At 40.2% G+C, this 72,089-nt stretch overlaps 1 protein-coding gene across 3 annotated transcripts; it reads left to right on the top strand.

Annotated features, from left to right (window-relative positions):
* Positions 1 to 29,324: 29,324 nt before the first annotated feature.
* On the top strand, positions 29,325 to 43,268 carry DYRK2 (dual specificity tyrosine phosphorylation regulated kinase 2). 3 transcript variants are annotated; one of them, XM_035256156.3, is made up of 3 exons: positions 29,325 to 29,783; positions 30,368 to 30,516; positions 37,750 to 43,268. In XM_035256156.3, exons 1-3 carry the CDS (start codon positions 29,735 to 29,737, stop codon positions 39,355 to 39,357), a joined length of 1,806 nt encoding a protein of 601 aa, XP_035112047.1. In that variant the 5' UTR covers positions 29,325 to 29,734; the 3' UTR covers positions 39,358 to 43,268. The 3 variants fall into 3 exon arrangements, with proteins under 3 accessions (XP_035112047.1, XP_078194167.1, XP_035112049.1); XM_078338041.1 differs by lacking the exon at positions 30,368 to 30,516; XM_035256158.3 differs by lacking the exons at positions 29,325 to 29,783; positions 30,368 to 30,516 and adding an exon at positions 31,220 to 31,374.
* The last annotated feature ends 28,821 nt before the right edge of the window (positions 43,269 to 72,089 follow it).

The raw sequence follows: 72,089 nt of genomic DNA, 5'->3' as shown, positions 1-72,089 counted from the left end.
TATAGACTAGCAGCATGTAAGAGGGTGTCTGTAGGCTGGGCAAGGTACTCATGCCTGTAATCCCAGCACTATGGGAGGCTAAGGTGGGTGGATCACCTGAGGTAGTCAGGAGTTCAAGACTAGCCTGGCCAATATGGTGAAACCCTGTCTCTACTAAAAATACAAAAATTAGCCAGTCTTGGGGGCAGGCACCTGTAATCCCAGCTACTTAGGAGGCTGAGACAGGAGAATCACTTGAACCCTGGAGGTGGAGGTTGCAGTGAGCCAAGATCATGCTATTGCACTCCAGCCTGGGCAACAGGAGTGACACAATGTCTCAAAAAAAAAAAAAAAAGAGAGAGGGTGTCTGTAATAGTTAATTTGCGTCAGTATGACCGGGCTAAGGGATGCCCAGAAAGCTGGTAAAGTTTATTTCTGCTTGTGTCTCTAAGGGTGTTTCTGAAACAGATTAGCAGTGGAGTCAGTAGAAATAAAGAGGAAAGAAGTAAAGAATATCCACCCTCTGTAATCCACCCTCTGTAAGATGCCACCCTCTGTATGCATCATCAAATCCATTCAGGGCTCAAATAGAAGAAAAAAGGAGGAGGAAAGGCAAAGTTGCTCTTTCTGCTTGAGCTAGGGCTTTCATTTTCTCCTGCCCTGGGACATCAATACCCCTAATTCTTGAACCTTCAGACTTGAACCAGAGCTTACAGCATTGGCTATGCCCTGGGTCTCAGACCTTTGGGTTTGGACTGAAACTACACCACTGGCTTTCCCGTCACATAAGCCAATCCCTAATTAGACTCCCCCCCTCCATATATATATATAAATAAATATATACATATTTCCCAACAGCCTAAAGCCTAAAACAGTGCCTGTTTTATATATATGAAATAGAACATATATATATATATATGTTCTGTTTCTCTGGAGAATAACACAAACTCTGACTAGTCTGCCTGTCTGGAGAATAGTACAAACCCTGACCAATAGAGATTTTGCTACTAAAAGTGAAGAGTGGCTCTAGAGGAACAGAATTTTTTTTATTGCATTTTGGGTTTTGGGGTACATGTGAAGAACATGCAAGATTGTTGCATAAGTACACACATGGCAGTGTGATTTGCTGCCTTCCTCCCCATCACCTATATCTGGCATTTCTCCCCATGCTATCAGAATTTTAAGAATGAGTTGTCTGAATTGGTTCTGAGGTTTCTCAAATTAGCTTTTTAATTTCATTAAATTTAAAGATCATAATTACTATTTCCAGTTGTAAAGAGAGCACTGATTCTTCATTGAATGAACTATTTATAGAGATATAAAATATCTGCATTGAATATTCCTAATCCACCATTATAAGAAATAAGAAGCTAGATGACTCTGTACATAAGACTTGCAAACATTATTTTGAAAATTAATGAGTAAAATAGCATTGTTTGGTTGCTTCTTATGTTGCTGGACAAAGTGGTGAAAGAAAAGGATGAGCTAAGGGATTCAAATTCCCAACTCAAGGGTCATATATTTGATATAATAACTTCTATGTGTGCCCCAAAGGATTTCTTATCTCCTGTAGCTACAGGGTTGAAATTGCTGAAAATCAAATGCAGAATCTTATACTGTAATTGGCTGAATTACAACACAACCCAGACTCACAGGATTTCTACTGTAAGTCAAGACATTGATTGGGAAATAATAGAATACTATAAGTTGGGATGGGGATATTTGTGAAGGTCCTGATGAAACTGGGGACATTGAGACCCTAAGTTCTGATGAGTCTTCTTACCAGTGGAAGAAGTCTTCCCAATCCCAATGGTATCAGTCTCTCTACCCACAGTCATATTAGCCTTTTAAATTAATCTCATGTTACCTGAGGAAATGGTAATGACCTCTCTTGAGACTGTTGCCATGCAAGATAATGTCCTCAGGACCCAACCCCACCACTCCTCTTTGCTTCTAGACCTATAGCTAGACTCAAGTCCCAGCGGGCCCCTAAAGGTAAGTTGGAAAGTGTGACCCATAAGGAGGTACTACACTGCAAAAGAACTACATGAGTTTTCTAATTTATACAGGCAGAAATCTGTGTAACATGTGGAAGTGCATAGTAATGGTGCGTAATAATGGCAGAAGAAATATAAAGTAGGATAAGGCTGAATTTATTGATAAGGGCCCACTAAGCAGAAATTCTTCATGGTTGCAGCTGAGGGAGTTATAAAGGGTTTTAACAGTTTGTTTGCTTGGTTAGCTGAAACATTGACCCAAAGATAGTCCATTGTGAGTGAACTGAAAATGCTGGACAAGGCTTCATTTAATGTAGAAGACGGGATTCAAAGGCTTGGGGAGATTGGAATGTTGGGGAGATTGGAATGTTAGAACGGACTGTCATTTAAGACCTGCTCATCTACACTGGGAGGGTCCAGGAGGCAAGCCTTTCACATCTACTGAAAGAAATAAATTTGTGCAGGGACCCTCAATATTAAAGAGCTTTGTGATCACTCTTTTCTGTAGGTCAAACATTATAGTAGGAACTATAGTCACTGAAATGGAAAACTTAAATGCAATGAGAGTAATTGGATCCCAGGGCACTCAACTGACAAAGACAAAGTGAGTGTGGTTACTGTAATAGGCAGCAGAGTCAAAGCAGCAATCAGAATGGTCTGACTTGAACAGACCTATGGCACTGGCTGGTTAATCATGGTGTACTGAGAAGTGTAATAGATAGGAAGCCTATTAAAATCTTATTTTATCAGTATAAACAGAAAAGTCCTAGGTCAAGTGAATAGAACACTAACTTGAATCACAAAACAGAGAGTCACATTCTCTCAATCAATTCCAAGAGACCCAAAACATCACTGCGGCCCTCTAGTCAGAGTTGAAATTTATGGCGATCAGGTGATCAATGGCGCTTTAGCTCAGGTGCATCTCACAGGGGTCCTCAAACCCATCCTGTGGTTATTTCCCTGGCTCCGGAATGCATAATTAGAAATAGACATACTTAGCCACTGTCAGAACCCCTACATTGGTTCCTTGACCTGTGTAGTGAGGGCTGTTATTATAGAGGTGCTGAGTGGAAGCCATTAGAACTGCCCCTTCTAGGAAAATAGTAAATCAAAAGTAATTCTACGTTTTTGGAGGGTTTACATAGATTACTGCCACCATCAAGAACTTGAAAGATTCAGGGGTGGTGATTCCCTCAATGACCCCATTCAACTCTCCTATTTGGCCTTGTGCTAAAGACAGATGGATCTTGAAGAATGACATTGGATTATCATAAACTTACCAGGTGGTGACTCCAGTTGCAGGTGCTGTGCCAGATGTGGTTTTATTGCTTGAGCAAATTAATATATCCTCTGATACCTGGTATGCAGCTATTGATCTGGAAAATGTCTTTTTATCCCTATCTGTCCATAGGCCCACCAGAAACAGTTTGCTTTTGGCTGACAAGACCAACAGTGGGCCTTCAGTGTCCTACCACAGGGATATAGCAGTTCTCCAGCCCTATGTCATAATTTCGTTCACAGGAAACTTGCTTGCTTCTCCCTTCCACAAGATATCATGCTAGTCCATTACATTGATGACATTATGCTGATTGGACTGAATGAGTGGGAAGTAGCAACTACTCTTCACTTATTGGTGTAAGACATTTGTGTCTCAGAGATTGGGAAGTAAATCCAACTGAAATTCAAGTGCCTTCTGCTGTAATGAAATTTCTAGAGGTCTAGTGGATGAGTTGTTGCAGCCGGCCTCTCCTACAACCCAGAAAGAGACACAGCGTATTGTGGGAGCCTTTGGATTTTAGAGGCAACATATTTCTCATTTGGGTATGCTATTCTGATCCTTTTACCGAGTGACCTAAAAAGCTGCTAGTTTTGAGTGGGGCTCAGAATGAAAGAAGGCTCAGCAACAGGTTCAGGCTGCTATGCAAGCTGCTCTGCCACTTGGGCCATATGGTCCAGCAGATCCAATGGTGTTTAAAGTGTCAACGGAGATAGGGATGCTGTGTGGAGCCTTTGGCAAGCACTTATAAGTAAATCGCAGTTCGGGCCTTTAGGATCTTGGAGCAAGGCCTTGACATCAGATAACTCCCTTCCTTTTAAGAAACAGCTTTTGGGCTGCTACTGGGCCTTAGTAGAAACTGATGAACTACCAAGTTATCATGTGATCTGGACTGCCAATCATAAATTGGGTTTTATCGGCCAATGAGCCATAAAGTTGGGCATGTATAGCAACAATCCATCATCAAATGGAAGTGGTTTATATTTGATCAGGGCCAAGTGGGCCCTCAAGCCATAAGTAAATTGTATAAACAATTAGCCCAAATGCCCATGGTCCTCCTTCCTGCCCCACTGCCTTATTTCTCTCAGCCTGTACCTACAGCCTAATAAGGAGTTCTCCACAATAAATTGACAGAGGAAGGAAAGACACAGGCCTAGTTGACAGATGATTCTACATGATAGGCAGGTATCACCCAAAAATGGATAGCTGGGACATCTCTAAAGGACAGTGGTAAAGGAAAATCCTCCCAGTGGGTGCCACTTGGGGCAGTGTACCAGGCTGTGCCCTTTGCTTGGAAGAAGTGGCCAGGTATGCAATTATATACCAATTAATGAACTTTATCCAATGGTTTGGCTGGATGGTCAGGGACTTGAAAGGAACATAATTGGAAAATTGTGACAAAGAAATCTAGGGAAGAGTTATGTGGATAGACCTCTCTGAAGGCTGGGGATAATATCTGTGTCCCATGTAAATGCCCATGAAAGGATGACTTCTGCAGAGGAGGACTTTAAGAACCAAGTAGATAGGGTTCTATTGATACCTGCAGTCTATTACTCCAGCGACCCCCGTCGTGATCACCCAATGATCTCATGAACAAAATAACCATGGTGACAGGAATGGAGGTTATGTCTGGGCTCAGCAATATAGATGTCCACTCACCATGACCAACCTTGCTGAGCCTCCAAACTGCCAACAGCAGAGACCAACACTGAGCCCCTGACATGGCACTATTCCCCAGAGTCAGCCACCCACCTGCTGGCAGTTTGATTACACTGGACCACTTCCATCATGGAAGGTGTAGCATTTTGTCCTTATTGCTATAAACACTCTGGATATGGATTTGCCTTTCCTGTATGTAATGCTTCTGAAAAATATACCATCTGTGTGTGGACTTACAGAATTCCTTATCCACCATCATGTTATTTCAAACAGCGTTGCTTCTGATCAAGAAACTAACCTCACAGCAAAAGAAGTGCAGCAATGGTCCCATGCTCATGAAATTCCCAGGTCTTACCCACAGTCCTGCAGCAGCTATCTTGATAGAATGGTAGAATGGTCTTTTGAAGACTCAGTTAGCATGAGCTAGGTAGCAATACTAGTAGGGCTGGGACAAGGATCTTCAGAATAGGCTCTGAATCAGCATCCAATATCTGGTGCTGTTTTTCTGACAGTCAGGATTCACAGGTCTAGGAATCAAGGGGTAAAAATGGAAGTGGTACAACTTACTGTTATCCACAGAGACTAACACAATTTTTGTTTCCTGTCCCCATGACTTTATGCTCTGCTGACCTAGAGGCCATAGTTCTAGAGAGAGGAATGCTTCTACCAAGAGACACAACAATGATTTCGTTGAACTGGAAGTTAAGACCCACACAGCCTCTTTGGTCTCCTCATTCCTCTGAATCAACAGACCAAGAAGGGAGTTACAGTGCTGGCTGAGGTAATTGATACTGAATACCAAAAGGAAAGTGGACCACTACTACACAATGGACATAAGAAAGAGTTTGTCTGCAATACAGTCTATGCCTTAGGGCATCTTTTATTATTGCCATGCCTTTTGATTAAGGTCCATGGGAAACTATAACAATCCAAGCCATGCCTTTTGATTAAGGTCCATGGGAAACTATAACAATCCAATGAAGGAAGGACTATGAATGGCCTAGCCTCTTTAGGAATAAAGATCTGAGTCACCCCTATGCAGTAAAGAACCATGATCAGCTGAGGTGCTTGTTGAAGGCAAAGGAATACAGAATGGGTAGTGGAAGAAGGCAGTTATCAATACCAGCTATGACCATGCGACCAGTTATAGAAAAGAAGACTATAATCATCATAAGTATTTTATCCTTATTTTGTTATAAGTATATTTGTTTTTGCTCTTTTATTCCTCTCTTATCCCCTTATCATGTAGCATAAGATGTATTAACTTTCCGTCAGTATTTTAGTATTTTTAATTTTACATTATGATACACAAGTCACATGATATCAGTGAAGAGTAATATCATTTAAAGACTTTACCTCCTATTCTAGGACATGGATTTATATATTTTTGTTGTATTCAGGATAGTTGTATCAGATTAAATGAAATTATGACCTTGTTGTCTTTATTTGGAAATCAAATTTGGTATAAAGAGATGTTTATGAGAAATAAGTTGACAAGGGATGGATTTGTGATGGTTAATTGTATGTGTAAACTTGACAAGGTAAGTGATGCCCAAACAGTGGGTGAAACATTATTTTGGGGTATGTTTGTGAGGGTGTTTCTGGAAGGGATTAGCATTTGAGTTGGTAGACTGAGTAAAGCAGATTGCCCTCCCAGTGTGGAATCACCTAATCAGTTGAGGGCTCAAAGAGAACAAAAAGGAGGAGGGAAGGCAAATTTGCTCTTCCTACTTGGCTGGGATATTCATTTTCTCTTGCCCTCAGACATCAGCACCATCAGCACTTCTGGTTCTCAGGCCTTCAGACTTGGGCCAGGAATTTATACCATCAGCCCCCAGTTTTTGGGCCTTTGGGTTTGAACTGCAACTACACCACTGGCTTTCTGGTCCTCCAGCTTGCAGATGGCAGATCATGAGACTTCTCAGCTTCCATAATTGCAGGAGCGAATTTCTCATAATAAATCTCTCTATATCTTTATAAATATCCTATTGATTCTGTTTCTTTGGAAAACTCTGACTAATACAGTATCCAGTCCAGTCTTACTAGGGGATGGTCAGGAAAGACTGAGAGGCAAGATGGCGCACTGGGGAGAGGTTGCCGGAGGCATTCCAGGTGAAGGAGGTAGTGTGTGGTAGGATGTGGCTCCTGCTTACCCTAAAATCTGTGTTAAGAAATTTGGCCTTTCTCTTTAGAGCAGTAGGGACCATAGAACGATTTACACAGAGGTGTAGCATACTAGATCTACATCCCAGAAAGGGCACTATATCCCCTGATTCTCCAGGTATGTGTCCAATTTAACCAGTATCAAATGATCCCTTATTACAAGCAAAGCATCCCTTCTTTGTGCTTTGGGAAAATTTGGAACATAAAAGTTTTTCATAGGCATATCTATAAAAAAATAAAAACTATATTGGTAACCTACATTTTAAGCATATGAATACAATATATTTAACAAATCTTGTTTTTTTCCAAAGTTAATTGCAATATGTTTGTATTGGACATCAAGAAAAAAACATTTAAAAAGCTTACTGAGAATGAAAAGGAATATATTTGCAACTTACAAGATTGGGAGACTTTGTGGTTGCCTCATAAATGTGCAGCAGGAGCAAGTTCATGTGTATTCTGAAAGCATGTTTGATCCATGTGACTAGAATTTATGAAGAGGCAAAGCTATATTCTTTATGAGCTCTAGGCCTTCCTTCCTGGGAAGGACAGCCATCCTCTTGTGGGTGGCATATGCTGCCATCACTGTAGCACAGGTGGGAGGAGCAACCCCACGTTCCACTTTTCCATATGCCCAGTGGTGTCGTTAGAGTCTTTGTACTGGCTTCAGTAAAGCAATCTTCAGGGAAGACTATCCTTCTCTGCCCTTATACCCTTTTGCCGACATTGCACAATATCTAGTCACTTCTGGGATTTCCTATCAGAGTTGAGAATTGTGGGAAGAGGAAAGGCATTTTCATGAGAGTTTATTATATTACTTAGGGTCAGATTTTTACATTCTTGATTGGATCTCTCTGTTCAAAGGTTGTCAAATTCACAACAGTGCTTTTGACTCTGCAAGAGAGAGATTTTCTTTATCCTGTATCTCCTGTAGAACGTTCTTACTGCCTATGAATAAAACTTTATAAATACTGTAATTATTTGAGTTCTGTTTTTCTATCAATCTCTTTTTTACTGCAATTATCAAGAACATGAACTCTAGCCAGTTCCAAAACAGGCACTGGAACTAACGCTATAATCTTAGGCAAATTTTTAAACCTCTTTTGGCCTTAGTTTTTCTCCTCTATTAATGGAGATGACAATTCACAGCATTGTAGTGAGTTATGATATATGAAGCCCTTAGAATACTGCCTGTGTATTACTATCCAACAGAGCATTTTGTGAACTGAGTACTTTGTAAAATGCTTTGAAGAAAAGTGAGAATAAAAAAAATTTCCTGAAATGAGTAAATGCCAACTCCAGAATTAATAATATTGGACAATTCACCACATTGCATTTTAACACAACATTGATGGCATGTACAGTGAACAGTGACCATACCCATGTCCCACGTCTAAATTAGTGCGGAGAAATCAATAACTAATTGAAGCATTAATGTGGCCAGCATGTTATCCATTTTGCTTTGTTTTATATTTGTTTCAACTAAAGTAGCAGACATTTACATTGTGGTAGTTTTTTTTTTTTCTTTTTTTCAGGTTCAGAAGGAACATGCTGCATTTTAGTAATAGAGGCCTAAGAGCTATAATATTTTAACCCATGGTAAGATGTTAAAACAAGTGTAGCTATCAGTGATGCCACTGAATTAATTAAGTAGTTGGTTCAAAAGTAATGGCAGTTTTTGCCATCACTTGAAGGGCAAAAACCAAAATTACTTTTGCACCAACCTAATAGAATTCACACCCAGAAACATGCCCAACAGCCACAATGGCCTAAACGTACCACTCCAAATGGCCTTATTTAAGACACATTGGAATCCTAGATATAATTGACAAGAGTGAGCAGAGTTGCCATAAGATTAAAGTGAATCCTCTACCTCTTTGTAGGGCATAACATCAAACAGTGAATTTTCCTTTACTTATATTTAGAGGTTTCATATGTTTGGAATTCAACAACAGGGCTTAACTTCAATACACCAGGAATCATGGGTCGTGTTCAGAGAATGTAGGAAATCTTTCTATGTTGGTTCTTTCCTTTTGAAGATCATACAAATATGCTCATGATTGAAAGCATACATTCTTCTTTGTAGATTTCAATTCTGAAAATAGAAAAGTTTACATGGATGGCATTTCTACTTAATTAATTCATCAAATATTTATCAAGGAACTCTTATGTCCTAGGCACTGTTCTGGGTACTAAAAAGCAATAGTTTAAAAAAATTAAAAAAAAAAGAATGACAAAAGTCCCCACCCTCAGAAAGCATCCATTCTAATGGAGGGAGCCAAGAGAAAACAAGTGAGTACAAATAAAATGTCATATGGTGATAAGTATGAAGAAGAAAGTAAAGCTGGGGTCTGAGAGGCAGCATTGCAATTTTAAACAGAATGCGCCATTAAATAGAGTACACCTTTAAATAGACCTCACCAAGAAGGCAACGTTTAGGCTGGGCATGACTATAATCCCAGCGCCTTGGGAGGCTGAGGTGGGAGGATCACTTGAACTGGTTTGAGGCTGCGTGAGCAATAATCACGCCACCACACTGCAGCCTGAGATAGAGCAAGACTATATATTAAATAAATAAATAAAACAAAGAATGCAACATTTACCAAAGACCTGAAGGCAAGGAGGGTATTCTTGGGGAAGAGTATTCTAGGAAAAGGAACCACCGAAGCAACAGGAAAGGCATGTGTGGTGGGGCATGTGCAGTGTGTGTGAGGAACAGCAACAAGGCCAGAGTGGCTGAAGCAAAGTGAGCAAGGCAGGTTAAAACCAGGCAGAACATCAGAGGGGCAAAAAGGAAGCACATAAATCATACGGGAGATTTTAGCTACTCCAGAGACTGGCTTTTGCTCTGGCTAATGAGAAACTGTCAGGGAGTTTTGAGAAGAGAAGTGCCATAATCTTACATTGTAAAGAGATTGGTATGGCTACTGTCAAGAGGCTATTTCTGTAATCCAGAGGAGAGATAATGGTGCCTTTGAACATGGTGATATTTGTGACAGTAGTGAGAAGTAGGTGGATTATGGATATTTTTTAGTGTAAAATCAACAGGATTTGCAGATGGACGTGATGTGATGTGTAAGAGCAAGAGAAGAATCACGAATGACTCCCAAGTGTTTGGCTTGAGTGTGGGAAAGGCTATACTTGCCATTTGCTGAGATAAGAAACACACATTGGGAAAACAGGTGGAGAAGAAGAAACCACACATTCGATACTGGCTACATTAACTTCCATATCCTTATTTATCAGGTATCTAAATGGCAATGTTGAATAGTGCCTTAGTTCACTTTGTGTTGATAGAAACAACTACCTGAGGCTGAATAACTTATGAAGAAAAAAGATTTATTTGGCTGACAGTTCTGCAGACTGTACAAGAAGCATGACACCAGCACCTGCTTCTGGTGAGGACCTCAGGAAGCCTCCAATCATAGCAGAAGGGGAAGGGGTGCTGACATCACATGGTGAGAGGAGGGAAGCAAGAGAGAGAGAGGAGCAGGTGCAAGGCTTTTTTATTAACAATCGGATCTCCCAGAAACCAGCATAGGAAGAACTAACTCATTATGCAAAGATGGATGTTCATGAAGGATCCTGAAAGGCCCAAATACCTGCCACCAGGCCCCACCTCCAACATTGGGGATCAAATTATACATGAGATTTGGATGGGACAAATATTTAAAGTATATCAGAAAAAAAGTTTGCTTTAAGTCGTCTTTGTTCTGAATATATTACTTATAGCTGAGTGTTTCTATAGTAGTGAGACATTTGAATTGTTTCTTGGTACAAAGCATGTTTATGAACTTCTACAGGAAGTTCAGAACCTCAACACTGCTTTCAGGAAAAGCAAACTAGTAACACTAAGATATCAGTTGTGTGCTTCCGATGTAGAGAAGGCGTTCCAAAATAGAGCTAACTCTTGTCTATAAAAGCTGCATGAGGTTACCAAAGGGTAAAACCAAAGATTTTACTGCAGTGAGCTGTTATACAGGCAGTGGCTTTAGGATCTTTGCACTCTTTGGTGCTAAGAATAAATTGGTTTGATTTTCAAGCACAAGAGAAAACAATGTTTCTTGTGCCAGGTATGTATTTACTCACAAAACAAGTTTGAAAGGCATCAGCATGAATGCCCAAATTACAATTGACCTCTGTTAGTCTGGCAGTAGCACCAAGAAATGGAGCATAAGAAATGAAAAGAAAGAAATGTCAGGATACATTTGTAGCAGCAGAGAAATGGTGATGAGAAAAATCTCAGGAAATACAAAACTCAAGTAGAATTAAAAATCTAAATGCCTGCTGGAGAAAGGTAGGTAATGTCAATGGGTAAAGCCAGCCTAGCACATACACAATAACAGGAAGTGGTGGGGACTGTGGAGGCCTGCAGGGTAAGGGGGGGCGTGGAGAGGGCTGAAGGGTAGGGGATGTTCTTTGTTGCCAAGCAGGACTAGAGGGAAGCACAGTGCAGACAGATTTTGCCTTATTTCCAGAAAAGCCAGAAATCTGGATATTTACATGAAATCTCCTGATTTTTAAATGTTGGCATTTAGTTCACATTTTCAAAAAACACTGTAGAAGCCAAACAAAACATATCTGCAGGCTGCTTTTGATCTGTAATTTCTAACTTTGCAACGTCTAACTTTGCCATTTACATACAAACAGTTTTAATTATTGACTAAACTGAGCCCTTAAATCCCTACATAGTTATGACAATGATTTCTCCTACATAGAAGAAACAGAAGAAAGCATTTTTATGACCTGAAGCTTCTATTTCAATATGAAATCATGTTATTCAAATGCTAAAAGACTAAAAGAAAAATAATAGAATAAAAATAATTGCTTACTTTTCAGAACTTTTAAAAATGAAAGTTAACTTTTATTACTATTTTTGCATAAATCTTCTGAAAGTTAAGTCAGCATTAAGCTAAATATGATGTGAAATGAGGTAGAGTTACGCTCTGCTGCTTCTAAAATAGGTTGACATTTTGTAAGATTCTCCTGGAATATTTCTTTGAAGGATGTTGGGCTTCAGAAATCATATAAGCTGATGTAAAACGACGGTTCTCATGGAAATGAACAAATGGAAGGAGAGATTTTCATTATGACTTAGGCTATTCTTCATAGTCTTTCCCAGTAACTCATTTTCTCTATCATTCTATCTGGAAATCTTCATTGAAAAGCAAGAATACCAGACAATTGGATAGATCTGAAGGACTGCTTACACTCAAATCATTCTCACAGCCTAACTAGGCCTCTGGACCATGCTTCAGGCACTGTGATTTGAGAGGAAACTGAGAAATGTTCTGTCTTCCAGGGAAATTTCCTAAGAATCTTTTGCACTGTGGTGACTTTATTTCCATATACACCTGTAGATTTGGAGGAGAGAGGGTCTTCATTTTTCTCCTCTCAATTAATTGAGAGAATAGACATTCCCAGAGCGAGGGTAATTTCTTAAAACCCTTACCAGCTAACAGTTAAGGTGGGAAAACAACTTTTTGTTTCCCCAGCAAAAGCAGTGAGTCAACAGGGCAAGAGCACAAAGTAATGGCAGAAGCTCGGGAAGTCTGGAAACAGTATGAACTGGGGGTGTCAGGGTGTCACTCAATTCTTCCTAGAGCGAGAGTTCAGGCAGAGCCTTCAAATCACTGTGGATAAACACAGGAGGCAGCCAGGGAAACAAAGCACTGTGAAGTTCAGTGTTCATTGCTTGGATGGGCTGATGGGCTCGTTGAGGAGAGGGAGCTTATTTTAAACATCTTTTGTGCTTCTTTGCAATGCCTGGTGCAGGGTTAGGCATACATCTTAGATGTAGTAAATACAAGTTTAAATGAATGCAACATCTTCAGATGGATTTGTGACTCCAGTGTCAGACTATTGTATATATTATGATTTGACATTTCAAAATCATTAATGTTCTATTATATTAAAAGTCTCAACCATGCATGTATTGTTGAAGTTATTAAACACATCTCTACATGGTTTCTTACCTAATTCAGGTACATTGAGTCTGCCAGCTAGGAGACTTTCAATATAACTAAAACATGCTCCTTAGAAGCAACCAAATAGTTTTTAAGTATTTTAATGAAGATACTTATAAAATTATTGTACTCTTAATATTGTAGTATTTGCTTCACAAATTAGAGTTAAGTATAAAGAGCAAAACTGAACTATTTCTTAATCACTGCAAAAGATCATTCATCACATCTGTTGTGTTAACACGTTAGGATTATTGAAGGGTCTAGAGCATCTTAATGCAATGCTCTATGGCTTGAATCAGCTATGGCTTTTAGATCCTTTGCTTTCTTTTGACAATTTGTCTGTCACTTTACTTTAAAAGTGGGTCTTTCACTATCACCCTCCCACCTTTCTTAATTTGCTAAGTCTAATGTACAATGGCTTGGGAAACCAGATTTCTAAGTTTACTAGGAAGGTGTATCAAAAAATAATAGCTCATACTTGTGCATTTTCTGTGTGCTAGGTTCTATTCTGTGAATTTTAAATAGGTAATCTGATTTAATCCTCATATGAACCCTACGATACAAATACTATTTTACAGATGAGAGAACTGAGACACAGAGAGCTTGAGAAACTTGCCAAAGACATATAATTAGTAAGCAGGGGAGACAAAATTTGTATTCAGGCCATCTGACCACTGTACCATGCTACGGATTGTTTTTGAGTAAAAGAATGGATGATTCTTTTATTAATAAAATTCATGGATTGCAATGCATGGATTTTGTGACACCAGTTGTGTTTATCTGCAAGTCTTTAAAAAGTCTCTTCTGTGGCCAGGCTCGATGGCTCATGCCTGTAATCCTAGCACTTTGGGAGGACAAATCGGGCGGATCACCTGAGGTCAGGCGTTCAAGAACAGTCTGGGCAACATGGTGAAACCCCTTCTCTACTAAAAATACAAAAGTTAGCTGGGCGAGTTGGCACGTGCCTGTAGTCGCGGCTACTTGGGAGCTGAGGCGGGAGTATTGCTTGAGCCTGAGAGTGAGAGGTGGAGATTGCAGTGAGCTGAGGTTGTGCCATTGCACTCCAGCCTGGGTGACAGAGCAAGACTCCGTCTCAAAAAAAAAAAAAAGTCTCTTCTGTGCCTTAGCTGTGTCCTGGATCATTGATGTTGACATTTGGATGCCCTCCGACAAAGTCAGAGTTGTGGTATTTTAAATGTAGGGAAGGCATTTACATTTTCTGGCTTAGTCTTTTCTCAAGATTAGTTTTAAAAGGTGAGTAGGGTTCTTGTTTGGTCCCATCAGGGACAAATCAAAATTTCCTCAGGTTCTTCAGGGAATTAAAAAAGTCCTTGTTGCTTGAAATGAAGATAGAACATGACTTGGAATTAAGAGAGATTAAGGACAATTATAGTAAACTTAACTCCCACCCCCATGGTATAGTAATCCCAAATCGTTCCAGGAAAACTTTAAACAACTAGGGGAAAAGACGCATGGGGAGAGGTATGGAGGAAAAAGTGAGGCTGGAAAACCTTGGCTCAAGAGGAAGCTGCTGAATATAGGTTGGTCATTTACCCTTCGGCAGGACTTACTTTGTGAACTTTGGGGAGATTTGCTGACATAAGGGTTAGAAATGGTAAGCCTGGGGTCAGAAGCGGCTGCTGTTCAAAATGTGGTCCTTCTTCAAAAAAGAAGGAAGTTCTTACACAGCCTCGTGCTCCGGGGCAGCTGCCAGCTAGCCATGTGTTTGCTCAGTGATTTCTTTGGCACTTTGCAAGATCTTGCAGGATTTCAGGATATTAGCATTATTCCCGACTTACTCTTCATAAATGGTCCCTTTAGACACCCTTTGCTGCCAGTTAGCTCCATGTGAAACACTTTGAAAAAAAAAAAGGAGGAAGTATCTTTCTCTCCTCCATTGCTTTACCAGCTTAAAGAATGTTATTTCTCTTTGGAGGGTCATCTTATTAATTTTCTGTTGACTGTATTTATGTTGTTTTGTTGATTTTTCATTTCTTGAGGAGGAAAAACTCATCTGACACCATGGTATAGACACATTTTTGTTTGTTTCAAAGATCTGAAATATCTAGTAATTTCTTAGTCTTGGATCATCTCTCTCTACCAAGTTAGATTATTAGTCAACATTCCCACATACCAATATGACTGTGTTTGACTGAATTACATCAGAAATGTATAATTCCAGTGAAGTTCTCATATTTGATAGAGCATTTTTTTTGCATAAATTCTCCGGGTCTTAACTTCCTTTTTTTCCCAGATGCTGTCTTAATAGCTCTCTAGTGAGAGGAAGCAATTCTGTTCAAGAAACAGCACATAAGGGAAGACAAAATAAGGACCGAGCCAGAGAAGCAGCAGCATGGAAACAAGCTTACGGTAAAAGAAGGAAGAGATCTCAGATCTGCTTGGGTTAGGTGTGCTGATGTCAGGATTTCTGTGGAGTGGGATTCCCCAGCCACTGGGAGTGCGAGAGAAGGTGCAGAAGTACCAACAGGGAAGCTGAAGGTGCCACTGTTAGGTCAGATGAAAATGTGTGGGCAGATAGTGGAAGACAACGGCCTCCTCATCCTCCATGCCCCATAGCATATGTGCAAAGTTCTGAGTCAGTAAGTGAGCTCTGGCATCAGATTCCCTAAATCCAAATCCATTCACTGCCAGTTACTAACAAGTCTCTTAACCACTCAGAGCCTCCTTTTCCTTGTCTCCGAAATCAGGATGATAACATACCTGCCTCACTGGGTTGTAGTGAAGAGTCAAGGAGATGGTTCAGGCAAAACACTTTGTACACAGCCTGACATATGGCTCAAGAATAAAGCAATCAAGGAGTTTTTTTTTTTTTACCCTGTAAAGCATATATTATATGAAACGTTTGTCAGGTTCTTCACTCATTGTAAATTAGGCAAGGAGGAAAGGAAAATAGAGCATTGATATTGAGAGAAGAGAGAAGGAAAACAGATGCCCAAAATGGAACAACCCCATTGAGATGGAAAACTGAAATATAGTCATGTGTTACTTAATGATGAGGATACACTCTGAGAAATGCCTCTTTATGCAATTTCATCATTGTACAAACATCGCAGAGTATACTTACACAAACCTAGGTGGTACAGCCTACTACACACCTAGGCTATATGGTACAGCCTATTGCTCTTAGGCTACAAACCTGTACACCATGTTACTATACTAAATACTGTAGGCAGGTGTAACACTATGGTAAATATTTGTGTATTTAAACGTGTCTAAACAGAGAAAAGGTACAGTAAAAATAAAGTATGAAAACAAAAAAATGGTATGCCTGTTTAAGGCACTTACCATGAATGGAGCTTGCAGAACTGGAAGTTGCTCTGAGTGAGTCAGTGAGTGAGTGGTGAGTGAATGTGAAGGCTAGGACAGTACTGTACACTACTGCAGACTTTAGAAACACTGTACACTGACGTTATGCTCAATTTATTTAAAAAGTTTTCTTTCTTCAACAAGAAACTAACCTCAGCCTACTGTATGAACTTTTAATTTTTAAAAATGTTTTGACTCTTGTAATAACACATAGCTGTGGCGCATGCCTATAGGCCTTGTTACTCTGGAGGCTGAGATAGGAGGATCACTTGAGCTCAGGAGTTTGAGACCAGCCTGGGCAACATGGTGAGACCCTATCTCAAAAACAACAACAAATCCAGAAAACATTGTACAACAGTACAAAAATTATTTTCTTTTGGTATGTTTGTATTCTATAAGCTTTTTTCTATTTTTTATTTTATTTTTTTCTTTTGAGACAGAGCTTTGCTCTGTTACCCAGGCTGGAATGCAGTGGTGCCATCTCAGCTCACTGCAACCTCCACCTCCTGGGTTCAAGCAATTCTCATGCCTCAGCCTCCCTAGTAGCTGGAACTATACAGGCAAGTGCCACCATGCCCACCTAATTTTTATATTTTTAGTAGAAACAGGGTTTCACTGTGTTGGCCAGGCTGGTCTTTGAACTCCTGACCTCAGGTGATCCACCCACCACAGCCTCCCAAAGTGCTGGAATTACAGGTGTGAGCCACCACTCTGGTCTTAAATTATCTTATTAAAATACATTTTTTTAATTAAAAACTAACACGCAAGGACAGATTAGCCTAGGCTTACAAAGTCAGGATCATCCATTTCACTGTCTTCCACCTCCACATCTTGACCCACTGGAAGGTCTTCAGGGGCACACATACATGGAGCTGTCATTCCCTAGGATAACAATGCCTTCTAAAATACCTCCTGAAGGACCTGCCTGACACTGTTTTAAAGTTAGTTTTTTAAATAAGTAGTAGGAGTACACTCTAAGAATAAAAGTTTAGCATGGTAACGACATACGCCAGTAACATAGTTGTTTATTATCATTTTCAGATATATACTGTATATGATTGCACAGCTATCCTTTTACAGGACTGGCAGCAGGGTAGGTCTGTTTACAGCAACAGCATCTTAAACACATCAATCATGCATTGGGAGACAACTTTGCAATGGCTGCATCACTTAGGCAACAGGAGTTTTTCAGTCCCATTAGAATTGATGAGACTATCATCATATATGTTGTGCGTTGTTGACCAAATCGCTGGGACACAGAACCAGACTGTAGCTCAAAATGAAAAGAAGTCACAATGTGTACTATAAGAAAATAATTTGATTCTGGCATTCTAGTCATATTTTTTCTACGTTTTGCCTAAAAGTTTTTAATCTCATGCTTCACCTCATCTCATACATTTCATCCTGTCCCTCTTCTTTCTTGTAAAAATTTCTAGGAAGTTTCTTCTATCTCCTCCTTTCTCATTCTTGCTGTCTCTCCACATCCATTTTCTTGTTTTTATTTACTTTTAAGTTCAGGGGTACATGTGCAGTCTTGTTATGTAGGTAAATTTTTGTCACAGTGGTTTGTTTACAGATTTTCTAGTCACCCAGGCATTAAGCCTCGTACCCATTAGTTACTTTTCCTGCTCCTCTCCCTCCTCCTACCCCTCACCCTCTGGTAGGCCCCAGTGTTTGTTGTTCTCCTGTCGTTCTCCTCTATGTGTCCATGTGTTTTCATCATTTAGCTTCCATTTATAAGTGAGAATATGCAGTATTTGGTTTGCTGTTCTTGCATTAGTTCACTAAGGATAATGGCCTTCGGCTCCATCCTTGTTCCTGCAAAGGACACTATCTTGTTCTTTTTTATAGCTACGTAGTCTTCCACAGTATATATGTACTATGTTTTCTTTATCCAGCCTACCACTGATGGGCATTTGGGTTGATTCCGTATGTTTGCTATTGTGAATAGTGCTGCAACAAACATGCATATGCATGTGTCTTTATGACAGAATGATTTCTATTCCTTTGGGTATATACCTAGTAACGGAATTGCTGAGTCAGATCCCACACCTGTTTTCTTGCTCTTCATTCCTTCTAGTACCTCCACTGATTTGTATATATATTGCTGTTATTTAAAAAGCATTGATCTCTCTGTCTCTTTGTCTCTGGAAGGGACTTATTTTTGTCCCTTCCAGGTCACAAGAAAGCTGTTTTTTTTTCTTTTCCAGTAAGCAAACCTCTTTTTCCTGCCCAATTAACAACTCCCTTGTAATCTCTTTTTTCATATCTGTTATAATCTGCCTACCAATAGTTTATTATTTCTTCGCTAGTTTGTATTATTTGTGCCAGTTGGAAATGCTGATCAATGGCCAGTCACCTGCATACATGCTAAATACAAATATTTGCTTACAGGCCTTTCGAGTTTCTGTATTTCAGAACCTTCACTAGAGAACAATGGATCTGTCCAATGTCACTTATGAGAGATAAATAACAAGCACAATGTATTGTCTACAGTGATTCTCAAAGTAGGTCTTTATCAATCAGAGATACTTTGGAATGTAAAGGTGTTAAAAATTTTCCAGGACTATTCCAGAACAATTGCCTAAATTATTCAATCACCAAAAATGATTTCTCTTGCCTTTGCCTAGCCAATTAAAGACAAAGGTGGGTTTGGGGCTTAGATTGCCCACTGACTGTTTATACTATCAAAATAAGCCAACACACTGCCACCCCAGACTTTAACTTAAGTAAGAGTGCAGACATGCATAAATGTATGATTTAATTAAAAGCAATTTTCCAAGGCCCTTGGATGGTCTAGATTCCTCTGTGGAACGGCAATATGGGTAGACGGGACCTATTTCTACTGCCATGGACTCCTCTTTTTCATTCACTTGAAGCAGAGGGGTAGATTTGTTACAATAAGATAAAGGAGAAATAATTAACTTACATTTGGACTTTTTGTGACTCTGGCAAAGTTTATTCTGAAACCCCAGACTCAAATCACTCTTGGGGCTACAGTAAGAATTTCCCCCCACTGTTCCAGTGCATCAAATCTTGACCATTATATGGCATGCACTTTTAGGAGTACTTACCCCTCATCCCTAAAATGAAGGAAATTTTGTAATAATTGGGTTTGGGGGGGAAAAGAAGGAGAAATTTCTTAGCATTCAAGAAATTTGGATTCTAAACCTAATGCCTTGTCTACTTCTGCTAGTGTCTCTGGACATGTCTTTTAGATGTTTTTGTCTCAATGTTTGCATCTATGAAGTAAGCTTGCCCTGAGTAACAAGCTGCTGGGGAAAGCCAGAGAGTGGCCTGACCATATCAACATGAGGGGCTTCCCTGAACAGCTCATTTTGTGATGTGAAATGGTATTGATGGTCATAACAAGATTGATGTCATCATGGTGGTAATCTAGTTAAATCTTTAATGCTGAAAGCAACAACTTCACAGACTGTAGTACCAAACAACTTGCCTTGGCATTTATTTGCTGTGTGACCTTTGGCAAGTTAATTAATTTCTCTGTGCTTCAGTTTCCTAATCTCTAAAACGGGATTAATAGACCTACCACACAAGTTGATTGTGAGAACTGTATTTATCCACATGGATAATGCTCTTAGAACAGTAACTGACATAAAAATGCATTCTATAAGTATTATCTATTATTTTGAGGGTACTCAAGAAGCCAAGATGTAAGGACACTATTACTCATTGGAAGGATCCCTTATCCTGACACCCCTCTGCATTCTTTCCAACCAACCCAGGTCTAGGAAGCCCCAGAGTTAGTTTAGGGTCATTGGTTTTCCCTGGTGAGCAGGGCTATCCTGAACCAGACACTTCTAAACTTTTCCTATAACAGACATACATCCAAAGAGGGAATGAAAGCCTGTGTCCCTGGTCTCGCCCCATGGAGGCTTGGAGTTAGAGGAGCCAAATATGCAGGGTTGGCTTGTATATCCAACGTGTAGGGACCCCAATGCCCAGGGCTGCCAGTAAACCATGGCAATGGGTCATTCTGGATCCTGTTGGTGTGTTTGAGTGTCTCTCTCCTTCATCTCTTTACAATACCTCTTCAAAAAAGAAGATAGCAAAGGAAAGAGAGGTCTTTAGATTTTTGGGTTTTCTTTTAATGACATGGACATTTTTTGTTTAAACTGAAATTTAAACATTGACATACAATGTCAGCGAGCAGCCAGTGCATCCATCCTCTCTATAGATGAGACATCAGTTATAAAAGAGTGTTCCAGAACACACTGTTTGCTCCTCATTGATAATACCTCATTTTCTTCCTGAGTGGTTCATAAATTCTGTCTGCATACCACTGGGAAAGGATGTGAGGACGGAATCATTCTGGATTCCAGACTTCCCTGACCCATTATCTTTTAATTATATCTCACTTTAGCTGATCATTTTAATAAGCTTTATTACAAAATGCCTAGATAAGCAGCTTTAAGAACTGTGTATGCTTCTCAAACCCAAAGGTAGCAAGAAAACCATCTGGCCCTTCTGGCCTCTCTCTACTTCAAAATGAAGGCTCCTCTCCTGGGCTCTAGAGGAAGCATCTAAGTAAATAGTATCTGCCTCTGCCCTGCTCTGGCACTACCCTCAGGTGCTCCTGAAAATGACCTTCAAACTGGTCTCTTCACTCCGCAACCCTTGCAGCCAAAATGATGAACCTTCTCTACTTAGCACTTTCCTCAGGCCAAATCACTGCTCAGAAACTTCCAGAAGGCTCTTGTGTCCATCTCCGTCATATGCAAACCTCTCTCTGGCTTTTTGTTGCAGTCCATGACCTGGGTTCACCCCACTATTCTCCTCCACACCTTGTTTTCCAGTCCTCAGTTCCTATTCTCTGCATAGGGACCACCTGACCTTCTGCAGCACTTATTCCCACTTCTCTGACTTCATTTCTGTCGCTCCCTTAGTGGGAACTGACTTTCTTCTACTTAAGATAAGCCTGCTCATTTTCTGAGGCCCAGATCAATTCCACTTTCTCCAGGAATTCTTCTCTGACTCCTGCAACAAAGCTAGATTCTCCTAGCCTTCAGGAGATCCCATTATCTGCTTCCCATGGTACTTAGATATATGTTGTCCTCTGAACCAGGCAGGATCTGGCAGAACAAACGGCACAATCAGAATTTAATTTAAAGACCAAGTACTAACGTATGGATAGGGTGAAGGGAAATTGACAAGGGAATATGAAGCACCCTGCAGTGAGCAGCCACAGGAAACCCTTACTACCTCTAGGCTTGAAGGGGCAAGGGGACTGGATGAGTTCAAAAACTCCAAGGGAATAGCTACAGCTGGAGGAGAGGGCCTCCTGACAAGAGCTGAGGTCTTCTGTCAAGGGGCATAGCCAATTTTGGACAAACCATCATGGAGGGAACCAGGGGAGATAAATAGCCTGTCCTCACTGGCTGTGTCTCCCACCCATCAAATCCTACTGGAAGTCAGTGGGCAATGGAACTCAGTGACACTGTTTATAAAGCCTCATGTGGTGCAGAGGAGGGTGGAAAAGAATAGAGTGGATCTGATGAGTGAAAGGAAAATATGCAGCACATGCTGTTTACTGTGCTGTTGAAATGTTTCCTGAGGTGTGGCTTTTCTCCTGAGCCAGACTGAAAGCTCCTTGAGAATAGAGTCCATGGCTTGTATTGGGTTTTTATCTTCCACAGTGCTTGGTTCACTGTGATTTTGAAAGGGTATGAAAATATGTTGAGAAATTTTTTTAAGAGTTGTAATGTTTCACTTTGGGTTTGCTATTTCTGTCTCTGTCTCTCTTGCATTTTCTCTCTCTCTCTCTCTCTCTCTTTTGTGAGATAGAGTCTCACTCTTGATTCCCAGGCTGGAGTGCAATGGCATGATCTTGGCTCACTGCAACCTCTGCCTCCCAGGTTCAAGGGATCCTCCTGCTTCAGCCTCCTAAGTAGCTGGGATTACAGGTGCCCACCACCACATCCATCTAATTTTTGTATTTTTAGTAGAGACAAGGTTTCACCATGTTGACCAGGCTGGTCTTGAACTCCTGACCTCAGGTGGTCTGCCTGCCTTAGCCTCCCTAAGTGCTGGGATTACAGGCATGTGGGTGTGCTATCTCTCTTTCTTTCTTTTTTTTTTTTTTTTCTTGTTGAGACAGTGTCTCACTCTGTCTCCCAGGCTGAAGTTCAGTGGAACAGTAACAATACCTGGCTATGTCTCTGGCCTCATCTCTATGACTTTCTCTCTTGCTGACTTCACTGCTCAAGACATTTGCCTTCTTTGCTGTGCCCCAAACATGTTACCACCTCAGGGCTTTTACATCTGCTGGTTCTTTGCATCTCCTGGGACCTCTGCCCAGAGATTCCCATAAACTTCTCACTTCTTTCAAATCTGCTGAGATGTCACCTCATCAGAAAGGCCTTCACAGATGACTCTAAGTAAAATATAGTGCCCTCTCCCATGTCTCCCTATCTTCTTATCTCCCTTCATCTTCCCCTAGTACTTATCTCCAACTGATGTGTGATATAGGCACTGTTTGTTCATTGTTATTCTCCTTGCACTAGAATGGAACCACTGAGCGAGGACTTGATCTGCTTTTTTCTAAATACCTAGATTAGTGCCTGACACATAACATAGTAGGAGCTTGATAATCAATATATATAGAATTAATGGATTAAGCCATCAGTCAAGTTGGGTTCATCTTCATTGTATATGAGCAGTTTGAACAGTTAGAATGTAGGTATTTGCCCTTATCCTTAGCTAAAATAAGTTCAGTTCCATTCAGTAAGGTTTTATTGACTCTGCTGAGGCAGACCTGCAGAAGTGTCCAGTGTGGCTCTCACAGTGCACACAGAACATACTTCTCCTCTCACTCACCACTTCTTAGCTAGGGGATGGCATGACTTTTGGTTAGAGTGACACCAAAGACTCCACGGCCTGGAACACCACAGTACTTTTCCCCTTAATCTTCTCTGGTTTGCGAAATTGCACCATTGCTTCTCTCATAACAACAGATTGCTTAGTAGAGAATTTCAGAGTTTCTGTTACTCCACAGCGCCCCCACTTTTTTTGAGATGGAGTTTCACTCTGTCACCCAGGCTGAAGTGCAGTGGCACGATCTTGGCTCACTGCAATCTCCACCTCCTAGGTTCAAGTGATTCTCCTGCCTCAGTCTTCTGAGTAGCTGGGACTACAGGTGCATGCCTCCACACCCCACCAATTTTTGTATTTTTCATAGAGACAGGGTTTCACCATTTTGTCCAGGATGGTCTCCATCTCTTGACCTCATGATCTGCCCACCTCAACCTCCCAAAGTGCTGGAATCACAGGCATGTGCCACAGTACCTGGCCTCTGTTACCCCTTTTACATGTTCACTCCTCACCAGGTGCAAGGTCCAGCATGATCCCCAGGGCCCAGGAATCAGCCTGTAATTTGCTGCTTGCACCTCATGCAACCCCGCAAGCCTATCTCCTGGAGGCTGACTCTACTGACATAATCTGTGTCTATTGCACAGCCACTAGCCTGAGAAGACTGGTCTGGAAGCCAGCTGCTGGGATCCTACCTAGTCATGGCATTCCTGTCCCTTTGGAGCTCCTGGATATACTGGACATCACTCCTCTGGCATTTGTCCTGATGGGATCAAAGGAAGAGCTTGAGCAGAGGTCCCACTGTGCTGTGTCTATGAGCTTTTCATTAAAGCACTGCAATCTCCAGGATATAACTTTCTCTTTTTCCTGCTTACTTGTTTTGAACACCAACTCTGTCCTTAGGATGCAACTGGAAGAAAAATCAGATGTATTGTTCCCAAGAAATGCTGCAGCCTTTCCAAATACCTAGATTTCCTTAGGAGGTAAATGTGTCCCCCAACTAGAATGAAGGAAACTGGCTCCATAACTGCCCTGACCAACATATGACCAACCTGCCCAGACACTTAATATCACCAGCTTTCTAGTGGTATACAAACGTCTTCTTGATTTCCACACCAGCAGTGGCCACAGACCTACCCTCCAGAGGCAAATACAAATACCTTGTAGCAATTTGGTTATGAAGGCCATGCCTCCTGATTCTGAAAAGTTTACATGAGTGGATTTAAGGCCATAAGGTCTTCACTTTCTTTTCTAGATAGTTCTGGACCTTGGTGATGGAGACATAGAATGTACCACCAGTTAGTGGTGTTCTTTTTTTTTTTTTTGAGACAGAGTCTGACTCTGTCGCCCAGGCTGGAGTGAAGTGGCATGATCTCAACTCACTGCAATCTCTGACTCCTGGGTTCAAGCAATTCTCCTGCCTCAGCCTCCCAGTAGCTGGGATTACAGGCACCCGCCACCATGCCCTGCAAATTTTTTTGAATTTTTAGTAGAGATGGGGTTTCACCATGTTGGCCAGGCTGGTTTCGAACTCCTAACCTCAAGTGATCCACCCACTTCGGCCTCCCAGAGTGCTGGGATTACAGTCATGAGCCACTGCACCTGGCCTGGTATTTGCTTAAAGGGAGTTAGATCCATCTTACATCCACTTTCACCAAAATGAGTCAGTTCCTTAATAATATATCTAGCTGCTCCAAAAGCACCTGCACCTCGTTTTCACATATCTGCAGCACATAAAGTTTAGAATGTTACTTTATTTGTGTGTGTGTGTGTGGAGACAGGGTCTTGCCATGTTGTCCAGGCTAGTCTCAAACTCCTGGTCCTACCTCCTCAGCCTTTCAAAGTGCTGGGATTACAGGCATGAGCCATCCTGCCTGGGCAAGTTTAGGATAGTTCTTAACCTGACTCCATCTATCCATAAAACTAACCCTAGGAGGATAGCAGTACCACGCCTCTCCCTGCTACCCAAGCTGCCTCTATTCTGAATTGCTTACTTTTTCCCCAGGACACACCATGCTTTCTTATACCTTGATACCCCTGCACATCCAATTTCTTCCACCTGGAATGTCCTAACCTGTCTTGTCTGACTTGCAAATTCCCACGCGTCTTTAAAACCTCCACTGAAGCACAGCCCCTGCCAGACACCACTTAAGTGGAGCTCCTCACTACCTCCTATGTGATATTTCTCTGCCTCCTATATGTCTTGTTTACCACTCTTTTCACTTCATTAAATGTCTGCTTTCCTGTGCTGAACTGTAAACTTCCTAGTAGCAATGACCAGACCCAGGGATTTTTAACTGCATAGCCCCATGTCTTAGTCTTTCAGGGCTACTATAACAAAATACTATAACCCGGGTAACTTACAAAGAACAGAAATTTATTTCTCACAGTTCTGGAGGCTGGCAAGTTCAAGAGCATGGTGCTGGCAGATTTAGTGTCTGGCGAGGGCCTGCTTCCTGGTTCATAAATGGTGCCTGCTCTCTGTGTCCTCACATGGTGGAAAAGGCTACTAACTCTCCACAGTCACTTTTATAAGGGCACCAATCCCAATCATGAGGGCAAGAGCCCTCATGATCTAACTACCTCCTAATACCATCACATTCTGGGTAAGAATTTCAAAATATAGATTTGGGGGGTACACAAACATTCATACCATAGCATTCCACTAATAGTGTCAAATATATGTTAGCTTCTTATTGCTTAATTGAATAAAATAATGAGTTCGTGGCCAGGTGTGGTGGCTCATGCCTGTGATAGCAGCACTTTGGGAGGCCGAGGCAGGTGGATCACTTGAGGTAAGGAGTTTGAAATCAGCCTGGTCAACATGGGGAAACCTTGTCTCTCCAAAAACTACAAAAATTAGCTGGGCGTAATGGTGGGCTCCTGCAGTCCTAGCTGCTCAGGAGGTTAAGGCAGGAGAACCACTTGAACTGCGAGGCAGAGGTTGCAGTGAGCCAAGATTGCACCACTGCACTCCAGCCTGGGTGTCACAGTGAAACTCTGTCTCAAAAAAAAAAAAAAAAAACAAAAACAAAAAAGCAAAAAAAGCAAAAACAAAAAAAGAATGAGTTCCTAATAGATTGCCAGACTGACGTGTAGTCTGCTGCATCTGATAATTCATCATATCTCCTAGGCCTAGCACATACTAAATTCTTTGTAAATGTTTCTGGGATAAGGGGATTAAATGGGTAAATGTGTTTTAAAATCAGCAATTTTTGCATTCATTTCCAGTTTTCCTTGTGACTGGTACTTTACCCAGTGAAAGATTAACTTTCTTCCTCAAGCCTCTATTCTTAATTCCCTGTTTCTTTCTCTCTATTCCTGCTAGATCCTGCCTACCTCCTTGTTATCTGAATCTGGATTGTATAAACATGCAGAACCGTTAGTTTTTACAGTGGATAAAACTTAAAGAGCATACTCTTGCTAACTGAATGAAGGTTTTAAGGGGGTTCCTATTTAAAATGAAATCTGCTGTGATGGAGTTATGAAGATTAAACATGGTAATATTTGTAAAAGTGTTTTATAAAGAGATAACAGTATGTGTAATTATACAAGATAATTGATAATGATGCATTATAATAATAAAATTTGATGGAAAAAAAAGAAAAAAAATTGACAGAAATAACTCCCCAAATTTACCCACTTCACTCTCCCCCAAAGCCCCAGTAGTGTTTACACAGCTTTTCTATTTAACATTCACTCAGGGAGATGTCATTGATATTTAATAGAATGAGGAAAATCTAAGCAATCTAAGTCATTAATGACTTAATGACTATTAAGTCACTTAGAGGTTAGTAAGAATTAATGTAATTTTTCAAAGGTATACCATTTATAATCAAAATAGATAAGGAGTAGGTTAATTGCAGTTTTTCCTTGTGATAAGCCACAAAAAAATATAAAGTTGAAATTATATTTGCCATGATATAAAACAATATGCTACAAAAAGTTCCCTAATGTCTATCTTTTCCTTTCTTAAAGTTAATGATTGTGTTCCTTTGTCAAAAAAAAAAAAAAAAAAAAAAAAAAAAAAGAGTCAGTGCTCTTTTTCCTCATGTTAAAGGAGTAAATTATACTCTGGTTTCTCTTCAAATCATATAAATCTTTCGCCTTAAATGAGTAAATTAATATTGCTAATTTGGAAATCGTAAACGATGGCTTCCAGTAACTAACGTTTATTTTATTTATGAGAAAACAGTGGCATATTTAGCTTCTTCTGAAGTATTGTACAAATAACTTAAGCAAAAGGTATGTCAGATTATATTAAAATTGATATTTTTTTGCTTCACATTTTTTGAGTATCAGCTGTATGGAGTACTCATTTTAAAAAGGAAAATGGTATGAAAACGATTGTTTTGAAAGGAGAAAAAAGAGGTGTGAGCTTTCTTGAAAGTGTAAGGAAAATGATGTGGTGGAAAGTGAAATCAGACAGGGAGTCAGAAAACCGGTTCCAGTGTCAGCTCTGCTACTTAGTAGCCCTTTCCTTTTAGTGGATTCTAAATACTAACTTATTTAGAATCCGCCTGTGGATTTAAATGTGATAGTCGCTAGTGACAAGCACAGGGGGATACTTCTCGCTAGGGTCAGTTCAGGCCGTGATTCCTCTAAAGGCATATTTTTGGATTACTTATTTTACTGTGGTTCTACTTTATTAGAAGGTCCCTAAAGAGTTTTTTGTTTGTTGGAGGGACATAATACTAGGCAGATTTCTTTTTGTCACAGGTGCCCTCTGCCAGTGTCCCCAACTTGGAGGTCTCTTTAGGAGTCCCAGAGACTCTGAGAGGGTCACATTGTACCTTGAAACACAGTTTTTGACGTTTGTATAAAGCTGCGGGTGCGCTCTGTGGAAGGTTGCTATGACAATTTGCAAACAGTAGAGGCGATGAAATTCCGCAGGAGGTGGCTCCCTTCCGACTGGAGTCTGCACTAGTTCGGGCCTGCACAGTAGGTCCAGCCAGAGACAGTCGGGCGGGGCAGATCATAATGGTCCTGTGACCCCAGGATAACTCAGAAACCAGGCACCTCTCGAGAAGGAAGTGCATGGCATAACTCTGCCCAGTCATCCGGGATTTGTCGGGCTTTCCCAGCTCCCTCCCCTCACTGTTGAAGTGGCAAAACCTGTGTGACCTTTGTACAGAGGCGCACCGTGTGCCACGCAGGACGAGGCGCGGTTGCAAGAAGGGAAAGCAGCTTTTTTTGGTCTCCAAGGAAAAGACAGGTTGCAGATGGCAAATTAAAAAGGCAGGGGAATTTTCCACCGGTCTTGGAAGGAAAGGAGGAAAGAGATGCATGTGAGGGGATGAGAAGAATTCGAGGTGTCGCTCCCTCAAAGCTGAAAGCTGAAAGGAAAATGTGTCTCTCCCAGTGGCGGCGCAGGGGAAAGGCTCGGAGTTGTAAGGAAATGGGAGGTGTCTCTGATGTTTATTTTTGCCTAGCAACCCACAGCCAACTGCTTCCCCAGCTGCCGTCCACACGCGCCTCTGCCTCCTCATGTCCTAGCGACTGGCAAGCGGTCACTTGGTGTCAGTAAACCCGGGAGAGTGTGTGTGGTGGAGGTGGGAGGGCAGACCCTCTTTCGCCCCTGCTCAGGGTCACCGAGCTCAGCGGCGGCCCCTCCCGGGGCTTGATTCTCCGGGGTGACCCCGGCACAACTAAGTTATCTGCGATGAATTGGGGAGAGGGGAGTGGTTAAGCGGCTGGACTCAGAATGGGGGGACGGGGACGCAGTATTGTCTGAGCAGCCATTCGGTTCGAAGAGCTGAAAATGCATTCCTGTTCAGGGGCGCGCGTGGCAGGGGAGGGGTCACTGCGGCGCTTTGGGCCGAAGGGCAGCAGCGGTAGGTTGCGCTGTAGGGCAGAGGAGGGGCGCCGCGGGGGCCAGGGAGGGGAAAAGGTCGCCGGAGGGGAGTCGAGGGGAGCGGTGCAGATGGTCCGAGGAGGCGAGCGGAGGCCGCGGAGTTTTCCGCGGAGTAGAGGGGCGACCGAGCGAGATCCGGGGGCGGGGAGGGGCCGGGCGGGGCCAGGCGGGAGGCCGGGTGGGGGTGGGGTGTGCGTGGCCGGGGCCCCCGGAGCCGGGGGCGGGGCCTGCGGCGGCGGCGAGGGCGGCGGGGGCGGGGCCGCGCGCCCGCGCCTGTGTGTGAGTGCGCGGGGGCGCGCGCGCGCGGGCCGGTGAGAGGCTCCCCAGCGAGTCGGTCTTCGGTCCTTGCGGCGCTTCCAGCTCCCCGCGCTCCTATGTGAGGGAGACGGGGAGGCCCGCGGCGCGCAGGGGAGGGCGAGGCATGTGCACGGCCCGGAGGGTGCTGCGGCCGCCCGAGGAAGAGGAGGACGGCGGCGAGGAGGAGAGCGGGGGGCTCGCGGCGGCGGGCCCGGGCCGAGGGGATGCAGCGGACTGTGTGTGTCTGGCTGTAGCAGACGCGAGGCGGCGACGAGGCGCCGGGGACCCGCGTGAGGGGCGGCCGGGAGACGGCGGTGGCCGCCAGAAGTAGCAGCAGGACCGGCGGCAGCGACGGCAGCCCTGAGATGCATTTTCCTCTCCAGCGGCCATGTTAACCAGGAAACCTTCGGCCGCCGCTCCCGCCGCCTACCCGACTGGTAAGGAGGCCGTGCCCCCACGCCGCTCCCCGGACTCCCGCCGGCCCCGGGCAGCCCCTGTGGCGCTGGCGGCCGCAGCCTGCAGGACCTCTAACAAAGTCGGCCGCACGGCGCGGGGGAGCCCCCGGGCGGACGTCGCGCGCAGCCCCCAAGGCCCCTCCGAGGGGAACCCAACGCCGGACCTGGCTTCTGCCCGCCGGGAGCCCAGGCGGGGACTGTCCAAGCCTGACGCCCCGCCCTGCGCTGCCCGGGGCTTGGCGTGGCCGTGGCGCCCTGCTCAGCTGTCCAAGCCACCTCCCGGCCGCTGGCCGCCTGGAAGGAGGGCCAGCAAGCCCCAGCGCGGCCCGGCTCCCCCACCGGGTCGCGAACTCGCGCGCCAGGGCCTGACCTAACTTTGCAGCTGCCGGCGCCCCGCCCGTGGGTGTGCACTGGGGAGCCGTGACCCGAACGCCCGTTTTTACTGCCCCGGTCTCTTCCTTCGTCTTTCCCTGGAAGAGCGGTGTGGCTGCCCAGTGGGGTGGGAGGGTCCGGGTGACTGTCTCCCCCCTGACCCTCTTTTGTCTCCTCCCGCACGTGGCTTCCAGGCCGAGGAGGGGACAGCGCCGTTCGCCAGCTTCAGGCTTCCCCGGGGCTCGGTGCGGGGGCCACCCGGAGCGGAGTGGGGACCGGCCCGCCCTCCCCCATCGCCCTGCCGCCTCTCCGGGCCAGCAACGCTGCCGCCGCAGCCCACACGGTGAGACCCAGCCCGCGGGCGGCCTGGGCGGTGGGGGCGGGAGGGGCCCCAGGCAGACGCACCCGGACTTGGAGGGTTCTGAGGCCGGGAAAAGAGGGGTCGAGATCCGAGCAGCCCCACGCCCCGGGCCGGTGGCCTCTTCTCGACGCCGCCGTGGTGAACTTGGGCGAGCCCAAAGCTGCAGCCACAAAGGAAGATTCGTGGCGTGGGCCCCTCACTTCCCCTCCGGAGCCCGCCCACCCCTGAGCTCCTCTTCCTAGGAACTTCCTCCTTGCTGCTTTCCTTCTGTCTTTCCTCATTTTTCGTCCTTGCTTCTCAGTGCTCCCTTCCCTGACCCGGTAAACATCCCTGTCCTTCCCCCACATCCCCATGGGTAGTGGGTATTTATAGAAACAGATACGTGTTAGGGGACAGCCAGACCGGCTTGCCCGGAAAATCGATCCCCCAAAGAGCCTCCCAGGCCTGGCTCCAACCAGCAGGGAGCATCGCCAATTGTCCCCCGCGTGTGTAAGCATGTTTTATGAGTGCTACAGGTTTGAGCACAGCAGAAATTGTAATTAACGTTAACAAAAATAAGAGCCGCGGCAGCAGTCAAAACAAGACACCCCTGTAGGATTCTGCAGTTGGACATTATTCAAAATGAAAGGGCAAGCATTGCTTTGGAGATGGGAAGGAAAAGGCACCTAACAGGTGCTGTGCTCTCAGAGGGCCCAGAGGGAGGGAAGAGGCCGGCGTGGGACTAGTTTCTGGTGGCTGCGGAGACTGGCCAGCTGGATTCAGCATGTACCTTTTCTCAGCTCCCAGGGATCACCCTTGGATGGTGATGGCCAGACTGGAGGAGGTCTGCGCTTGGAGGAGGTGCTGGTTTGGAGGTCTTTTTTTTCCAATGGGATCTTCCAGAGGAACAGCCTAAGATGGGTCTATGTGAGGAATGCTTGCTAGCTAGCGATTGGTTTTATATGCCAAGTGAAAGTTGAGTTCTTGAAGAAAAGGCCATCCCCGGCCTACAGGGGAGTAGCTCTGGGGAATCATATGTTATGGGAAAACTTGTTTGTCAGAGGAGAACTGTGAGGGGATGTCTAGACTCTAGTTGCACCTGTTAGACCTGGACAGATGTGTGCAAGTTTCATAGGAAAATGTTTTGTTACTGTTACTATTTTACCTCTTCCCTCTCTGTCTATCTTAACACATCTGGTCTCAGGGGCTGGGAATTCATTGCACAGAAGTTAGCTAATCCGTGTTGGACGTGGATGATAGTAGGATGGATGGTTCTGTGTATTACTGTTAAGTGTTCTTGTCACAGTGATATTTTAGTTAAGGGACTGCTGTTGATTTTAGGGGTTTGGAATTTGTTTTTGTTTGGGATCATCTGACAGTTTGGAAAATGGAATATCCAGTTTTTTTCTATGTGTTGATGTAATCACATGACATGGTGTGAGCTGGGAAAAAAGTATTTGGTTTACATGTGGATTCCAATTTTGTAAGGATGGGCTTTGCTTGATCAGAGCCTCTTTGCAATTGAAAAACATGTAATGAAATTAGACAAAACGACAAGTCTCCACTGGAGGGAGAGCCTGTGGTGTACCAGAAAAGGAAGGATGTGAATGTGCTTCTCAGTACACCTCATAATGGAGGCCTGTATTTTGCCGTGGCATTTGCCAGAGTTACTTGTTTTTAACGTGTGTGTAAACTTCAGTATGCTGTTAATTATTAGATGCTTGACTTTGAAAGCGTGAATTTGGGTTTCAATGGTTGTTTAGTTTTGATTTTATTTCTGTAACATCGCAGATTTCATAGTACAGGAAAGGTTAAAAGAACCACAGAGTTTATTTGATTCTACGTTTTCCATTTATATAGATGAAGAAACAGACTCAGACAAGGTAACTGGTTTCATCAAGATTCCTCAGCCAGTTCATATCAAGGCCAGAGTGAAAGCCTACACCCGTCTGCATCTAGTATTAATATACTGACGGACACTACTAATTCTAGAAAATTGTACTAGCTTCATTATAAATGCAAGAACCTTTGTAGATCCATATTTCTACATGTCTGTCAGATTTTTATAAATTGTTGGTTTTTAATTCCAGGGCAGTTACACGTAGGAAGAACTTGTAGAATAAATGGGGTTTGGGGAGGGCATTAAGGAGATAAAAATGATCTTGTCTGAGGAGGTTGCCCATACTTTCTCTTGCAGGCGGTATAGTAGGCAGGAAAATATATGATTATAAAGAATATAAACTTTGGAATTTATCTAGTCCATTGCCGCTTTGTTTTATATCTCCATGCATAAGTTGTTTTACACTTTAGTTATGTAGTGTATTTCTGTTTGTGTGAGAGAAAAAAGTGTGTCCAATTACTATCTTAATTCCTATTATTTTTTTACTAATGTTAAATGGGAGGCATTAATAGATGTATTTTTAAATTCAAAAATATTAACTTTTGTAACCGTTTTACTGTGTGAAATGCTCTCTAGTTATGAGTTTTACCTTTATAAGATAATTTGATTTAAAATACACATTTTAAAAACGGCAATATTTTGAAGAAGAAGAAGTAGACATTTTACTCAGGGCTACACAGACTGTCAGAATGTTTAAGGAGGAGCTAAAATTCCAGTCTTTTTGGACTCGCTTCTATTCCCTTAATACTGTACAGCATTTCTAAGATGACTTCAGAGAAATTTTAAAACGCCCAGAACTGTTAGCACAGTGTGATATCTGCTGTTTGCCATTTTATTATTGGAAGAGATGAAAACTACCGAACTGGTTAGACTATTGTTTTACATAATATTGAATACCAGAATACTTCATGATCAAAGAAACAAGGCTCTATTTGAACCCATAAATTGTAGCTAATTTAACAATTGTGTTCATAATGTATTTTCAGATGTGACACACTGTGCTATACATTGGCATATCAGAATAAGCCATGATCTCAGACTTCAAGAGGCTGAGCAGGAGGAAGAGGTTTTTAATATCCTTAGTTTATGATGTAGTCTTGGCATATGCATTCTAGAAATGTTCTGGCATTTTGGGTCCCTCAGCACCCCCACCCTGCTCTCTGCCCCAATTTTTGTAAGTCAGTTAATTGTACTTTCAAGCTTGATTGTGATTTTAGAGTTCTGCAATATTTGAAATTCAAAGTCCTCTTTTGCTAGAGCTTCTCAAATGAATCTCTAACATCTGGAAAGCTTTTAAGATTGAATGTGTTGCTTTTAGGTGTTGGTTGATGTGTCTGCTACCAGTACTTTATACATGGTTTATTTGATGTATCTGCTACAGGTAATTTATACTTGGAGGTCCTTTGCCTCCAAGTCAGTGCTGTTGCACTGCAAGCCTAACATCTCATGACTTAGGTCACCAGGGACGTTTGCCAATTCCCGGGGCATTGACTTCATGTTTCTTTATGAAGGTACACAATGTAGTTCACAGTAACAACTCCAAGAGAGGCAAGAGTTTACAAGGAGGAAATATTGACATGTGTTCCTCCATCCCGCAGATATTTATTGAGGGCTTACTATATGCCTGGGTATATGTTATTGAGGACTTAGAAACATAAGAGAGGACCCAGCCTTGGAATTGCTCATAGCCAGACAGGTGCATCTGATGTTAAAACAATTGCAGTAAAGAGAAATAACTGTTAGATTAATACTCTCTGAGTAGAGAAGAAGCTGTTTAGTAGGTCAGGGAAGGTTTCACAGGGGAGGTGAGAGTTGAACCAGGCATCAAAGGGTGAATCACGTAGATATAAGAAAGGAGATTCCAAGAAACATCTGGAAAGGACAATAATAATGCTTTCATTGACTACTAAGCAGTTTACACAAATTACCTTACTTAATCCTCCTAATAGCCCTAATGGGGTAACTTTGTTACCTTCTTGTTGCAGACAAGGGCACTGAGGTTAACAGAGATGAAGTAAATTGCCCTGGCTCACACATTTAGTAAATGGTGGAGTTGGATCATTTAATGTGTGTCTAACCGAAAATCTACTGTTGTGAAACATGACCTCACTAAAAACAGAGGAATGGAAAAGCGCATGGTGTTTTTGGGTTCTGGGCTCTCTAGTTTTGTTCCCCTTGGAGAGAAGAGTGATAGTAGTTGATAAGAATGGAAGGACTCAGATCATTTAGCCTCTACATTTTAGAGCCCTGTTTTCTTACCGGTAGATTCTTGCATTAGCTGTGGAAATAGCTTATCACCCTGGGCCGTGAGCAAAAACAAGAGTGGTTTCGGGTTGAGACTTTTAAATGGTAACTCTGAAAGTACTATGGAGAGATTTGAGGAATTCTAGACCCAGAAGCAAGGGGGCATGTTATGATGCTGCCTCAGTTGCTCCAGTGAAAAACATCAGGAGAGTGACATGAGGCAGTTTTGATTGAAAGGGCAAGGGATAGTAATGATGAGTCTTCTTGGTGACTTGGGAAGGTGAGGGCTGTGTTGAGAGGCTTTCCAGGCAGAGTGCTGAGGATTCATTCGCAGGTGGATAGCCTGAATGACTACATGGAGGGTCAGCCTTCTGTTTATCAAAAATTCAGAATTACGGGAGTGGGAAACCGGTTTGGTAGAAAAATCATGAGTTAAGTTTGAGTTGCAGGCCGGGCGTGGTGGCTCATGCCTATAATCCCAGCACTTGGGAGATCGAGATGGGCAGATCATGAGGTCAGGAATTTGAGACCAGCCTGGCCATCATGGTGAAACCCCGTCTCTACTAAAAAATACAAAAATTAGCGGGGCATGGTGGTGGGCCCTGTAATCCCAGCTACTCTGGAGGCTGAGGCAGGAGAATCACTTGAACCCTGGAGGCTGAGTTTGCAGCTTGAACCCAGGAGGCCAAGTTTGCAATGGGTCGAGACCATGCCATTGGACTCCAGCCTGGGCGACAGAGCAAGACTCCATCTCAAAAAAATAATAAAAAGTTTTGAGTTGCTTGTGGAGAGTGAGCTGATCGATAGTTGGCTGTGTATGTCTTGCACTCAGGAGTTAGCACATTGGGTCCTGGGCTATCTAGTTTTGTTCCCCTTGCTCTGAGCTCAAGAAACAGATGTGCAAAAATCAGGCGGGCAGTTGCTGAAGGCCTGGCTGTGTTCAGGATTCAATTGCAGGGTGTTATGGGAGTGAGAAGCCAAGAGAATTGAGGCTTGAACTCTGGCGAGCTCTTGAACCCAGCTAAGGTTAGGTGAACTAGTAGTTTAGTAGTTGATACTGCAAAGGAGACCAAGATAAGGCAGTTGGAGATACAGAAGAAGGTTGTTTCTTGGCAGTCTCTTTAGTTTTAATTATTAAAACATTTGTGATCATGTATTGAATTATTTATGCAAAACACAAAAATTGCTTGAAGTGAATTTCTGAGACTCAGTTTTGCTTTGCTGTCTTTTTAGAAATCCCTAAAGCCCCAAGGTTAATTTTGTCCTAATGAAGAAGCTGTATGCTTTTTATAGCATATATACAGGTAATGTGGATATTTCTTCTGAAATACCACCATCCCATTCTGAAGAGAATGGTTGTATAGGAGAGAGGTGTTTTGATTCAGGTCCCTTTATTCCTTAGTGTTTGAAAGACCACCGTGGACAGGAGAGCATGCAGATAGCGAGGCTGTGGAAGAAAAGCACTGGACAAGCCTATACGTCTTTTATATATGCCCAAGAGTTGCCTGATTCATTTTTATGGACTGCCCTGCCTTTAGCATAGAACAAGGATAAAATAACCTGTCTAGCTACTCGTAATGAATATAAGGTCACCTAGCATGGAGTATCATTATAAATTTAATAAAAAAGCTCAATTATAAGTGAGAAATGATATCCCTGAGCCTATGAAGTCACAGACAGGCCCAAGTACTATCTTCTGTTTTGTTTTGGTTAGAAGTGAGCAGAGAAGAAGCTCACACTCCATACATAGTCATTGTGCATATCATGTGTTTGATAAAGAAAATGTGAATGCCTTGGTGTGCTAGTAAGAAGGAGTTGGAATTTCATTTTATAATCCAGGTGTTCCCGAATCATTTTTTGAATTACTATGTTACATATACAGAGCTCTCCTGCTCTTTCAGTAGTATGTAAAACCCCAAAGGTAGAATTTAAAAGGGGATAATAGAAAAAATACTGTGGCAGTGGACTTCAGTTAGTTAATTGTAAGGTCCTGGAGGGCAGGGACTCTGTCACTTTGGCAGCCAGGCTTCTGTTAATAGTAGTTGAATGAATGAGGTGGATTGTGATGACAAATTGATGTAAGATTTCATATAAAAATCACCTTCCAGGCTGCTTTAACACTTGGAGTTGTCCTGGCTGCCGGTCCTCTCCTACCCCTTACCCCACAGCAGTGATAATGCTTGAAGGAAATCACAAGAATTCTTTAGGGCTGGGGCCCCTTGGTTCACACCATTGGTAGAGTTTAGACAGGAATGGCATGGGTACTTGAAACAGAAGTTGCTTCTTTGGACCAACTTCTTGGAAGTTGGAAAGCTGAGTAAGTATCCAAGCAGCTCGTAGAAATACACATCTTCAGAGAGCTGAGCCACTGACCGGAGGAAGGCCAAACAGTGTGGTCGTTGCTTGGCTTGTTGGGCTGAATGCCTCAAATGGTTATTACACTTAGTAAAGCGTGGAAACTTAAAAAATAGGTTAGGGGTTTATAAGGTGCTATTGTGCACATCTACGTGAGAGTCTTTCGAGCCTAAAAACAGGGTTTTTGTTTGTTTTTGTCACTGGATCATGTGTGCACTTAGGTTTCATCAGATTTTCAAGGAAAGGGGAAATACTGGTGATAAAGTGTTTTCAGGATAGGTATTAGGGAAATAATAGTGAAAAAGATGGTCCCTGTCCTCTTGTTAACAAACTACTAGATGAAATGTGAAAGATGCTGTGATCTGTGGGTGAAGGAGCCAACTACAGTCTTATGTGTTCATGTTTTTTTGTATTCTTTTTCATTTTTATATCAAGTGTGGATTGAGTGGAACACCTATGATGTGTCAGGCCCTATACTAGGTGCTAGTTATAGAATGATAAAAAAGTTATGGTCTCTGCCTCCATGGGGACCCTGAATCTGTACATCAAACCCACTTGTCTGTTAGGCATGCATTTATAAGGTTCATTTTTCAGGATCACAAGTTTTGTGACCTTACTCAAACCAAATTGGATTTTGTAAAGGTGGGGTATGGGGGATATTGTTTGGGTGTGACTTACACCCAATTTGAACAGACATACCACTTCTTTTCTATTTATATCTCCTGTCTGAATTCCAGATTGGCAGCAGTAAGCACACAATGAATGATCACCTGCATGTCGGCAGCCACGCTCACGGACAGATCCAGGTTCAACAGCTGTTTGAGGATAACAGTAACAAGCGGACAGTGCTCACTACACAACCAAATGGGCTTACAACAGTGGGCAAAACGGGCTTGCCAGTGGTGCCAGAGCGGCAGCTGGACAGCATTCATAGACGGCAGGGGAGCTCCACTTCTCTGAAGTCTATGGAAGGAATGGGGAAGGTGAAAGCCACCCCCATGACACCTGAACAAGCAATGAAGCAATACATGCAAAAACTCACCGCCTTCGAACATCATGAGATTTTCAGCTACCCTGAAATATATTTCTTGGGTCCAAATGCTAAGAAGCGCCAGGGCATGACAGGTGGGCCCAATAATGGTGGCTATGATGATGACCAGGGATCATATGTGCAGGTGCCCCACGATCATGTGGCTTACAGGTACGAGGTCCTCAAGGTCATTGGGAAGGGGAGCTTTGGGCAGGTGGTCAAGGCCTACGATCACAAAGTCCACCAGCACGTAGCCCTAAAGATGGTGCGGAATGAGAAGCGCTTCCATCGGCAGGCGGCAGAGGAGATCCGAATTCTGGAACACCTGAGGAAGCAGGACAAGGATAACACAATGAATGTCATCCATATGCTGGAGAATTTCACCTTCCGCAACCATATTTGCATGACGTTTGAGCTGCTGAGCATGAACCTCTATGAGCTCATCAAGAAAAATAAATTCCAGGGCTTCAGCCTACCTTTGGTTCGCAAGTTTGCCCACTCGATTCTGCAGTGCTTGGATGCTTTGCACAAAAACAGAATAATTCACTGTGACCTTAAGCCTGAGAACATTTTGTTAAAGCAGCAGGGTAGAAGTGGTATTAAAGTGATTGATTTTGGCTCTAGTTGTTACGAGCATCAACGTGTCTACACATACATCCAGTCGCGTTTTTACCGGGCTCCAGAAGTGATCCTTGGGGCCAGATATGGCATGCCCATTGATATGTGGAGCCTGGGCTGCATTTTAGCAGAGCTCCTGACGGGTTACCCCCTCTTGCCTGGGGAAGATGAAGGGGACCAGCTGGCCTGTATGATTGAACTGTTGGGCATGCCCTCGCAGAAACTGCTGGATGCATCCAAACGAGCCAAAAATTTTGTGAGCTCCAAGGGTTATCCCCGTTACTGCACTGTCACGACTCTCTCAGATGGCTCTGTGGTCCTCAATGGAGGCCGTTCCCGGAGGGGGAAACTGAGGGGCCCACCGGAGAGCAGAGAGTGGGGGAATGCGCTTAAGGGGTGTGATGATCCCCTTTTCCTTGACTTCTTAAAACAGTGTTTAGAGTGGGATCCTGCAGTTCGCATGACCCCAGGCCAGGCTTTGCGGCACCCCTGGTTGAGGAGGCGGTTGCCAAAGCCTCCCACCGGGGAGAAGACGTCAGTGAAAAGGATAACTGAGAGCACCGGTGCTATCACATCTATATCCAAGTTACCTCCACCTTCCAGCTCAGCTTCCAAACTGAGGACTAATTTGGCGCAGATGACAGATGCCAACGGGAATATTCAGCAGAGGACAGTGTTGCCAAAACTCGTTAGCTGAGCTCATGTCCCCCAATGCTGATAATCTGAAAGATACATTGCTGAGCCTTACTGGGTTGAAAAGGAGTAGCTCAGACCTGTTTTTATTTGCTCAATAACTCATTTGTATCTTTTCAGCACTTAATTTTAATGTAAGCAAGTTGTTCATTTTGTTTTTATAAAATACATGAGGACAATGCTTTAAGTTTTTATACTTTCTGAAACTTTTTGTGTTCTAAAAGTACAATGAGCCTTACTGTATTTAGTGTGGCAGAATAATAACATCAGTGGCAGGCCATTGATTACTTCGTGACTGCCACGCATTTACAGATTGGTGTCAAAGACATTCACTATGTTTTTATGGTTCATGTTATATTCTCCCCAGAGTGACAGCCCCTTAAGGCACTCCTTTTCCCTCCATTCTCCAGGTCCATGCACAGATGTAGCATGTCCTGCTTCTGTTTTTCATAAATTAATCTGGGTGGTGTGGGTAGTGGGAGGAGAACGGTCAGGATGAAAGTGATATTCTAAGAAAAACTGTACCTTAGAGATTTTTCTCTAGTGTGCAAACAAATACAAAATAAGATCCCGAAGGTTTAAACTGCCCAGTTAGCATTCTGACATTCTAAAAGCCGGCAAAGCAGCTTTTAGTGGATAAATGGAAATGGAAACGTGTGTGTTCCTCCAGATTTTCTAGTATGATCGACTAGTTGTTTTGTAAAGAAGCCTCATGTTACAGAGTTGCTTTTGCACCTAAATTTAGAAATGTATTCCATGAACTGTTCCTCCCTTTTCTCTGCTTTTCTCCTCTCTCTTCCTTTTTTAATACCACACATCTGTTGCTTGCATTTAGTTTGTTTTCTTCTTCCAACTGTATATCCCAGACTGTTAATAGAGAAAAGAGACATTTCAGCTGTGATTATGACCATTGTTTCATATTCCAATTAATAAAAGAACAGCAGCCTAGCTACTTAAGGTGGGGATTTCCATAGTTCCAAAGAAGATTTAGAAGATTAGAGTGAGTTCACACTTTTCAGGTGCCACTGTAAGGTTCTCTTAGCCTGGGAAAGTACCAGCTCTTTCTTTAAAAAGAAAGAGGGTTGAAAATCCTCTTGACAAACAGAAGTCACTTTGGCTGTTCACTAAGGCCAATGTTAACAACATGTTTAGAGGAAAAAAAGTTCAACCTCAAGTTAAATGGTTTGACTTATTCTTTGTATCATTAGAAGAACCCCAGAGATAGCATTCCTCTATTTTATTTTACTTTCTTTTGGATTGCACTGATTGTTTTTGTGGGAATGACACTTTATCTGGCAAAGTAACTGAGAGTTTGGTAAAAGAATATTTTCTTCTCTGAATAATTATTTTTCACAGTGAAAATCTCAGTATTTTATCACAAATGTATGAGCAATGATCTATATCAATTTCAAGGCACGTGGAAAAAGATTTTTAGTATGTGCAATTTAATGTAGAAAGATTTCTGCCTGTTTGGACAATAGGTTTTGGGTAGTACAAGTTAGGATAAAAAATCTTATATATGCACAGAGATTATTGTATTACCTGTAAATTGATTTACAAGTACTTAAAAGCATGGTCCCCAGTGAGGCCAAGAAAGTTTCTGGTTAAGTTCTTTAATAATAATCCTATAGTTTCTCTTAAAAAAAAAAGTAGTTTTGAAAAAAACACTTATCTTTAGGCTTTTGTCGGTTGATGGTGGAAAAACATGCTCAGGAAATATTTCAGATATTTGCCAAAAAACCAGTAATAAGGTTAGCTTATTGAAATAGTGATAGATATTTGCTTTACTATTTAAGGTGTCACTGATAAATTAATTTGTACTTCTGTCTGTGTTTAGAAATTATAGCTTCTTTTCCTTTAGTCAAATTCTTTAGCATATTATACACATTTCTGTGTAATCTGTGGAAGTGCAATAATATGTTAGTAAGTTACATTTTAAATAATGCTCATGTGACAGTACTCCCAATCAATGGCTTATAGAATTTAGAGATCTGTGTGTTAGATTTTGGCTTAAAGGCATAAGAAGCATAAGACTTGGTTTGGGGGTTTATAAGACCACCAGCCTCTTAATGATGGTTAGCGTCTTTAGATCATTAAATCAATAAAAACATATACTGCTGTTTTCCTCTTCTAATGCTTCTCTTCCATTTCCAATTATCTTCACATTTAAGTTTAAATATACAAACCTGAGCCTGCCGTTATTAATTTCCCTATAAAATGACGATACATGTGAAAATTTATAAATGGACTAATACTGCTTGTCTTTCCCTTACCACACAAAACTGGTTGATAAGATGCCAGCAGTGAATTTGTGACTGTCTTTATTCTTAAATGGAAACCAGAAACTTTTACACCAAACTATAATGTGCAGCACTGTGGAGCTTTCTTTTTTATTTTCCAAATACAGTGAAATTTTTTTGTTCACAAGAGCTGCCACATTTTAGCTTTTAGTGATAGCTGGTGTCATGTCAAAAAAAAATTACTGCATCTTTGTGATTTTAAAACATAAATTAATGAAGGGCTCTGATAGGCTATTAGGAGTTGGCCTGGAAACAGTTTTTGGTCTCACAGGTTACCATTGTCTAGGGATGTCTGAGCTGTTTTCAGACTGAGGAATAGCACAGTGTTGTCTTGTCTTTGGCAGTCTCATTTGGCTCTGTTTCTTGCACCACCAGAGTGTTCATTACCACTTAAATATATTGCTCTAGCAGTGGAACAACAGAGTGGTGTAAGACACTGTAGATTAACAGTAGAGGAGAAATTGTGCCCTTAGTGTTAACAATGTGCCTTTTGTTCTGAATGCCATACTGTAGGGCATGCATTTTTTGGCCTCTCTTTAACTCTTTGAATACAGTCAGTAAGGATGGAACCCACCTCTGCAAAGATACATCTGTCTTAAATATCTAGTTACAGGCCTTAATAGAAACCATAAGGCATGACTCATCTTCAGGCACTGAAAAAAGATAACCATCAGGTAGTGTTACACAGGGACTTCCTATGTTTAAGGGGTTAAAGATGGTCTTTGTTGTATCTTATCAAACTGATTTTTAAATATTTTTTTTGTTATGGTAAAACTAGACAAAAATCAACTGTATTTGTAAAAATTTACCTCAAACCATTTAATTTTATAGTGTGATTAATCCCAGGGCATTTGGTATGAACCAAAGTGCATTCCTTTTATATGTGCCTGGCTCTAGTAAGGATGGCCAGGGATTTTTACAATTTGGGTGCAAGGCACTTAAGCCACTTTTAAACTTAATGGGTGGTTTGGGGTCGTGTTAAATGACTCCATCAGAATGTTAGAAAACACTTTAGGCATCAGTAGCATTGGGCCATATTGGAATCCTAAAGTGTGAATTATTTTAAGGAGAGCATTCATTTTTGTAATTTTTTTCATCAAGAATATTTCTGGCAAGCAGAATTTTTAACAAAAACTGATCTGGTCTTGGTTTAATATTGCCCAACATAATGCTGTGATAGCATTTAAAAAAAGTGTTTGTGAACTCTTTGTTTCTTAGGGGCTTGTACATCTCTCTGCTATGGACATATATAAAATTACTTGTAATTATACTCAGCTCAACTGCTACAGTTATGTCTAGGCAGTGGCTTGGGTTTTTAATCGAGCAACAACTTAGACACGTGACTGTAATATGCTGCAACTGTGTGTACTGAAAATATGTGAAAATGGTTGAATGTGGACTGTGTATATATGTATGTAAAAATTTCTGTGAGATGCTGCTGTCGCCACTTAACATTAAATATGTTCTAGTGGATTTTAATCCTAGTGGCCAGTTCTATGATACTGTATGTATTGTACAGCTGATGACAGGAGTAAGACTGTTTAGTGGATATTTGTTAAATTTTATTGTTGTGGCCAGAGATAATTTCAGAATAAAATTTTAATGTCCTACCTTACTTTTCTCCCCTTTCTAACTATAATTTAACTTCTGATCTATTTCTGGTATTATTCTTTGTCTATTAGCCTGGAGAGGGTTTAGAATTTAAAATAGATGGCTCTATATCAGTGTCTTGAGAAGTTAAAAATAATTCATTCTACTATTTTGTTCATTGCAATATTTTATTAGTTCAGTGTAAGTATGCAGATTCCAAGTGGAAAGACAAAGGTTTTATAGTACTTAGCTCTTGCTTTTCTTAGGATATTCTCTTCCTTTACCGTTAAGATTTTTATGTTAATTTTTTCTGTATAGCCCTTGCCATGTTCTTTACTATGCTAGAGCTTCATATCTTCTGTTTTAACCTTCAAGATGATAGTTAAAGCTAGGGGAGCAGAGGCTGTCAATTACTCCTCAACAGTCTTCATTCTTTTCCCTGCACAAGTTCTGGTAAATTATCCTAATGTGCTTTAACCAACTCCACCCAATGTTTTCTTATGTGTTTGCATTTTTTGTACTTGGTGGTCTTTGTGGTTCACATTTTTTACGTTTTAGTGTCTCCTGCCTTGGTTGGCTCAGAAATTAAGGCCTAGGAACTGCAACTAGCTCATGATTTGTCAAGTTCAGTTAATACCAAGCTAAGCGTTTACTTCAGATGACAGCAAGCAGATGCTCTAGTAATTTGTCAGACATTGCAGGGATATTGTGTAGTCAAATATTTCCCTCTTGTGGAAAGAACTACCTCACATTTTTATTTATTTTCCTTCTGTTAAGAACAGCCAAGGAATTACTTAGTGTGGCTTCCTGCGTCAATACTGGGATATGCTTAAACAAGGGAACGCTGCAAGAGCTCCCAATTGTCTCATCATAGCCTGCTCAACAGATTTTTGTTACTGTTAATCTTGCTTCTTAAAGTTCATGCCCACTGCAAAAAACCCAGCCAACAAACCCCAAAATCCAATATATTTAGAAATGTGTTAAGAGGTGTGTATTATGTACAAGATTGAAAATTGGTGCTAAAGTGGCAATGTAAATTTAAAATTTCTTGTCCAGATCTGACTGATTGACTCAGGAGATTATAGTTTCTACTTATTCTCTTTCCTTTGATCAGATCTTTCAAAAGGTCTTTTTAAAATTGATCAATGTGCTATTCTGCTTGAATCTCAACAATCCTATCCCTTTTGGAATCAATGGCTACACAAATAAATACTCTTGGAACTTGAAAGATGCCTTTAAACTAGCTTTAGAAAATGTCCTTAGCTGACATTGATATTGGTCTGATAGAAGGGGAAATTGATTTGACTACGTTCTGTTTCAAAAAGAGTAGTAAGAGGGATTTTAGGAAGTTATTTGTGGCTTTCTTTTTTTCTTAAGTTTGAATTACACTTCATTTCCTTTGGGTTATTAGGCAAATAAACACTTGCCATTAGTAATACTTAACACTGTCCAAAATGAAAAATGACTGCCAGTGTGTCGCACATACCTAAGAAAATTGCATCTTACTGCAAAGTCTTTGGTTTGTTTCCTTATTTGGTTTGACTTACTATTTTGCTATGGTCACAGCCTTAATATCTGTGGTATATTTCTCATATATATATATGGGGTGGAGTCGTAGTTGCCATTTCCATGTGTCTCAAGGAAGTTTAATGAGGAAACTAATGAGTTAATAATTTGCTCTTCTGAAGAAAGCTGACATTTTAGGAGTATTAACAAGCCGTCTATAATAAGGAGCAGCAAGAATATATTATGATTGTATCATATGTTCCAGAGAGTATTACCCCTTACACAAAAAGCTCCTTAGAGATTTCATGGTGTTGTATGAACATCAGTTTATCCTTATACATCCCTATGAGCTATAATTACCCTCATTTGATATTTGAGGAAAGTGAAGTGACTTGCTCCAAAGTGACTTTGCAAAAACATTGCAATTTGGGGCTTAGGTTGTAATCAGATAATTTTGGTCTTGGACAGTAAGGGAAAATCCACAATCATTCATAACACACAAAAATTTAGAAAGGGGGGGAAGTTGAGCTAGCAATGGCATTTCTATTATTTAAGTTATGTATTAGTTTACAGGAATGGTTTTCAAGCGGGGCAAACTAAAAATTTGAGGACTAGAGCATCGTAGTCTCTTTAGGTGCACCTAATAATGCATGTGCACACACCCTCAATTAATTTGTAAAAGAGTGACTTCTCATTGTTATTTGTAGAGAGGTTATAGTAACTTCATTTTTTAAGTGTAGTAGCTTCATTATTTTCTGTGTTCTTAATTTTTTTTTTTTTTTACATTTGACAGTATGAAAATATTTTTGACACTTTACTGATTCTCAGGGATTAAAAGTTAAATTTTACTGACTATAGCAGCAGGTAAATCTTTTAAATTTACTCAGGTTTCCTATCCTTTGCCTCCTATTTAAGAAAATATAGAATGCCTGCCAGGGAAATATATAAACATAAAAACTTCAAATACAATTTTAAAATACCAATTTGTAAATAAACCAATTTTACAAACTAAAATATTGTGTCTTTCCTTGCTTTTTATCCCAGTTTATCTCCCCTCCTAATTTTGAGGAGTTTTCTATATTAAGACTATTTCTTCATTTGTAAAAATGAAGTATATGCTATTTGCAAAACCAAAGCCCATGAAAAGGCCCAAATCATTTAATTAAAGCTCACTGAATTATTTTCAGTTGTTTTGGGAGAAATGTAACTAATTATAAGCAATTTATATAGACCTGCAGCAAATAAATGTATGAGTAAGTTTGAGCTAATTTGTCATCTTTTTATCTGAAGAGGAATACCCTACTTAATTTCCCTTGTCTGTAAATGCAATTATCAGAATTTTGGCTAGGGTAGCCTTAAATATAAGAGAAAGTGAAGATGGCATTTGTCAAATATGTATTATATGCCTCTTACAGCCCAGAATCTATGGTAGTCATTAGGGATATATAAATGCTGAACAGAACACAGTGCATTTTTTAAGGAAGTCTTTAGACTGGTTGGGAAGGCAAACATGGATAATTATATGAACAAATACATAGTTGCAAAGTAATAAGTGCTGTGCAGGGAAAGCATGTTGTGCTGTGTGTGCAGTGTTAGTTGTATGGATCCAAGATGGCTTCCCTAGGAAACAAACAGCTTTTGAGCTGAGGAACAAAGAGCATGAGTGGAGACCCTGTAGCTAGAGGAAATAAGCTGAACAGTTGAAGGCAAGGCTACATGGCCAGAGCGCAGAGCATGGGAGAACCTGGTGTGAAACGAAGCTGGTGAGGTAGCCGGGCACTGGAACATGCAAAGCCCTATAGGTGCTATTAAAGATTTTGGTCCTTATCCTATAGGCAAGGCAGCCACCAAGAGATTTTAACAAGGAAATGCCATGAGCAGATTGGCTCTGCCTGGCTTTATAGGAAAGTACTGAGAAGGGTAAGAGTTGATGAAGGAAGCCCAATCGGAAGTGTTTGCAAGAGATGGCCTGCAGATTGGGGAAGGACTTTTAAAGAAAATGGATTTGGGGGCTCCTTAGGATACCGAAAGACAGATGCTCTCTGATTTACAATGGATCAATTTAAAATGTTTTGAGTTTGTGATGGGTTTATCTGGTATTGAATGCACTTTCAATTTACATTTTCAACTTCTGATGGGTTTATCAGGAAGTAGCCCTTTCATAAATCCAGGCGCATCTGCATTAAGATAAAAATAGCAGTGATGTTTCTTTGTGTCTGAAAAGTAGTTGTTGCTATTTGGGTCTGGTTTGCTGCATTGCATCAAAGGAAATCACAGTATTTTATTTGTTTAAGGAAAGGGTTGCAAATTAATGCCTTTGGTTACAAAGTATGAAGCACTGGTATACTATCTTCTGCTGAAGATTTGAAGCCTTTGAGTAAAATCTTGTTTATTAATTGCTTCAAATTCTTTTCAGAAAAATTTAAATTTTAGAAAGATTGCAAAAACAGTGTGGGGGGATTTTATATATTTTTTATATTAAGACTAAAATGTATGAAAGGAAGAAAGGAGGGAGGGATGAGGAGAGGGAGGCAACTAGATTCATGAGAAAGAATAACAAAACAGACTGGGAGGTCAGTAAAGGCCATTCTGGCATAGTGGCCTGGATGTGGTGTTCTGAAGGAGGAGCGTGAGAGCAAGCAAGGCAACCTCCCTCTCCTCCTCCCTCCCCTTCCTTCTTCCCTTCCTTTCATATAAATTAAATCTTTTACTGTAAAAGATGTTATATTTGGATTTGGCCTATTTGGGTTTACCAAAACAAACAAAAATTATAAAAGGAATAAATGAGGAGAAGGAGGAGGTAGGTCCTTGCCTTTGAGAACATTATGTTTAATTAGGAAGGTAAGAGTAGGCAGAAAACATTGAACAGTTTAGAACATTGAAAGATAAAATTCAGAATAAGTACAGGTCATTTGTGTTGCTCTTGGATAAGAATAGCTTCAAGAAGGTGAGTGTCCAGCCAGGTCTTGATGGAATTCAGCTTGAGAGAGAGAAAAAGGACATTCTAGAGGAGTAAAATTGCTGTAACTGAGGGATGTCATGAATCATTCATTCATATGGTCATCCAGTATTTACTGAGCACCTAGGTATATGATTTTTGGCATAATGCAAGAGATGGGCAAAGAGACTGGGTCTGTGGCAAGGTGATACAGGGTGAAGAGGGAGAATCATTTCTTCGGAAGGTAGGCGTTGTCTGTGGTTCTCTCAAATGTGCCATGTTGTTGTAGCCACTACACATGTGCTGTCTCTGTCTAGAATTCATTTGCCAATCTCTGCCTCATCCTGTGAGACTCAGCCCACGCCAGATGTCGCTACCCCTACAAAGTCCTCTTTAGCCTGAGGTTGGGCAAGGTCACCCTTACCAAAAGCTATCACTGGCAGTCATTCTGCTAACTGCAAGGGGAGTGGAACTGAGTTGAGAAGGCAGTGGAATCCTCTCCCCTCTTTCCCTCCATCCTTCCCACTGGGCACACACTGGCAAAAAAACAAAAAACAAATGAAAAACAAAAAGCAAGTGATGTCTGAAGATACCATTTTAGTAAGAGAGTTACTTGTTAACCAGATAATCATAAACTGTTCATACTTTGTAACCAGTGCCCAGCACGAGAAGCAGCTAGATTTGTGAGAAAGAATAACAGAACTGGCAAACGCTGCTCTGGCATGGTGGTGTGGATGTGGTGTTCTGAAGGAGGAAGTAGCTCAAGAGCAGGCCAGAGCATGGGATGGAGGTTTGCAAGTCTGGAGTTTGGCGAGCCAGGGGAAAGCATGTGCAAGATAAAGAGGGAAAGAAATGCAATGCCAGACCTTGCAGAAGGCCACACAGACCCTTTGGAGGAGATGGGAATTTATTCTGATTACACCAGGAAGCCACTGATGCATTTGCAATACATTTAAAACAAACAACAACAACAAAACAATCATTCTGGCTTCCTGTGGAGAAAAGCTGGAGGGGAACCATATGGAAATGGTGTCACTCCTTGAGACAGAGGAGTTCTAACCATCTGGGAAAAGTTGGGAGACATCATTTGACAGAAAAAGGAATGGTCCTCCACCAGAAGTTCTATTTAGGAAGTGAGGTAAGGTGGGGATAAGGCCATGTGGGATTCTGAGGATACCATTTTTGTTGCTACTTTTGTAACTGAAATAACATAGGCTGAAAAAAAGTGTTTTTACAATATGGCTATACAAAAATTACGGATGCAAAATAATTAATCTCTAAAGGACATTTTAAATCAGTGAGAAAAATGCGAATACACCAGTGAAAAACAGAGACAATAACACCTTTAAAAAATTTACATGAGCAACATAAATAGACCAAACATTTTTGAATTACAAATAATGAAAATAATATAAATTAAAGCTATGAGTTTATTTTTAACCCACAAAATATCATCAGTTAATAAAACAACCATGTTTATTGCTAGCAAGGGTGTGGTGTGGCATAAAGCACTCATTTGATGCTGCTGGGGCATAATTAGCAGAAACTTTCTGGAGGGCACTTGGTAATCTGTACCAAGAGCTTTAGAAATGCTCATTTTTACCTGTTGATTCTATTCCAGAAATTGATATCAGAAATAATCCATGATGTAAGCAAAGAGTTATGTACAGGAATAATCATATCTACTAGCACAAACTTAGGGAAAAAAACCTGTATCCACTAACAGAGGATTGCTTAATAAATTATAAATATATGAATTATGAACAAAATGTTTGCAGCATAATATTACACACAAAAAAGGCAGCATACAAGTGAATGTCCTCCCTGCCAAAACAGGCAGAGGCAGAGATGACATTGGCAAAGAATTACAAAGAAATACAGCAATGTATTAACAAGCAGCTGATTTTAATTTTAATTTTCTTATGTATTTTTCATCAGTTTTTACAATGAGCATTCACATTTTAAAAATATATTTAAAAACAATACATTTATTATAAATAAAAAATTTGTAAGGGAATGAATAAAATCAAAAGAAAACTGCTATGGACTAAGTAAACAGAACACTTTAATAATAGGGAAGAAATTCGCTTCCTGACCTGTTGAAATGGTGAACCATTTCAGTTCCTAGGTTGCCAGGCACTTTCTCACCTCTGGTTCCCTCCATCTGGAATCTGGTGCTTTCCTTGGCCTAGCTCACTCCTGCTGTCCCCTTGTCTGAGGTAGCACTGCTTTCTCTGCCCCTCTTGTCCCCCTCACTCAGCCTTCATCAGATGAACCAAGAGGCTCCTGCTGTAGTCTCCCATGTTCATCTCAGTGCCTGGTTTCATAGACCTTAGAATTCTGTGTTCAGGCTGGTTTTATTGTCACACTTTGGAGTTCCTTGAGGGCCAGAGATTGTCTTTCTTGCTGACATAAAGGGACGATCGCCAGGGACTAACAGAAAGTTTGGGATAAGACAGAGACTCAGTAAAAGTTTGTGAGTGAGTAAAGTGCTTGGGGAGGGAGGTTCAAGAGAGATGTACACAAAGGAAGCCATCAGAACCCTTTGAGAAGGAGTTTTGGAGAGAGTGGAGGAAGTGGAACATATTGCCCGGTGACTGGAGGCAGGTGGTGAGGAAATGGTGTGGTAGGTACAGGTCCACTCATGAATGTCAGCTGTGAATATAGGGAGATGAAGAGAAAGATGATGAGCAAAGGTGGAGCAAGTGAATATTTTTTTTAGGTAGGCAAAAGTAATCAGAGTCTAGTACTTTCTTCTGATTAAAATCTCTGCTGTGACCTCTCATCACACTAAGGATAACATGGTAGTTTCCTTGACGTGTCCTTCAAAGCCCTTTGTGATCACGCTCCTGCTGCTTTCCAGCCTCATTTGGTTCCATTCTTCCCCGGCTCAGTGTATTCCAGCCACATCTGTTTTCTGTCTTTCCTGAATGTCTGTCTCATTTCTGCCTCAGGACATTGGTACTTCCTGCTCCCTCTGTTAAAACCCGTCTGCCCTCTCTCCTAGTGTGATTGATGTCTTAGTGTTTGTCACTTAGATCTGGCACTATCTGCTTAGATAGCACTTCCTTGGCCACTCTACCAGTGCCCATTTCCCCCACCCCTCCTTCTTCTCTGTCACATTACCCTGTTTTTTTTGCTTTTTATTTTACGTGTCTTAAAAAAAGACACTGATCAGTGTCTGGAAAATACTTGTTTATCAGTTTGATGACTGTGTATTGTCTGTCTCCCTCATCAAGAGTAAGTTACCTCTGTATTTCCTATTGCCTTAAACAGCACTGGCATGCGTGCCACAACTATCTGTTATTGAATGTAAAGGCTTATGTGTGTTGGAGGAAGTAAAGAAGAAGCCAGTAGAGAGGGAAAAGTTAGAAATGTTACATGCCAGGAGGCAAATAGGTATAATTTCTATTGCCAACCTTGAATGCTTGGTAGTGACTACCTAGAACCCTGCCTTAGGATTATGCAGTTTCCTCAGAGTTCAGCAGAAAACAATGCTATTATTAAGTAGCAAAGTCTTATTGCTAATTAGCAAATTTCATAGGCATAGGAAAGGGCAGTTTAGAGGTTGAATAATAGACTTCTCCTACTTCAGTGTGCATTGCTTCAATTCTTGTCTTGACACATGAAGATTGTGTTCAGGATATGACTGAGACTAAATATCAGTTAATGTATAGATGGTTGGGTTTTTCTTGTACAAACCTATATAATATGAAGAACACAGATGCTTTTATATCATTATAATTTTTTTTTTGACGAAGTCACACTCTCTCACCCATTCTGGAGTGCAGTGGCGAGATCTTGGCTCACTGTAACCTCCACCTTCCGGGTTCAAGTGATTCTCCTGCCTCAGCCTCCTGAGTAGCTGGGACTACAGACATGTGACACCATGCCTGGCTAATATTTGTACTTTTAGTAGAGACAGGGTTTCACTATGTTGGCCAGGTTAGTCTCAAACTCCTGACCTCAAGTGATCCACTTGCCTCGGCCTACCAAAATACTGGGATTACAGGCCTGAGCCACCGCACCTGGCCATATCAGTATAATTCACCAATTTGTTCTTTAACATGATATTTGTACATATGTGTGTATGCCTTCAATGGGATGGGAAAAGGACAGAAAGTATTTCTTAATCATCTTAGTCTCCTTTCTTTTATACTTTAGTGCTTAATCTTTTGGATGATATCAGAATGGTAGCTACTTCTGGGTAAACATTCATTAACAAGCCTCTGGCCAGCAGCAAGAAGTGGCCTTCCTGAGATGACAAGGTAGAAGGGAGCTGCAGTTGAGTTGCTTTCCTATTTCAGATACTTCTATCTCCTTTTAGGTTCAGAATCTGCAAGTCTGTTACCCTCTAGGCTGATTATTTCTTTGAGAACAGTGAGGCCTTTTATCAAGATGGCTACATTCTGTGTGTCCTGACACACAAACGATGAGTAATGGGGCTGATTAACCCAGTGACCTTCATGAATGATAAAAAGGGAACATAAAGATGAGAGGTTTTTCCCACTCTGGGAATCAGCTTCTCTCTGGACTTTTCTTTGAGAAATACTCCCTTATAACAAATAGTTCATTGCGCTTATTTCTGAACCATGCATCCTGCTGTTTCGAAATGAGAATTTTAAAACCCAGGATTGGAGTACTTGACCCCGGAGCCCCTGACCAGGATCTGCTCAGCACACTATTTAATAGTATTCAGATTAAGTTCTGGGCACTGCTATTGTGATAACCCCACAGTTTAGAGGGCCTGACACCATGGCCGCTTCCACCTTTTACTCTGAGTAAGTGCTCATGTTGCTATTCCCTGAACCAGTGCCAGAGAGGAAGGTTGGTTCTCTGTTTGGAAGTGGCCCAACCTTCTATTATAACCACTTTGGAAAAAAAGGCCAAAGAGCAGCTGTCCTACACAGTGTCTTTCCTCCTCCTGCTCACCCAGTCTGAGCTCAGACTCACCATGGTTTCCTCATTTAACCTCGAGTACATCACCGTCAGGGGTTTGCAATTCAAAGTACAGCATCACAGCAGACAGAACAATGGCTTGGCCAAAGATGTCCATGTCCTTATCCTCAGAACATGTGAATAGGTTTGGTTCCATGATGTATTAAATGCATTGTATTTTCCCAGAATTTATATGGTGAAGCCTAACCCCCAATGTGTCTGTATTTGGAGATGGGGCCTTTAGGGAGGTAATTAAGGTTAAATGAGGTTGTAAGTATGCTGTCTATATTAGTCAGTTTTCAGACTAATAGCTGGGGAGGCCTCACAATAATGGAGGAAGGCAAGGAGGAGCAAATCGCATCTTATGTGGATGGTGGTAGGCAGAGAGAGGGAGCTTGTGCAGGGGAGCTCCTCTTTTTAAAACCATGAGATCTCATGAGGCTTATTCACTATCACAAGAACAGCATAAGAAAGGCTTGCCCCATGATTCGATTACCTCTCACCAGGTCCCTCCCAAAACAGATGGGAACTCAAGATGAGAATCGAGTGGAGACATAGCCAAACCATATAATTCTACCCCTGATCCCTCCCAAATTTTATGTCCTCAGATTTCAAAACAATCATGCCTTCCCTAGAGTCCCCCAAGTCTTAACTCATTTCAGCACTAACTCAAAAGACAACAGTCCAAAGTCACATCTGAGACAAGGCAAATCCCTTATGCCTTTGAGCCTGCAAAATCAAAAGCAAGTTAGTTACTTCCTAGATATAATGAGGGTACACACATTGGGTAAATACAGCCATTCCAAATGGGAGAAATTGGCCAAAACAAAGGCCCCACACAAGTCTGAAATCTAGCAGGACAGTCAAATCTTAAAGCTCCAAAATGATCTCCTTTAACTCAATGTATCACATCCAGGTCATGCTGAGACAATAGATGGGTTCCCATGGTCTTGGGTAGCTCTGCCCCTGTGGCTTTGTAGGGTACAACCTCCCTCCTGGCTGCCTTCACAGGCAGGCATTGAGTGTGGCTTTTTCAGGCACACAGTACAAGCTGTCATTGGATCTACCACTCTGGAGTCTGAAGGATGGTGGCCCTCTTCTCACAGTTCTAATAGGCAGTGCCCCAGCAGGGACTCTGTGTGGGGGCTCCCACCTTACATTTCCCTTCCACACTGCTCTAGCAGAGGTTCTCCATGAGGGCCCCACCCCTGCAACAAACTTCTGCCCAGGCATACAGGCATTTCCATACATCTTCTGAAATTTAGATGAAGGTTCCCAAACCTCAATTCTTGACTTCTGTGCACTCACAGGCTCATCATCATGTGGAAGCCACCAAGGCTTGAGGCTTGTACCCTCTGAAGCCACAGCCCAAGCTCTACATTGGCCTCTTTGAGCCATAGCTGGAGTGGCTGGGACACAGAGCACCAAATCCCTAGGCTGCACACAGTACAGGGACCCTGGGTCCAGCCCACAAAACCAGTTTTTCCTCCTAGGCCTCTGGGGCCTGTCATGGGAAGGGCTGCTGTGAAGACCTCTGTTATGCTCTGGAGACATTTTCCCCATTGTCTTGGTGATTAACATATGGCTCCTTGTTACTTGTGCAAATTTCTGTAGCCAGCTTGAATTTCTCCTCAAAAAATGGGATTTATTTGATATTGCATTGTCAGGCTACAAATTTTCTCAACTTTTATGCTTCCCTTATAAAACTGAATGCCTTTAACATCACCCACATCACCTTTTGAATGCTCAGAAATTTATTCTACCAGATACCCTAAATCATCTCTCTCAAGTCAAAGTTCCACAAATCTCTAGCGCAGGGGCAAAATGCTGCCAGTCTCTTGCCTAAATCATAACAAGAGTTATCTTTGCTCCAGTTCCCAACAAGTTCCTCATCTCCATCTGAGACCACCTCAGCCTGGACTTTATTGTCCATATCACTATCAGCATAAAGCCTTCCAACAAGTCTCTAGGAAGTTCCAAACTGTCCCAAATTTTCCTGTCTTCTGAGCCCTCCAGACTGTTCCAACCTCTGCCTATTACTCAGTTCCAAAGTCGCTTCCACATTTTCAGGCATCTTTTCAGCAGCACTCCATTCTACTGGTACCAGTGTACTATATCAGTCCATTTTCACAGTGCTGATAAAGATATACCCAAGACTGGGAAAAAAAAGAGGTTTAATGGACTTACAGATCCACATGGCTGAGAAGGCCTCACAATCATGGCAGAAGGCAAGGAGGAGCAAGTCACATCTTAAGTGAATGGCAGCAGGCAAAGAGAGAGAGCATGTCAGATCTCATTTGACTTATTTACTATCACAAGAACAGCACAAGAAAGACTAGCCTTCACGATTCAGTTACCTCCCACTGGATCTCTCCCACAACACGTGGGAATTCAAGATGAGATTTGGGTGTGGACACAGCCAAATTATATCAGCATCCTAATCCAATCAGACTGGTGTCCTTATAAGAAGAGGCATCAGAGCTCATGTTCTTTCTACGTGTGTAGAGGAAAAACCATGTGAGGACACAGCAAGAATGCAGATGTCTGCAAACCAAGGAGAGGCCTCATCAGAAACAGATCCTGCTGGCACTTTGATCTTGGACTTCCTAGTGAGACCTGTATTGAATCTAACCTAAAACGCTGTTAAGATAATTCACATTATTTTAAACCACTAAAGTTTTAGTAATTTATAATAACATCAAGAGAAAATCAGTATAAACATGTTAGGGCATATTATCTGTTTAATAGCACTTTAAAATGAATATTTTAGATATACACACATATTTGGGATTCATTTCCTCCAGAAAAAAACACTGATATAGAGGACAATAAAGTGACAAATTATAGTTTGTCTATAACCCCTGTAAGTTGCCGCTATGAGAACACTGAGTAAATGGAATAAAAAAGAGCACAAATTTGCCCTTTTACTTTTTCTTTCTTTGTCAAAACCAAAACTCACCAGAAGCAAAAAAATTAAAGAACTCTGTATTTAAATTTAATTCACTATTTAAATAAAGCAAAATTGACAGTAACATAATAGCTGCCTGCAAAGAAACTTTTGAGTAATAGCTAATTCTCACCTTTATAATCATTACTTTTGAGGGAGAAAGAGGTGTGTGTGTGTGTGTGTGTGTGTGTGTGTATTGTATTAAATTGTTTGTGGCTTGTTCCAAGATTTTGAGAAACAATTTGTGGTTTCAGGACTCAGCCATTGAAGGCAGCTTTCCCTTACTGCATTTTGAAAAATGACTTCACTTTTCTCTCTGGATTTTCTATTCTCTCTTGTCAATAATCTGTTTTTATTAGTTGTTAAAAAAGCCAACCCTTAATTTCCTTCACAGTAAATATAGTGTTACCTGTGCTGATCTCTGAAAAGGCCTTTCTTAATACCAATTAATTGAAATACAGTTTCCAATATTTTATCATCTCTGGAAAACAATAAAAAGGAAGAGAGTGCATAGTCAAATGCACACATTCTCCTTTTCTCAATTGGAAGGAAGTGATTTTCTCCCTCCAGCTTCTCTCTGTTCCTTAACCCTCTGTGCTATTTTCACTTTGTATCAGTTACTTACATTTACTCTTTAAACACCTTCCTTAATTTGCTCCAACTCCCCTGCAGCTTTACATAGTAATTCCTTTTAAATTCCCCTTTTCACAGAACACACACTTTGAAGAACTTTAAAAGAAAATACCAGTATTTAAAATTGATACTTAAGATGATCCTGTTCTTGTAGGCAGATGTAAATATTGCAATTATATTCTTTTGAGTATTTTTTAGTAGTGTTAGAACTTTCAGCAGTGGTTAGAACTGGTTTGTGCTGCAAACAGTTTTAGTGATGATATCCTGAATGCCTTTACTCCATACTGATTATACATAAAAGGTAGCATAGCACGATGATTCTATTCATAATATGCCTTCCCCCCTAATTTTTACATCACACATTTCAATTCTGAGACAGAATTTGGCTGAAGTATTTAAGATTTTCTTATGATTTTGCGTTGTTTAAATGTTGATACATATATTTCCAAATATGACCTCATTGGAGAGTGAGTGTATTTGGCTAATTAAATAAAGTTTATAAGCTTACAAAAAAGGATGCATACTATAGCCAAATTGAAAAAGTAACCTTTGGGCACAGAGCTACTTGGCTTACTTTCATTGTTTTGTCTTTTGTGATATTAGGCAAATTTTTTTTCTATTTCTGCCGTTGGGCAAATGAGCATGCTGTTGAGGCTCACTCATATGAATGTTTAAATTTCTCTCCTCTGACGTCAGCCATTCATGAAAACCACCTGGGTATCCAAAATCTGTATGTATGGCTTTGCTTTATTATGGTTTTTCATTATTCATCTGCTAAATATCTTTTGAGTGCCATTGTTCACCATTGCATCTCAGTGCCCAGACTATGAAGAAGTGCTAATAAGAATAGTTCTTTTTTTTTTTTTTTCCTGTATAGTTTTATTTATTTATTTATTTATTTTAATTTTTTATTGGATTATAGGTTTTGGGGTACATGAGCAGAGCATGCAAGACAGTTGCGTAGGTACACACATGGCAGTGTGCTTTGCTTTTCTTCTCCCCTTCACCCACATTTGGCATTTCTCCCCAGGCTATCCCTCCCCACCTCCCCCTCCCACTGGCCCTCCCCTTTTCCCAAGAATAGTTCTTAATAATTAGGATTCTTAATTATGTGCCAGACATTGCTCCCTATAACCTTCTGATGTAGGTGCTATTGTTATCCCCATTTTACAGATGGGGAAGCTAAACCATACACAGAGTGTCTTAGTCAGCTAGGACTGCTTTGACAAAATACCATACACTGGGTGGCTTAAATAACAAGCGTTTTTTTCTCACAGGTCTGAAAGCAGGGAAAGCCAAGATCAAGTTGCTGACAGATTCAGTTCTGGTGAGGGTCCCCCTCCTGGCTTTCAGACAGCTGCCTTCTTGCTGTGTTTTCGCATGATGGAGAAAGAGGGATTGCTGGTCTCTCGCTCTTTTTATAAGGATATTAATCCCATCATTGGGTTCCTTCCCTCATGACCTCATCTGAACATAAATACCTCTCAAAGGTCCCACCTCCTAATACCATCTCGGTAGGAACAGGGCTTTAACATATGAATTTTAGAGGGAAACATTCAGTCCATAACACAGAGGAAGTAACTCATCCAAGGCCTTATAGGTAAAAGGTGGTAGAGTTGGAATTGAACAAGGATTCCCACTTGAAAGTCTGTTTTTAGCCATAATAATGAATGAGTGAGTGAGTGAGTGAGTGACTAAGGTACTGATGCTTCCCAAATTTCTTGAAACAGAGTAAAAATTTGAAAATTTGACAAAAAACACATAGGCTGTGAGAAACAAATACTACTTGGAAAGGCATAACAGCTCCTTACCTGTTAAGGTGTATTCCATCTTCCTGATCACCTATTTAAACAAATAAACAAAAAACATACCCAGCATCACTCTAGTTACTCTGTTATACTGAAGTTGAAGGACTTTTGCACCCAGTTCTGGAAATTGGGACAACTGAGCTCTACTGACCTGCCACAGGGATGTTGTGAGGGGTAATGAATGGTTGTAGAATGTTTAAGACATGAGTGAAAGACTTTGAAGTAATGCAAATTCTTATAAAATACAAGTTATTGCTGGCCGGGTGTGGTGGCTCACACCTGTAATCCCAGCACTTTGGGAGGCCAAGGAGGGCAGATCATGAGGTCAGGAGTTTGAGACCAGCCTGGCCAACATGGTAAAACCATTTTAGCTCTACTAAAAATACAAAAATTAGCCAGGTGTGGTGGCATATGCTTCTAATGCCAGCTACTTGGGAGGCTGAAGCAGGAGAATCACTTGAACTGGGAGATGGAAGTTGCAGTAAACAGAGCTATATATTGTAATTACCCCTTGGAAATCTTTGCTATCAGTGCACTGTGTACTTCCTGCCTACCTCTGAGGTTGTAAAGTAGGTAAAAGAGCAGATGTGATTGCTAAGAATATAGCATTGACCTCTATGTAAAATTTATAGGTTCTTACACACAGTGCTAAGGCTTTTGATCAGGATCTTTGAAAGTATTGCATGCATACACTTCGAGTAAAAGATCATTCTATTTATTTCATAGTCATAGTTTAAACAAGAGATCTTTATAAACAATTGGAAAATCTTTAATACACTTTGACTAATAATACTAGCTTTAATTTGAACTTCATACTATTGTTATCCAAATGATTTCCATAATAGAGACCATGGTTGATCTAAGCTTGAGATTTTAAGTTCATGCCTTTCAAAGTTGTGGCTAAAAAGGAGGAGGATAGAAAATACTGTGTGCTGTCATGGCAAGCTCTCTGTGTAGAGACTTTATCTTCACCAATGAATTTAATCCTCAAAACAGCCCTGCAAGGTATGTATTTGTATTTTATAGATGGGAAAAACTAAGATTCAGAAAGTTTACATAACTACACATCTGGTAAGAGCTAGAGCTGAGATTGATTTCCTGCTCTGTCTTTTCTCACAGTTGTTGCTACAACGCCACAGAGCTGACTCACCACCCCAGACATTAGTGAAGGCTTCCCTGGGGGAGCAGTGTTTGAGCTGAGCCTTGAAACAGAAGTAAGAAGACTACAGGTAAAAAAGGATAGCAAGGGCATTTCAGGCAAAGGAAAGGAAGTGTGAATGAGCAGGTGTGCCCTGTGAACTAAAAATGGCCGTCCAAGGCAGAGAGCATGCATTTTACGAGGCTTGCAGGAGATCCAGTCTTACAAGTAGGAGATTCCAAAGGACCACCAATACTGGGTGCATTCAGGTGTTGCCATACAACTGTAGAAACAGGAATGCCTGATCTCCAAATTCTCATTGATCAGAGAAAATAAGAATGGGGTAATGAAATAATTTTTCCTGAGGAGTATTCTTAGCTTCCAACTAAATTTACACTGCTGAATCCTCATAGCTAACAGTGCACAAGGGTTATTGACACATTCATTGGACCCAGAGAATGGAAAAGATGCTAGGCTTTTTGCTCTCAAGGCTGGCACACATTTGGTGTGCATCTAAATCTCCCTTAAGCAAAGTGTAGAAAAAAAGTGTTTTAACAAATTTGAATCAATGTATCTTTCACCTGTGCAAGATCCATGAGAATAGAGACTGAAAGTTTTTTTATTATATTAATGAATCAATAAAAAGAAAGTTTTTTTATTATATTATTATGTTAATAAACTGAGTTTTTTATTATATTACATGCTAGTGCTTAGCATGTAATTCTTTTCAACCAATAAACAAGTAGATTTTGAAAACATTTTTTAGATTTCTATTAGATATCTTGTTTTAAAAATACATCTGAAATAAATATTTCTCTACACATATTAAAAAATGTTTTTCTTTTGTATTTTCAAATAGGCTCTCCAAAGAACTGGGGCAAAGAAAATTCCAAGGAAGCTACTTATATCAGAAAACCTTGTGTTACTTGAGACCTGTACCATGTAACTTTATAAGACAATATTTTATTTAATTTTCCTAAACTTTGTTATAAAGGGATGTCATTAGAGTGATACTTTTTTTTTTTTTTTTTTTTTTTTTTTTGAGACGGAGTTTCGCTGTTGTTACCCAGACTGGAGTGCAATGGTGCGATCTCGGCTCACCGCAACCTCCGCCTCCTGGGTTCAGGCAATTCTCCTGTCCCAGCTTCCTGAGTAGCTGGGATTACAGGCACACGCCACCATGCCCAGCTAATTTTTTGTATATTTAGTAGAGACGGGGTTTCACCATGTTGATCAGGATGGTCTCGATCTCGTGATCCACCCGCCTCGGCTAGAGTGATACTTTTTTAGGTGGATATAATACTTGCCTTTATCCTCTTTTTATTGATTTTTAAATATTATACATGTTTTAATTAGTGACAATTTTACAATAATGTGAGGCTCTGAGAAAAGTGTGCATTTTTGCTCATGAGAAATGGGAAATGTGTTAGAGTTTTGGAGTTCCATTTCAAAAAGCTGAAGAAAAGAAAAATACATATATGTATGTATATAGGGGCTTCAACTGCATACTTTAATCAGCTTAGGAACAATTATCCCAAATTTGTTTCTTAACACATAGTATCACTCTTTCTAAGATGACTAAAACTAAGAGTTTTTGAATATCGTTTATTTCTGTGATAAAGTAATTGTGTACAATTTAGAAGTTATGCTAGGGGGCCTGGAAATTCTCGAATGGAAATTCTATATTCTCATAATTTCATGGCTTTTAAATATGTCACCATTGCATAGAGTCTTCACAGCAGCTCATAGAGATGTAACATTAATTTTATTTGCCTAAGGGAGGTAAGTAAGTAACTGGTCCTTGTCGATATGTGATGTTTCAGGGAAGAATCAATTATGCTGAAGTAGTTTCCAGCATTAATACCCTAGCTATCGCATTGAATTATTTAAGAAGGTAGAGAAAGTTCAGAAGAAAATGATTGGAATGATAATACTAAAACTTCAGGGAGGTATGGTTAGTGGAATTAGAAATAGTTATCCTGGACAGAATAGGAGGATATGAAGCTAGTTTCAAATATTTGGAGAGCTGACAAGCAGAAGAGAAATTAAGGAATTGTTTGTATTGTCCTATGGCCTTACGCAGAAGCTATAAGAAGTCTTTTGCCTCAAAATGAGAAAAGCACAAAGATGTCCAAAGAGGCAAAGGGAATTCTTATCAAGATGGCAGACACAGTACATACCTCCTTTCTACTTCAAATCTCATAGAAACGTCAGTAAAGAAGAAATTAGAGCGATAAACTGAAGAGTACTGAGTACAGAAGAAACAGCATCAGGAACTAGAGACATGGACAAGTTTCCTGAAAGTGGAAATACTTTGAATTGTATTAATGGGTTAAATCACATTCACAGGAGAAGGCTGCAGTAGAGGCTAGAGCTATTTTTCCTGGCAACAGACCAGAGAGAAGCTCAACACTTGGAGTATGAGAGGAGAGTTGGAAAGAAATCAACTATGGAATAACTGTGTGAGTCATAGACCACATTCTCCTTCCCTGCATCACATGCTCAGGCTAAAACCAGAGGACTAATATTTAAAATAATTGAATAGTCTTCATGAGAAGGAGCCCTAGTTGGGGTGATGCCCCATCTGAGTAAAATGCTTCCCATTTTTGCTGGGAAGTGGGAGAAGTAGGGAAGGGACAGCCAATTTCCTCTTCTTTCACTACAAGGTCTGAAGCAAAGAATGCCAGGGACAGCCATATATGTAGATAAGAGAGAGCTGAGCTAGGCAAGGCAGAACTGCCTGTACTGAATGAGCTGACCTACCTCAGTTGTAGGTATGAATCTATAGCCGAGGATTATGACAATCTGAGGAAAAATGAGGACAAAAGAGCAGGTTGAAAGAAAAAATGCACTGACTCTGGAGGAAAGAGATAATTCAGGACATACAAAGTATCTTTAAAGTTATTCTATTTAGTATCCTCATGGAAGCAAAAGTCAAGAGAAAGCATTTCTTAGTGCAAAAGTAGATTGCCAAGAAAGAACAACAAAAACAAAAAAAAAATAGTTGCTAAAATAAAAAAGTAATTGCTAAAGTTAAAAATTCAAGGGAAGGCCTGAGAGAAAAAGTTGAAGAAATTGCTCTGAATGTAGCACAAAAAAGACAAAGGATGGAAAATGTGGGAGAAAAATGAAGAGATTAGAGAAAAGTTGCTTAAAATTTGAACATCCAAAGGGATGTTCAGAAAGAGACAAAACAAAGGAGAGAATTTTCCGTAAGTGAAGAAATAGAACTGGAGATTTTAAGAGCCCTAGAGAATACAAAATAGGATGAATGAACAAACTTAGCCCAAGGCACATTCTTATGACATTTTAGATATTGAGAATAAAGGGAAAGTCTAAAAGCCAAAAGAAGAAATTACTCAATGAGAATCCAATTGGTATTAGACAGATCGTCAGCCACTGTAAATGTTAAGTAAACAAAGCAAGAAGCATGCCTTCAAAACGTGTTTTTGAACCCAAAATTCACTACTTAACCAATCAAGACTGAGGCATTTTCAAACATGTAAGAACTCGGACCATTTACCACCCACAGACAATTTCTGAAAGAATTACTGAAGCAAAACAAAAAAGAATACAAATAGGAGGAAGTCATGGCCTCTAAGGAAAGTGGATCTTACCCAAGATTGTAATGAAATATAATGCCAGGATGACAACCTTGAGGCAGGCCTAGAAAGACATCAGTCTAAATTAGAACCAGAAGTCAGATGCTCTGCGAAGAGTCTCTTTCAGGAGGACATGGATTTCTTCTATAAATTGAATGACTGGGAAGCGGAATGGTCTTGTGACAAGGCAAAGGCATGGTAGGTCACTATGATAAGATGTCTTCCTAATATTCTCCAAACTATGGAGTAATTTTCTTCTTCTAATAGCAAAGCTTTGTTGACAAGCATTACATCTCCTCTATAGACTCAAGGGCACTGCTGTACTTGGTTCTGCAGTGAACAGTTGTCTCCCTACAAATATTGTGAATGCAACTTTTCAGTTTTCGGTTTTAAAAATCAATTTATAGACAATGAATCATAGACTAATTGTAGTTATAGGACAAGTGTGAAAACAATAGTACACTGGAACGGAGGTTTGGAGAGAAGGAAAAAAGAGAAGGAAGAAGATGTAATGAAATTGGATTCTTTTCATCAGAAATAAAAAGAATTAAGAGATATTGTATCTACATTTGAGAGGTCAAAATAGGGTTTTAAGCATCTTCTACAAATTTGTTAAGTGTAGTGACATCACACTGAGGCAGTATAACATAGTCGTTAAGAGCAGGGATCCTGGAGCCAGAACACCTGGAATCAAAGTTTTGCTCCACACTTCCACTTAGGCACATTGCTTATCTGCACCTTGGTTTTCTCAGCAAAAAAATGAAGATAAATAGTTAATATTTCACAACGTTATTCAAAACTAAAAAAGTTGATATATATAAAGTGCTTAGAACAGTCTTTGGCACATAAAAAATTGTTTTATATCATATGTTACTGAAGACGGTGATGATGATGATGAAGGAAAACAACTAAACATCTGGAGAAAAGGGAACCCTTGTACACTGCTGGTGGGAAAGTAAATTAATACATTGATTATGGAAAACAGTCCGGAGGTTCCTCAGAAAATTAAAAATAAATCTACATATTATCCAGAAATCTCACTTCTGGGTATATATGCAACGAAGATAAGTATGGCAAAGAGACATCTGTACTCCCATGTTCATTGCAGCGTTATTTACAGTAGCCAAGAAATGAAATCATCACAAGTGTCCATCAATGGATGAATGGATAAAGAAAATGTGGGAAGGAGATTAGAGAGATGTTGATCAAAGGATACAAAGTTTCAGTTAGACAGAAGAAATAAATTCAAGAGGTCTGTTGTATAACATGGAGACTGTACTTAATAACAATGTATTTTATTCTTGAAAGTTGCTCTAAGAGAATATGTTTTAAGTGTTGTCGCCACAAAAATGTTGAGTATGTGAGCTAATGCATATGTTAATTAGCTCAATTTAGCTATTTCACAGGGTGTACATATTTTAAAACAACATATTGACGTGATAAATATATACAATTCTTTGTCAGGTACAAAATTAAACTAGAATAAAACACAAAACATTTAAAAAATTTTTTTAAATTTAATGGGAAAAGACTGGAAAACAGAAGTAATCGTTTTTGAGAAGATTTTTTCAGTATTTTAAAATGAAAGATCAATGAATGTTTAAAGTTGACAAATTAATAAAGAGAGGCATAACCATATTCAGAGTTATGAAAGCAATCTTCAGATAAATGTTTTTAAAAGATGATTGAAAGCAGTTATCACTGCCAAGTGGAACTTTGGGGGAGGGCAGGGAGGTTTTCTTTTCTATTTTGTCCTATTTTAAAGGTCTTTAAGAATTTATATGTAAGCACTACTTTTATTTACTTTTGCCAATTTAACTGAGGTGTAATTGACATGCAATAAATTGCACACATTTAAAATGTACAGTTTGATACATTTTGGACTTAGATACATACCCCTGAAACTATCACAATAATCAAGATGATGAACATAACCATCAACCATCATGCTCTAAAGTTTCATCATGCTCTAAAGTTTCTTCACGCCCCTTGGTAATCTCTTCTTCCTACCTCTTCCCACTGCCCCAATCTCAGGCAATCACCGTTCTGCTTCCGTGACAATAAATTGGCTTGCATTTTCTAGAATTTCATATCAATGAAATCATATAGTATGTACTCTTACATCTGGCTTCTTGCATTCAGCATAAGTATTTTGAGATTATTCACACTATACTGTGTATCAATGCATTTATTCTGTGGATAAACCACAATTTTTGTTTCGTTTTGTTTTTTCCAGTTTTTGAGTATTACAAATAGAACTGCTGTGATTGTTCACGAACAAGTCTTGGTATGGGCATGGGACTTCATTTCTTTTGGATAAATGCTTAGGAGTGGAAGGGCTAGATTATATGATAGGTATATGTTTAAGTTTTTAAGAAACTGCCAAATGTTTTCCAAAGTGTTTTACAATTTATGAGAACTCCGTTTTCTCCACATCCTTATTTTGGCAGTCAACTCTTTATCAGCCATTCTGACAGCTATGTTGTGGTATCTTATTGCAGTCTTATTTTACATTTCCTTGGGGACTATTTATATTGACTATCTTTTCATGTTTTTGTTTGTTGTCTGTATATCTTTACGGAAAAGTATCTGTTCAGATAGTTGGTCACTGAAATGTCTTTCTTTTTATTGAGATTTCTGTTTTCTTTACATATTCTGGATACAAAACTTTCATTAAAGATATGATTTACAAATATTTTCTTCCAATCTGTAGCTTGGCTTTTTATTCTTTTAACAGTGCCTTCTGAAGAATAGGAATTTTTTATTTTGGTGAAGCTCAATCTTTATCTTTTATGGACTGTGCTTGGGTATTATGTTTATAAAACATTTGCATAACCTGTGATCACAATGATTTCTCTTGAGGTTAGTGTTAGGTTTTATATTGAAGTCTATGATCAGTTTTAAGTTAATCCTTGTATATGGTATGAAACAAAATTAAATTTTTTTGCATACATGTTCCAATGTTATTTGTTGAGTCTATCCTTTCTTCGCCAACTTGCCTTTGTACTTTTGCCAAATATCAGTTGCTCAAATATGTATGGGTCTATTTGTGGACTCTCTATTTTATTTCACTGATATATTTGTTATTCTTTATTCTAATATCAGACTTTATTGATTAGTCTTATCATAAGCCTTGAAAATACATAATTAGTTCTCCAACTTTGTTCTTTTTTGTCAAAATTGTTTTGGATTTTTTTTTTTTTTTTTTTTTTGAGATGGAGTCTTGCTCTGTTGCCCATGCTGGAATGCAGGTGCACAATTTCAGCTCATTGCAGTCTCTGTCTCCTGGGTTACAGCAATTCTCCTATCTCAGCCTCCCTAGTAGCTGGGATTACAGGGGTAAGCCACCATGCCTCGCTAGTTTTGTTTTTTTTTTTTTTTTGTATTTTTAGTAGAGATGGGGTTTCACCATGTTGGCCAGGCTAGTCACGAACTCCTGACCTCAAGTGATCCACCTGGCTCAGCCTCCTGAAGTGCTGGGCTTACAGTTGTGAGCCACCGTGCCCGGCCTGGTTTGATCCTTTGCATTTCCATATGAATTTTAGAATCAACTTGTTGATTTTTACAAATGAACCTTTTGGGATTTTTTAATTGGGATTGAATTAGGTCTGGATATCATCAGGAGGAACTGACATCTTAACAATATGAAGTCTTCTCACCTATGACCAATGTACATCTCTCCCATTTATTTAGGCCTTCTTTAATTTTTCTCAGTGGTTTTATAATTTGTAATGAAAAGATCTTGCCTATATTTGTTAGATTTCAATAGAAATAGTTCATATGTTCATCCTATTGTGTTATTTTTAAAATTTCATTTTCCAATTATTTGTTGACATAATGTAAGAAATAAAATTTATTTTTGCATTTACAGATAGCATATTCTGTAAACTTGCTAAACTCACTTATTAGTCCTACAAGCTTTTTAATAGATTTCTTCAGTTCTTCTATATAGATAATCATGTTGTTGGCAAAGACAGTCTTACTTCTTCTTATCCAATCTGGATGCATTTTATTTCTTTTTCTTCTATGACTACACTGGCCACACCCTCCGATGCAGTGTTGAATAGAAGTTTGAGAGCAAATATCCTTGTCTTGTTCCTGATCTTAGAAGGAAAGCATTCAGTTTTTTGCAAGTAGGGTATTAGTTATACTTTTTTGTATATGCCCTTTATCTGGTTGAGGAAGTTTCCATTTATTTTAGTTTGCTATAAATTTTCATCAGGAATGGCTGTTGGATTTTTTTCAATTTTTTTTAATGCACTGATATAATTATATGGTTTTTCTTCTCTTAATAGATTTGTTAATAGAATGAGTTACATTGATTTTTTTTATTATACCAATCTTGCATTCTTAGGATAAGCCCCTCTTAGTCATTATGTATTACCCTTTTTATGTGTTCTTGGATTTGATTCCTTAAAACACTGTTTTAGATGTTCACACCTATATTAATGAGAGCTATTGCTCTGTGGTTTTACTTCTTTTCATGTCTTGGTATTTAGAGTATTTAGCTCACTACGTAGAATGAGTGGGGAGTTATTTCCTTCTCTTCAGATTTTTGGGAGAGTTTATACAGAATTAGTATTATTTCCTTCCTTAAATATTTGATATAATTCTCCACTGAAGCTGAGTCTGGAGTTTTCTTTGTAGGAAGGTTTCTATCTACAAATCTAATTTCTTTCACAGATATTGGATTGTTCACATTATCTTTTTCTTTTAAAATGAGATTTGATGGTTTATTTCCTTCAAAAAATTAAAGATGTTCAGTCAACATCATTGATGATCAGAGAAAGGCAAATCAAAACTACAATGAGATGTCATCTCACTTCAATTAAAATTGCTTATGTCCAAAAGACAGGCAATAACGAATACTGTTGAGGATGTAGAGAGCTCTTCTACACTGTTGGTGGGGATGTAAATTAGTACGTTCACTGTGAAGAACAGTTTGGAGGGTCCTCAAAAAGCTAAAAATAGAGCTACTATATGATACAGCAATCCCACTGCTGAGTATATACCCAAAAGAAAGGAAATCAGTATATCGAAGAGGTCCCTGCACTCCCATGTTTGTTGCAGCACTTATATTTGTTCACAATAGCAAAGATTTGAAAGCAACCTAAGTGACCATCATCAGATGAATGAATGAAGAAAATGTGGTACATATACACCATGGAATACTATTCAGCCATAAAAAAAGAATGAGATACTGTTATTCATAACAATGGATGAAACTAGAGATCATTATGTTAAGTGAAATAAGCCAGGCACAAAAAGACAAACATGTTCTCACTTACTTGTGAGATCTAAAACTTAAAATGATTGAACTCATAAACATAGAGAGTAGAAGGATGGTTATCAGAGGCTAGGAAGGGTAGTAGCGGGCTGTGGAGGAGGTGGGGATGGTTAATAGGTACAAAGATAATAGAAAGAATGAATAAGACCTACTGTTTGAAAGCAGAACAGTGTGACTGTAGTCAATAACAACTTAATTGTACATCTTAAAATAACTAAAAGAATAATTGGATTGGTTATAACTCAAAGGATAAATGATTGAAAAGATGATTTCCTCAGTCTCCATATATGATTATAACACATTGCATGCCTGTATGAAAACATCTCATGCACTCCATAAATATATACACCTATTATGTAACCCCCAATTTAAAAAAAATTATTTCATCAAAGTTGTCAATAATTTTGGCATTTGAACTTCCAATATTGTGAAAATTAACAAAAATGATAATTGTGGTATAAAGTTGTTCCCAATATACTCATCCTGTTAATATCTATAGTGTCTGTAGTGATGTCACCTTTTTTGTTCCTGATATTGGTAATTTCTGTTTTCCATTTTTTTCCTTATCAGTCTGACTAGACACTTATCATTTTTATTGACCTGTAATATTCAGCTTTTGGCTTCATTGAGCTTTATTGTTTTTGTGACTTCTATTTCATTGAGTTCCACTCTGATCATTATTATTTCCTTTCTTCTGCTTACTTTGCATTTTATTTTTTCTTCTTTTTCTGTCTTCTTAAGGGGAAGCTGAGATCGTGGATTTGAGAAATTTTTTCTCCATTACTGGAGGTATTTAGTACTATAAATTTTCCCCCAAAGTACTTCTTTAGTGGTATCCACACATTTCAATATGTTCTTTTTAAGTTTTCAATTAGTTCAACATGTTTTCTAATAGCCTTTTTGATGTCTTCTTTTATCAGCGGAGTTATTTGGAAGTGTATTATTTCGTTTGCAAGTATTTAGGAATTTGCCATAAAACTTTTTGTTATTGAGTCTCAATTTAATTCCATTATAGTTAGAAGAAATATTCAGTTGGGCTTAAATTCATTCACACATATTGAGACATGTTTCATGGTCCACAATATGAACTGTCTTGTTAATGTTCCATAAGCATTTGAAAAAAAATGTATATACAGCTGTTGTTTGGTAAGGTGTTCTATGCCAATCTGTCTTGTTGGTGGGTAGTTTTGTTCAAGTCTTCTATATCTTTACTGATATTTTTTCTCTATTGTTCTATTATTATAGAGAGATGGGTATTGAAATCTTTGTCTATAGTTGTAGATTCTGGTCCATTTCTCTTGCATTTAAATGAATTTTTGCTTCTTGTATTTTAAATTGCTGTTACTAGGTACATAAGCACTTAAGATTGTAATGTACTTTCAATGAATTGACCCCCTTATTCATTATGAAATGACATTCCTTGTCCCCAGTGATATTAATATTATTTGCTCTGCTATATTCTTACTCTGACATTAATATAGACACTTCAGCTTTCTTTTGATTAGTCTTAGCATGTGAACATGTCTGTTCAGGCTACCATAACAAAACAGCACAGGCTGCGTAACTTAAACAACAGATATTTATCTTCCCACAGTTTTGAAGACCGAAGTCCAAGATCAAGGTGCCAGCAGAGTTGGTGTCTGGTGAGGTCTCTCTTCTTGGCTTGCAAGTGGCCTTCTTGCAGTGTCCTCACAGCCTTTTCTCTGTGTGCAAGCAGAGAGCGGCGTGAGGAGAGAAAGAGAGCGAGCTCTGGTGTCTCTTCATTTTTTTATAAAGATACCAGTTCTGTTGGATTAGAGTCCCATCCTTATAGCCTTATTCAACTTTAATTACTTCTTTAATGCCCTTATCTCAAAATACAGACAGATTAGGGGTTAAGATTTCATCATAGGAATTTTGGAGAGACACAATTCAGTCCATAGCAGCATGATATATTTTTCCATCCTTTTACATATAACTCATTTTCTTCTAGTATGTGAAGTGTTTTTCTTATAGGAATAATAGAGTTTAATTTTGCATTTTTACCCAATCCTGACAATCTCAGTTGAGGGGGTCAAAATAATAACAACATTTAATGTGATTATTGATATGCTAAGGTTTAAATTTATCACCTTGCTATCTGCTTTCTATTTATTTCATGTGTTAATTGTTCACTTTTTGTACTTTTTCTGCCTTCTTTTGGATGATTTTTATTAATTCATTTTATCTTTTCTGTTGGTTTATTAGCTACAACTTTGATGGATACACACACACACACACACACATTGTTACTTTGCCCCCCCAAGTTGAAATTGTCAGGGTTGCATAAAAGAGCAAAATTCCATAAGAAAAACACTTCCCATAATAAAAGAAAAATTTCTTAATGTAAAAGTATGGAAAAGAGATATCATGCTGCTGTGGACTGAATTGTATCTCTCCATAATTCATATGGTGAAATCTAAACCCCCAATTTGACTGTGTTTTGGGATAAGGGGATACATTAAAATATATTTAATCTCAAACATATTTTTTCATTTCTAGAAGTTTGATGTGCATATATTTTTAATATCTTTCAGTGTCTCTACTTAACTTTCTGAACATATATAGCTGTAATAGCTGTTTTAATATCCTTGTTTGTTAATTTTAATGTCTGCTCCAGGTTTGGTTTGGTTTCTGTTGATCGTTTTTCCTTCATTATGGTCATGTTTTCCTGCTTCTTTGCCTTTCTGGTTATTTTTTATTGTATGCCAGACATTGTATATTTTTTCCTATTGGGTGTTGACTTTTTAAAATTCCTATAAATATTCTTGAGCAGTTGAGTTGTTTGGAAACAGTTGGTTTTGGGAATCAAACCTTTATGATTTGTTAAGCAAGATCAGAGAAGTGTTTAGTCTAGGGCTAATTTTGCCCCACAACTGAGGGAAGATCTCTTTGAGTACTCTACCAAGTGATTCATGAATTAGGAAATTTTCTAGTCTAGCTGATAAAAGTAAGCCCTTTTCCAGTCATGTGTAAGAACTTTATACTGTTCCCCTTAATCCTTTGGGACAGTTCTTTTCCTGATCTGCGGTTGTTTCCTCATGTGTGTGTGATAATCAGTAGTCTGATGAGTACTTGAGAGGGTCCCTTTACAAACCTTGCTGTCATATTTTCTGTAGAGAGTATCTTGCATTGCTGATTGAAAGCATTATTCTTGATTGGGACTTGGCAGTCCTGTTTACTACCTGTCCTGTATATGGAACATCACTGCCTACTTTAGGAGGGGATGGAACTGGGTGGGCAGTTCCTGCAAAAACCTTCAAATGACTAATTAGAAATGTCAGTGGCATTTTCTCCTTCAGAAATATTGCTGTTTAGGATCATGAATTTTCTTTTGCTCATATTTGGTTTAATTATCTTTCTTTCAAAGAATTTTTTCTGGAATGAATATTTTACTTGTATATTAGGGATAGTTTTTAAATAATCAGAACACAACTACACTCCTCAATTATCATCGTTTGCATTACTCATTCAATTTCTCTGGCTGGTGGCCTATGAGCCACTGGAAGGCCCGGCCAGGGGTGTGGTCATCAGGACTAACCAAAGCTTGGACTTTAGTGGGCAGTCGGGCCCCAGGACCAAGCATATCTCCTTCTTCTGCGGCTTGACTGTGTGCCTCTCCTCTCGAGGTGCAACTGTACCATGGGTCTCCCGTCCTCTGCAGATCAGGAAGAGCCTGACCGCAGTCCTTTGGAGTAATATTTGCTAGTATTCAATGTTGTTTCTTGTGTCTCCACTCATATCCAAATTTTCTTCTCAGAATTTCATAGATTGAGCCCTTTGAGGGTTTTTACTTTTTGGTTACTATTATTTATACTGCCTGTTCCTACTTTATGCTGTGTTATTTGTGTCATTATTTTAATCAGTCCCATAAGACTGTGTTTGAACTCCCCCACCTCCACTTGCTTTTGTTTCGGGTGATGACTGTGCTATATGCCTCTGCCACTTGTTTCAGGCCCTACTAGTTTTTCCCTCTGGTGTTCCTTCTTTTGTGGATACCATCTGTTATTACCGAATATGTTATTGTTGTT

This window comes from Callithrix jacchus, chromosome 9, assembly GCF_049354715.1.
Source record: "Callithrix jacchus isolate 240 chromosome 9, calJac240_pri, whole genome shotgun sequence".
In the NCBI taxonomy this organism is placed as follows: domain Eukaryota; kingdom Metazoa; phylum Chordata; class Mammalia; order Primates; family Cebidae; genus Callithrix; species Callithrix jacchus.
Note: the sequence above shows the minus strand (reverse complement) of the source record. Positions and strands in the feature narration are given on the sequence as shown.

What these genes read in the sequence shown, in the direction of transcription:
- DYRK2 (XM_035256156.3), top strand. Translation starts at nt 29,735, where the DNA reads ATGTTAACCAGGAAACCTTCGGCCGCCGCTCCCGCCGCCTACCCGACT. An exon ending in TCCCGCCGCCTACCCGACTG is followed by an intron (nt 29,784 to 30,367) that starts GTAAGGAGGCCG and finishes CGTGGCTTCCAG; the next exon opens with GCCGAGGAGGGGACAGCGCC. An exon ending in CTGCCGCCGCAGCCCACACG is followed by an intron (nt 30,517 to 37,749) that starts GTGAGACCCAGC and finishes TCTGAATTCCAG; the next exon opens with ATTGGCAGCAGTAAGCACAC.